Genomic DNA, 72,089 nt, shown 5'->3' with positions numbered 1-72,089 from the left:
ACCAAACAAGCAACAGGGAGGGAACCCAGCCCCACCCATCAGCAGTCAAGCCAATTAAACTTTAACTGAGCTCTGCCCACCAGAGCAACAGCCAGCTCTACCCACCACCAGTCCCTCCCATCAGGAAATTTGCATAAGGCTCTTAGATAGCCTCAACCACCAGAGGGCAGACAGCAGAAGCAAGAACTACAATCCTGCAGCTTGTGGAACAAAAACCACATTCACAGCAAGAGAGACAAGATGAAAAGGCAGAAGACTATGTACCAGATGAAGGAACTAGATAAAACCCCAGAAAAACAACAAAATGGAGATCTGCAACCTTCCAGAAAAAGGATTCAGAATAATGATAGTGAAGATGATCCAGGACCTCGGAAAAAGAATGGAGGCAAAGGTCGAGAAGATGCAAGAAATGTTTAACAAAGACCTAGAAAAATTAAAGAACAAACAAACAGAGATAAACAATACGATAACTGAAATGAAACCTACACTAGAAGGAATCAATAGCAGAATAACTGAGACAGACGAACAGATAAGTGACCTGGAAAACAGAATGGTGGAATTCACTGTTGTGGAACAGAATAAAGAAAAAAGAATGAAAAGAAATGAAGACAGCCTACGAGACCTCTGGGACAACATTAAAGGCAACAACATTCACATTATAGGGGTTCCGGAAGAAGAGAGAGAGAAAGGACCAGAGAAAATATTTGAAGAGATTATATTCAAAAACTTCCCTAACATGGGAAAGGAAACAGCCACTCAAGTCCAGGAAGTGCAGAGAGTCCCATATAGGATAAACCCAAGGAGAAACACGCCGAGACACACAGTAATCAAATTGACAAAAATTAAAGACAAAGAAAAATTATTGAAAGCAGCAAGGGAAAAATGACAAATAATATAAAAGGGAACCCCCATAAGGTTAACAGCTGATTTCTCAGCAGAAACTCTACAAGCCAGAAGGGAGTGGCATGAAATACTTAAAGTGATGAAAGGGAAGAAACTACAACCAAGATTACTCTACCCGGCAAGGATCTCATTCAGTTTCGATGGAGAAATCAAAACCTTTACAGACAAGCAAAAGCTAAGAGAATTCAGCACCACCAAACCAGCTCTACAACAAATGCTAAAGGAACTTCTCTAAGTGGGAAACACAAAAGAAGAAAAGGAACCTCAAAAACAAACACAAAACAATTAAGAAAATGGTCATAGGAACTTACATATCGATAATTACCTTAAATGTGAATGGCATAAATGCTCCAACCAAAAGACACAGGCTTGCTGAATGGATACAAAAACAAGACCAATATATATGCTGTCAACAAGAGACCCACGTCAGACCTAGGGACACATTCAGACTGAAAGTGAGGGGATGGAAAAACATATTCCATGCAAATGGAAATAAAAAGAAAGCTGGAGAAGCAATACTCATATCAGATAAAACAGACTTTAAAATGAAGAATGTTACAAGAGACAAGGAAGGATACTACATAATGATCAAAGGATCAATCCAAAAAGAAGATATAGCAATTATAAATATATATGTACCCAGCATAGGAGCACCTCAACACATAAGGCAACTGCTAACAGCTATAAGAGGAAATCGACAGTAACACAATAATAGTGGGGGACTTTGTAACACCTCACTTACACTAATGGACAGATGATCCAAAATGAAAATAAATAAGGAAACAGAAGCTTTAAATGACACAATAGACCAGATAGATTTAATTGATGTTTACAGGACATTCCATCCAAAAAACAGCAGATTACACTTTCTTCTCAAGTGTGCACAGAACATTCTCCAGGATAGATCACATCTTGGGTCACAAATCAAGCCTCAGTAAATTTAAGAAAACTGAAATCATATCAAGCATCTTTTCCAACCACAACACTATGAGATTAGAAATCAATTACAGGGGAAAAAACATAAAAAACACAAACACATGGAAGCTAACCAATACATTACTAAATAACCAAGAGATCACTGAACAAATCAAAGAGGAAATCAAAAAATACCTGGAGACAAATTACAACAAAAACACGATGATCCAAAACTTATGGGATGCAGCAAAAGCAGTTCTAAGAAGGAAGTTTATAGCAATACAATCCTATGTCAAGAAACAAGAAAATTCTCAAATGAACAATCTAACCTTACACCTAAAGGAACTAGAGAAAGAAGAATAAACAAAACCCAAAGTTAGTAGAAGGAAAGAAATCATAAATATCAGAGCAGAAATAAATGAAGTAGAAACAAAGAAAACAATAACAAAGATCAATAAAACTAAAAGCTGGTTCTTTGAGAAGATAAACAAAATTGATAGACCTTTAGCCAGACTCATCAAGAAAAAGAGGGAGGACTCAAATCAATAAAATTAGAAATGAAAAAGGAGAAGTTACAACGGACACCATGGAAATACAAAGCATCCTAAGAGACGACTGAAAGTAATTCTATGCCAATAAAATGGACAACCTGGAAAAAATGGACAAATTCTTAGAAAGGTGTAACCTTCCAAGACTAAACCAGGAACTCATAGAAAATATGAACAGACCAATCACAAGTAATGAAATCGAAACTGTGTTTAAAAAATCTTCCGAAAACCAAAGTCCAGGACCAGATGGCTTCACAGGTGAATTCTATCAAACATTTAGAGAAGAGCTAACACTGATCCTTCTCAAACTCTTCCCAAAAATTACGGAGGAAGGAACACTCGCAAACTCATTCTATGAGGTCACCATCACCCTGATACCAAAACCAAAGATACTACAAAAAAAGAAAATTACAGACCAATATCACTGATGAATATGGATGCAAAAATCCTCAACAAAATACTAGCAAACAGAATCCAACAACACATTAAAACGATCATACATCATGATCAAGTGGGATTTATCCCAGGGATGCAAGGATTCTTCAATATATGCAAATCAATCAGTGTGATACACCATATTAACAAACTGAAGAATAAAAACCATATGATCATCTCAATAGATGCAGAAAATGCTTTTGACAAAATTCAACACCATTTATGATAAAAACTCTCCAGAAAGTAGGCATAGAGGGAACCTACCTCAACATAATAAAGGCCATATATGACCAACCCACAGCAAACATCATTCTCAATGGTGAAAAACTAAAAGTACTTCCTCTAAGATCAAGAAGAAGACAAGGATGTCCACTCTCACCCCTATTATTCAACATAGTTTTGGAAGTCCTAGCCATGGCAATCAAAGAAGAAAAAGAAATATACGGAATACAAATTGGAAAAGAAGAAGTAAAACTGTCACTGTTTTCAGATGACATGATACTATACATAGAGAATCCTAAAGAGGCCACCAGAAAACTCCTAGAGCTTATCAATGAATTTGGTAAAGTTGCAGGATACAAAGTGAGTGCACAGAAATCTCCTGCATTCTTATACACTAATAATGAAAAACCTGAAAGAGAAATTAAGGAAACACTTCCATTTACCACTGCAACAAAAAGAATAAAATACCTAGGAATAAACCTACCTAGGGAAACAAAAGACCTGTATGCAGAAAACTATAAGACAGTGACGAAGGAAATTAAAGATGATACCAACAGATGGAGAGATATACAATGTTCTTGGATTGGAAGAATCAATAATGTGAAAATGACTATACTACCCAAAGCAATCTACAGATTCAACGCAATCCCTATAAAATTACCAATGGCATTTTTTATAGAACTAGAATAAAAACTCTTAAAATTTGTATGGAGACACAAAAGACCCCGAATAGCCAAAGCAGTATTGAGAGAAAAAAACGGAGCTGAAGGAATCAGACTCCCTGACTTCAGACTATATTATAAAGCTACAGTAATCAGGACAGTATGGTACTGGCACAAAAACAGAGACACAGATCAATAGAACAAGATAGAAAGCCCAGAGATAAACCCACGCACCTATGGTCAACTAATCTATGACACAGGAGGCAAGGAATACAATGGAGAAAAGACTCCCTCTTCAATAAGTGGTGCTGGGAAAACTGGACAGCTACATGTAAAAGAATGAAATTAGAACACTCCCTAACACCATACACAAAAATAAACTCAAAATGGATTAGAGACCTAAATGTAAGACCAGACACTATAAAACTCTTAGAGGAAAACATAGGCAGGACACTCTATGACATATATCACAGCAAGATCTTTTTTGATTCACCTCCTAGAGTAATGGAAATAAAAACAAAAATAAACAAATGGGACCAAATGAAACTTCAAAGCTTTTACACAGCAAAGGAAACCATAAACAAGACAAAAAGATAACCCTCAGAATGGGAGAAAATATTTGCCAATGAATCAACAAAGGATTAATCTCCAAAATATATAAACAGCTCATGTAACTCTATATTAAAAAAACAAACAACTGGGCTTCCCTGGTGGCGCAGTGGTTGAGAGTCCGCCTGCCAATGCAGGGGACGCGGGTTCATGCCCCGGTCCGGGAAGATCCCACATGCCGTGGAGCGGCTGGGCTGTGAGCCATGGCCGCTGAGCCTGCGCGTCCAGCACCTGTGCTCCGCAACGGGAGAGGCCACAAGAGAGGCCTGCGTACCGCAAAAAAAAAAAAAAAAAAAAAAAAAAATCAAAAAATGGGCAGAAGACCTAAATAGACTTTTCTCCAAAGAAGACATACAGATGGCCAAGAAGCACATGAAAAGCTGCTCAACATCACTAATTATTAGAGAAATGGAAATCAATACTACAGTGAGGTATCACCTCATACCAGTTAGAATGGGCACCTCACCAGTTAGAATGGGGATCATCAGCAAATCTACAAACAGTACATTCTGGAGAGGGTGTGGAGAAAAGGAAACTCTCTTGCACTGTTGGTGGGAATGTAAATTGATACAGCCACTATGGAGAACAGTATGGAGGTTCCTTAAAAAACTAAAAATAGAATTACCATATGATCCAGCAATCCCACTACTGGGCATATACCTAGAGAAAACCATAATTCAAAAAGACACATGCACCCCAATGTTCATTGCAGAACTATTTACTATAGCCAGGTCATGGAAGGAACCTAAATGCCTATCGACAGATGAATGGATAAAGAAGATGTGGTACATATATAGAATGGCAGCCATAAAAAAGAAGGAAATTGGGTCATTTGTTGAGACGTGGATGGATCTAGAGACTGTCATACAGAGTGAAGTAGTCAGAAAGAGAAAAACAAATATCGTATATTAACGCATATATGTGGAACCTAGAAAAATGGTACAGATTAACCAGTTTGCAGGGCAGAAATCAAAACACAGATGTAGAGAACAAACGTATGGACACTAAGCAGGGAAAGTGGCGGGGCGGTAGGGATGGTGGTGTAATGAATTAGGAGATTGGGATTGACGTGTATACACTGATGTGTATAAAACTGACGACGAATAAGAACCTGCTGTATAAAAAAATAAATAAAATTTTTTTTAAAAAGTCATGTACCACAATGCTCATTGCAGCACTATTTACAATAGCCAGGACATGGAACCAACCTAAATGTCCATTGACAGATGAATGGATAAAGAAGATGTGGCACATATATACAATGGAGTATTACTCAGCCATAAAAAGAAACGAAATTGGGGCTTCCCTGGTGATGCAGTGGTTGAGAGTCCGCCTGCCGATGCAGGGGACACGGGTTCGTGCCCTGGTCTGGGAGAATCCCACATGCCGTGGAGCGGCTGGGCCCGTGAGCTATGGCCGCTAGGCCTACGCGTGTGGAGCCTGTGCTTTGCTACAGGAGAGGCCACACGGTGAGACGCCCGCGTACCGCAAAAAAAAAAAAAAAAAAAAAGAAACAAAAGAAACAAAACTGAGTTATTTGTAGTGAGGTGCATGGACCTAGAGTCTGCCATACAGAGTGAAGTAAGTCAGAAAGAGAAAAACCAATACCGTATGCTAACACATATTTATGGAATAAAAAAAAAAAAATGGCACTGATGAACCTAGTTGCAGGGCAGGAATAAAGATGCAGCCATAGAGAATGGACTCGAGGACACGGAACGGGAGGGGGAAGCTGGGGCGAAGTGACCGTAGCATCGACATACATATGCTATCGAACGTAAACTAGCTAGTGGGAAGCAGCAGCATAGCACAGCGAGATCAGCTCGGTGCTTTGCAATGACCTAGAGGGGTGGGATAGGGAGGATGGGAGGGAGGCTCAAGAGGGAGGGGATATGGGGGCATATGTATGCATATGGCTGATTCTCTTTGTTGTACAACAGAAACTAACACAGTATTGTGAAGCAATTATACTCCAATAAAGATCTATTTTAGGGCTCCCCTGGTGGCGCAGTGGTTGGGAGTCCGCCTGCCAATGCAGGGGACGCGGTCCGGGAGGATCCCACATGCCGCGGAGCGGCTGGTCCCGTGGGCCACGGCCGCTGAGTCTGCGCGTCCGGAGTCCGTGCTTCGCGGCGGGAGAGGCCACAACAGTGAGAGGCCCGCGTACCGCAAAAAAAAAAAAAAAAGAAAAGAAAGAGAAAACGGCACGTATCATTCATGCATACCCACTCCTAGCTTCATTCCGGCAGGTTAACAATTAGAAGTATTTTGGTAGAAAAGTTTGTTTTCTTTGAAACAAAGTAAGAGATAGTTTGTAGCACTCAGACCTTAAGGATGCTGGGTACAGCCAAGGCTGTAGCTAGTTTGGGGTTTCAGAGATGGAAGAGCATCCCCTGGTTATTTCATACCACTTCCCCCTTTGAAGGAGTTCTTAAGCAAATGTTTACCTTGTCGTCATGTGTAACTTGGGCAATGTGTTCTGAATACTATGGGGTTATGTGCTCCCCACTGTGGGTTATTCACAAAATTTCCTGAAGTTGTGCAAAGCAAGTTACTGTGTGTGAAGGTTCTCCAAGGTTCTGGTTGACTTATGTTTGGAATAAGTCTTTTGTTGTTATTTGCTTTCTGACAGAGGAATTGGAAATTGTCTGTAGTTTGGAACTGACTTGGTGTTGTTCGGATAGTGCTTTTAAAGTGAGTGGTGTGTTAGCATGTGGTTTACTTATGCAAAACAAGTCAAAAGATGGATTTAAAGTACATTTCTTAAAGTAGGAGTGTTTCTGAGTTCCCAACAGTCCCAATTTTGTGGTACAACAGACTCACACTGGCTAAAAAAACTTGGCAAGGTACTTAACACGTTCTGCAACCTGAGTTTAGCAATGCTGCAGACACTAAGTTTGTTTCTCCTTTCCTCCCCCTCTCCACTTATTAAAAAAGCATAGTTTATTTAAGAACCACATCTTGAAAATTAAGTAGACAGTGATAGCGCTTGCCTGTTACTACATTTACCGAGGATTAAAATATAGATTTTCAATAGCAGAGACTCAAACCTAGCTCTTTTCTGTAGCAAATAATTCTGCAGTTTCCTTTATAATGCAAGGCTAGGGAGTAAATAAACTGATGAATATGTAAAGCAGTGAACAGTTAATTGGGGATGCATGTTTCCATAAAAGGACACACCCTTTATCTTAAATTGTGAGTATCTCTGTAACCATCTGTATAACTTTAGTTGAAGAATAACAGTTTAAATGTGATACTCTTTATGAATAAAGGTCTAGGTCAGAGGGCTCTCCTCCTCTCCCCAGTTCACACACCCCCCTTTCTGCACACAACTAGGGGAAAAGACCCTACATTCTTTTATCCTCTCTCCCCATACTCTGAAATTTAAAAATAAAATTTAATTAAAGAATGTATTTAATTGATGTACTGCTGAGCTCCTTCACCTGCAAAAATAGAACATCACCCTTACCTAAAGATGTATGCACACAGGCATACATAGGATACACACATAGGATAAATTAATCTTGTGGCGGTTTTGTCAAAATGAGAACCAGTGCACCAAACACAGCCCCCATCCCAGACACACAGAAGCACCAGGGTGCTCCCATCAGCACAAGGCGCCTCTGTGTTCTTGTCTCCTCTCTCCTTTTATTAATTAATGGCACTTATCATGTGGAACACTTTTCTGCTGTCAATTCCTACATTAAGGAAAAGTATTACATGCCCTTCAGTTTTCCTTTAGGGAATATTTAAGTGTTTTAATAATACAGCTAGAAACATGATTTGTATGGCAGAATTAGCCACAGAAATTCTGACAGTGGCCATTCCTAAGAAACGCCCAGTTCTAGAACCTCAGTTGTAGTATCTACTCGGGTTCTGCTCTCTTAGCTGTCCCAGCCCCTGCCCTGTTAACTCTATTACTGTTCATAGGAGATCTAACTGGCTGAATTGCTACCTCCCAACATTAGTGACAGGAATGACAAAAGAAGCTATCACTAATGTAGTATGTAATGTTATAAGGTAGGTGGAATCTCACGTCAGGAGTATGTTGACCTTGAAAGATGCCCATTCTGTCTCAGAAGGAAGGTGTGCTGCCTGGCATACTTGTATGCCTAGGTCCCAAGAACTGGTCAGGGATGTGAAAGCCACTAAGGTATAAATTTTTTCAGCTATACAAGGATACAAGGATATATCCAAGGATACATGGTTATCAGCTTGTGTAGATGAGGAAATACTTCCTATTGTGCACCAAGTTTTTATTTCCATTTATTCATTCACTCATTTATTCAGTCACTCCCAGCACCAAGCAAGATCTTAAGCACAGCCATATCAAAACTGGGTTAGCATCTCAGCCAGTTCCAGCTTCAGGACATGCATGCTGTGTTTACTGATAGCTTCCTATTATAAGCCACTACAATTTGAGACCTTTTCAGTGCTAATCAAGGCCACAATAAGAACTAGTTCTACAGGCCCCTGTATAGGACAGAAAAACCAGATCAGAATATTTTAAATTTCCTAGACTGAGTAAATTAGAAAAGACTGGACCCTTCATTTGCCGCCTCAAAGAGGTAAAAAAAATTAGACTCATCAGTGAATGGGAATAAGGTTGCCTTTGTAAGGCTTGCATAGAGCTAAAGTAATGATGAGTGAGAGAGAAAAGGGAAAAATCAGAAATGAATGGTATGGGGAAAAAACAGGAGAGGAAAATGGGCAAGAAACAACAGTGGAGGAAGTACAGTAGGAGAGAAAAGAAGTGAAGAGCTGTGAGGCCCAAGATAGGCACTCACCAACTCATTGAGAGGAAAGGGGAAATATGTGGAGAGCAAAAATGGGATGGACAAAGGGATGAGGGGTAGAGAGCATCCAGCTTCTCACCAATTCTCTACTTCCACCTAATCCAGGTTGCTATCATCACTGTGGACTACTGTAATAGCTTCCTGACACCCTCCTGGCCCTTGTTCCGCTATACTTTCTATTAAGAATCAGAAATGAACCTTATAAAAGGTAAATTATAGTCATGTCACTTCCCTGCTCAAAACATTCCAACATCTTCCCTCCCCACTAAGAATAAATTTCAAAGTCCCTATTATGGCTTCAGCTGCCACCCATTATCTGTCCCAACTCCTCTCTTCTTCAGCATGTTACAGGCAGGCTGACCTTCTCTTCCTTGAATACATTAGGTTTATTTTCTTCTTCAAGGCTTTTGCGCTCCAACCAGATCTTAAGGCTGAATCCTTCTCATAATATAGGTCACAGCTCAAAAGCCATTTTGACTGTGTCTAACTCATAGATGGAACTCAATAAATGCCTGAACAAATGTGAATTATAAAAGTTTCAGCATAGCATTAACAATTGAAGAATCTGGGGAAAAAAAGAAGACTTGGTCATTGGGAATCTTTGTTTCTCCAGATGATTTAGGAATATCTTGTAGAAGAGATTAATTTATATTCATCTAGATCACAGAAATAGTATCAGTGTATGGAAATAACAGGAACATTCCAGCCTAATAAAGAACTTCCTAAAAATTAGAACAGTTTATACATCATTGTATTTCCTCAGTACTGAACAATTCATATAGCAAATAATCAACAAAGTATTTTAAAAATGAATGAATGGAATTATTTATTATATACCTGAAGTTAATTTTGTTATTTAAATTCCAAAGTGGTGGCAGTGCTAATGATCTGCTTTATTAAGAATTCATACAAGACTCTTATTTCACAGCATACATAACGATCCTAAGGTCAAGACTTATTTGTTCTCTGGAGATCTGTACTGTTGGCTCTCTGAGCTATCAGCTCTCACTTCAGTGCTGATGAATGTAAGCTCAGTTGCCATGAACCTGTGCTCTACCAAACTTAATCATCCAGGAGGCAAAATTTCCAAGCCATGTCTCTTCTTACTTGTCCTGCATTCAAGTGGCATGCTGCATTAGGCTGGCATTGTCCAGCTGCCTGAATAAAATCTCAAATCTGATAAAAACCAATAGAAAATTCTTCCAAATCAAATTTTGCCATCTTATTTCTAAGTTCAAAATGGTTCAATTTTTAAAAGTCACTGATTCTGCTGTTTTTAAAGAATATGTTCCATATTTAGAATTGCACCAGGCTTTTAAAAACATCTACTTCCTGTGCATCTTCACCAGTCCTTTCCATATTAACTGAAACAGGCAATGTTAGCTCTGATGACTATTACTTTGGGCCAAATTTTTTATTTTTATTATAGCTCTTATTAATCTAATGACTTTGTTTTTCCACCTATGTACTTTTGCAAATGCTATGCTTCTTGAGTATCCCATAATTCCTTCCCTCTCCCCCGTCTCCCCTGACATCTCCTCTATGCCCCTTTTCGACTCAAGAAAAAGCTTTAGCCAATCTTTGGGGACTTCCTTAGTCACACAAATTCAGAGAATCCTCCATTTCTTAGAACTCCCAGAGCAAGGCCTAGACCACTAATTAGGCAGTGTGCTAGCTAATCTCCAAAGATGGCCTCCAAAAATACCTCATTACCTATCTGCTGTTCCTCACATCAAGAGCTTATTCCCCCACCCCAATCCACCAGCATGGCTGGTCTTGTGACTGCCTTGACCAACAGGGGATTAAAATGGATATTCTGGTACTTTTGATCCAAGGACTTAAGAGTACTAAAAGTGTCTACTTCCTGACTCTTGGAGTCTTAATCCATGATGTAAAGCTGCCCTATTGGATAAGGGGGCCACATGAAGACGTTCTAGGGGATGAGACATTATGGGAAGAAGGAATCAACTTGGAAGAGACCTGAGGCCCAGATACATGAGTGAAGAAGTCATCTTGGACACCCCAGCCCAGCTATCATCTGACTGCAATGGTATGAGATTTCAAGTGAAACCAGCAGAAGAACAGCCCAGCTGAGCCCCAGCCAACCCAAAGAATCATGAGGAACAATAAAAGTGTCACTGTGTTAAGCCATTAAGTTTTAGGGTGATTTGTTACACAGCAAAAACCAAAACAGGCAGTATGTTAGCAGCATAGACTTTTATGGCTGGAACAGCTTTAAATATTAGTAAAGTGTCCTGTGTCATGAGTTATTCTGTGTTATTTGCTCAAACTATAAACTTCTTAAGGGCAAAGAATGTGTTTTAATGGTTTTTATGTCCCTCATTCTCTAGCATAGTGCCCTGAAAATACTGGGTGCTGAAATAATATTTATTATCTTGTCCACAGACTAAGTACCTTAGAGACCCAGTGAATTTATTTTGGCTCTCAAGTTTTAGAATAAAGCTAATTTTGTTATAAAATCATTTCCTTACATACAAAAAAAATCTTTGTGGACTATATTATTCACAAGATTTCAGAATCCAAAAACATTATTTTAATATCACTTATATCTTGTACCTTTATTATTTTTCATATGTGAAGAAGCATTGTTTACAAATATTATTCAACTCTAATCGTATAGAAAAATATAATTACTTTGAAGCTTTCCCTAGAAACCAAAAAGAAAACTGACTCAGCTGCATCTAGAAATAAAGTAACATTTAAAATTCCAAATGACTCAGAGTAACATTATATTTTATTACTCAAGGGCGTAGAATCTATATTACTGGTAATATCCCAAAGCACTTTAGAAGGCTTACGTGAGTAACAATGAAATGATTGCATTTCCAGAAAGACACTTGGCAAGTTTATTGCTGTTTTTTCCTGCACTTCTTCAGTGATTCAACCTTTTGGCTAGACATTTTAACTTCTGCATCACTGGAGGCTTATCCAAAATATATTTCAAATAACCACATACCTTCAGAGCCTCATTCTTAAAATTTTTAGGAATATTTCACCAATTCAATGATCTCACTGGCTAAATATCCTTAGCTGTACAATTCTGCACGTACATCACATATCATTTGGGGGTAAAAGTGCACTAGGTACACTGGTAATCTACCTGGCTATGTTTATTTCCTATTATTGAATTGTTTTAAGTATACTGGTCATTTAGTTAGAAGGTACTTCACCTGGGATAACAGGTGGTATTAGAAAGCAAGAGAATAAAATGACACACAATTTTGAAAATATATTTAAGATGTTAAATGTTAAAACTATAAAAATGAAATATAAATTTTTTAATTTAAAGATGTTTGAAACTACGTATTTATGTGTTAGTTTTCATATTTATAAGCTGGTCCTCAGATTACATGCATTTCCTACACTTTCTCACTGGTAAAATCTGGGTTTCCTCTGGCCACACAGTTTGAAAAAGCAATAGGATCAAAAACAGTAACAAGTGTCCTGACTCTGTATTCAAACAGCTAAAAGAATGTCAGCCTAATATGTAAAGGTTTTTAACTTAATGATTTCATACATTTTTTGTAGAATCAGTGGGTTCTACAAAATAGCTCTTCTGCCAGAGACACATACCTAATACATGCCTCTTCTTCCTTTAATGACAAAACCTTGATTGTGTTCAGAGAAACAAAGTGCCAAAAACACTAATACTTGGGAATAAAATTTAACCAAGGATGTGAAAGACCTGAACACTGAAAACTATGAAATATTGAGGAAAGAAACTGGAGATGTAAACAAATGGAAAGAGATATGATGTTCTTGGATTGGAAGAAGTAATTTTGTCAAAATGTTCATTCTACCCAAATTAATCTACAGATTCAGTGCAAGCCCTATTAAAAGCCCAATGGCATTTTTCACAAAAAAATAGAATAAACTATCCTAAAATTTGTATGGAACTGCAAAAGACCCCAAAAAGACAAAGCAATCCTAAGAAACAACAAAGCAGGAGGCATGACACTTCCTGATTTCGAGCTATATTACAAATCTATAGTAATCAAAACAGTATGGTATCAGCATAAAAACAGACACACAGACCAGTGGAACAGAAGAGAGAGCCCAGAAATAAACCCATGCATATATGGCCAACTCATTTTAGACAAGGGCATCAAGAACACACAATGGGGAAAGAATAGACTCTTCAATAAATAGTGTTGGAAAAACTGGATATCCACATGCAAGAGAAGGAAACTGAACCCCTTTCTTATACCACACACAAAAATTAACTCAAAATGGATCAAAGACTTAAATGTAAGATCTGAAACCATAAAACTCCTAGAAGAGGGGCTTCCCTGGTGGCGCAGTGGTTGGGAGTCCGCCTGCCAATGCGGGGGACACGGGTTCGTGCCCTGGTCCGGGAGGATCCCACATGCTGCGGGGCGGCTGGGCCCGTGGGCCAGGGCCGCTGGGCCTACGTGTCCGGAGCCTGTGCTCCGCAATGGCAGAGGGCACAGCAGTAAGAGGCCCGCATACCGCCCCCCCAAAAAAAAAACTCCTAGAAGAAAACACAGGGAAAAAGATCCATGACATTGGTCTTGGCAATGATTTCTTGGATAAGACACCAAAAGCACATGCAAAAAAAGCTAAAACAAGTAGAGCTACATCAAACTAAAGAGCTTCTGCACAGCAAAGAAAACCATCAATAAGCTGAAAAGGCAACTTACAGAACATGAGAAAATATTCACAAACCACATATCTAGTAAGGGGTTGCTATCCAAAATATATAAAGAACTCATGCAACTTAATAGCAAAAAAACCAAATAACCCAATGAAGAAATGGGCAGGACCTGAATGGGCATTTTTCCGAAGACATATAAATGGCCAATATAAAAAGTGCTCAACATCACTAATCACCAGGGAAAGAGAAAACAAAACCAAAATGAGATATCACAGCACACTTGTTAGGATGGCTATTATCAGCAAGAAGATAACAAATGTTGGCAAGGATGTGGAAAAAAGGGAACCTTTAACACTGTTGGTGGGAATGCAAATCGACGTAGCCATTATGAAAACCAGTATGGCAGTTCCTAAAAAAAGTTAAAAATTGAACTACCATATGATCCAGCAATTCCACTTCTGGGCATAAATTTGAAGGAATTTAAATCAGCATCTCAAAAAGATATCTGCACACCATGCTCATTGTAGCATAATTCACAACAGCCAAAATATGGAATTAACCTAAATGTCCTTCAATGGATGAATGGATAAAGAAAATTTTATATATTTAATATAATTCAGCCATAAAGAGAATGAAATCTTGCCATTTGAGAAAACATGGATGAACCTAGAGGGCATTATGTTAAGTGAAATAAGCCAGATAAAGACAAATACTGAATTATCACTTATATGTGGAATATAAATTTTTTTTTTAAAGCTGATTTCATAGAAGCAGAGAATATAATGGCAGCTGTCAGGGCTGAAGGGAGAAATGGGGTGACATAGATCAAAGGGTACGAATTTTCAGTTATAAGTGCTTAGGATCTAATGTACAGCGTGATGACTATACTTGGTAATACAGTACTGTATACTTGAAAGTTGCTGAAAGTAGATATTAAGCATTCAACAATTCTCACCAAATAAACAAACAAATAAATAAAAATAACTATGTACAGTGATGGATGTTAAGTACCTTGCTATTGGTAATCATTCCACAATGTATATCAAATCATCATGTTGTACACTTTAAATATATACAATTATATTTGTCAATTATTCCTCAGTAAAGTTAAAAAAATAATTTTTTCCAGACTCTACTTCAACCAGAGGTAGTCATATGACAAGTTCAAGTCAATAAAATGAAAAGCTTTTTCTCTCCTGATGCAGGCACCATCCTTTCCTGTTTCTTCATTTTTCTTCTAGTATGGAACACAAAGGTGATATCCAGAGATACAGCAGCTATCTTGAAACTACAGGAATATGCATGAATATGAAGAAAGGCTTTCACCTCAAGATTGAGAGGAAAGACAGAAAAATCCCAGGACCTTGATGAAATATTTAAGCCATTGCAGTTTCCTAAACTGCTCTCTTCCCTCTTTTTGTCTAAGCTGCTATATTTGGGATTTCTATAGCCTATATCTTAACATGCCCAAAAGTCCTCTAGATCATGGTTTAAATCAGTTATAATTTACCAATGTCACTCCTAACTAGTTAAATGCTGAAATAACTTTTAGACACTAAACAAAAGACTTTATATAATTTTTTTTCCTTTGTGAATTCTTCCAGATCTAGTATCTCTTCATTTCAGAGCTTTGAGCCTTTTGTGGAATCACTTCACATCTGATCCATTTCAAAGTAGTTTCACTGTCTATTACCTCTTAACCCACTCACAATTACTAGAATAATTTCCAAAACACCATTTTCTTTCCTTACAACCCCATTCAAAGAACCTCACTGACAAGCCACTATCCCCTGCACTGACTCTAAAATTCTTGGCTCAAGTTTTCTACCATTTGGAAATCTTCCAGACAATCTCTTCAATCTCATCATACATGCCCCTACACTCTAAACTTGGGTTCATCTTATGGTTTATTCCTTCCTCCTTGTCTGTGCCATTTCCTATGTATTTTCTGCCAACTTTCAACCCTCCACTATCCTTTTCCACCAAGTCTGAATTTGGTGATCTCTGTGATTACTATGATCTTGATTTCTAAAATTTTATTTGCAAATATTTAAGTAAATTCTATATAGTAAATATTCTCAATTAAATAAACTTCTTGAATGCAGGGATACTGTCTCTCTTGCACTCTGAGTGCTCAGCATACAGCAAGTACTAAATAAATGAACATGTCCAACATGATTATTTGAGTGTATGGTATACATTAACAAATTCAGAAACTATTCACAAGGTGACACTCAAAGATGTTATTAGATCTCAAAGATACCATGCAAGTATGGTTCATTAATACCTAATTTAATCCACTTAAAATCTGAATTGACCAAAAATATACAAAGATCACAGTAAATAAATGAGTTCATTTTATTAGAATAGGAATGTTCTTTCCCTCTGGGCGACCTGAATGGTCCAGTTACAATAAAAATCTAAGAACAGTTGTTTTCACAGTACAGGGTGCTCTATGCATGAATTTCTGGGTTAGGACATTTAATCAATGTACCAATCTGTATCACCAATACACCCCATCCCACTCCTCAAGTGCTCTATACTGGGATTTGTAGCTAAGAATAAGTATAGTATATTTAAATACTATATGACAATTTTAAAAATAGAAATTTTAACAGTTTAACTTACAACTAAAACCTCAGTTAAGTTTTCTAAAATAATTAAAAATTTTATATAGTGTTGAAAATTGCCTTTATTGATATTAACCAAACTATGTAAGGAAACTAATGAAAGATATGTATTCTTTTTATATTTTGGGCTTCATAATATAAAGACTAAGGTAATTTCTTAAAAATAACTATAGAGTAAAATTTTATAAGAGAAAAAATTATCTTTAAGGCTAACTTGAACTTATAATACAAATCAAATGTAACTATACTATACATACATCAGATTGCATTGTTTTTCTCTGCACAGAAAATATTTCTTAAAATAGCAACTTTATTTTTAAATTTGAATTATTTTTAGTATTTATACTTTACAACTGCAAAATCTTAAAATTTAATGTCAGTAGGGATCAAAATGAGCGTTTTTGCTCCTCATTTAAATCTTGGCAGCCTTAACTCTCAAAACTCAGATATAAAATTTGATTTAAAAGCCCACTAAGAACAAATTGCTTAATCAGAAATCTGGACTTCAAAATTAAGGTATTTCACCACCCACAAAATACAGGGAAAAGAAACACATATGGCCACAAAACATAAAAATGCTCATTTTCATTTAATGCTTTGTGGATCAGAGTTAGGGAGAAGAAAAAGAGACATGTTTTTCTTGCTTAACCAATTATTGAAATCCCTAAACAGTAGCTTTGAATAGCCTCTTTTCATCATAAACACACACAGATAACATTATGTTTCTTTACACTGTGCTATCCTAGTTGTGGTTTGATCCCAACTCACATATATCTCTGAAAATGTATAATTAAGTCACGATTCCATTTTAATTATCCCTGACCCCAAGTTTACAATATTTAAAGATTAGGCTAGGTAATCTAAGTTCATTATAATGCTACCACCCCAATAATCTGTGCTTCTACCTGAAAATTAAGAAATTCTAGTCATTTCACATCACTCAGATCTCAAGACTCACCAGGATCTTTTTCTTCAGCCTTTTTGTCTGTTTGAAAATTGTCCAGCACAGGCAATTTTGAGAGTGATTATGAGCACCAAATTACTTCTCTCTGAATCTTAATTTCCTGATTTACGTTTAAGCACATAATTGTAAATAATATCTATCTTCCAGGCTTCTAGTAAAAACAAAATACCTCAACCATCATACCAACAGGGTGTCTTCTGAGCTGCTTTAACTCAGTCACAATTGCCTGGATACTAAAGTTACTTTATACATCCCACAGTATTTCAGTAACTCTTCTTCATGCCTCTCAATCCTGGTCAAGTGGGTGAAAGAGATATGGAAGGGAACGAAATAAGAAGGACACTAAATTTCCTTGATACAAGTCTTCTTTGACATGTAATAACGTGTAAACTTTTATTCACCCATTCACAAGAGAGTTGATTCTCATGAGCAAAGCAACCTTGATAGGAAAGTTACATTGAGAATGGTTAGTCGGTGGGGATAGCACCAGACATAAAGGGTCATGTGGTCACCGGATTTGGGATGCCTTGAAGCTCAGTGCAGGAGGGGAAGAAGAAGAGCTATTAAACACTGAGGGAAAAAATGGTGTGACAGTTCTGTGGTGAGAGTGAAAGAGGCAGAAATTTTCAGAATTCATAAATAGAAAAAGTGAAATCTGAAGAAAAACTTGAGAAGCTTTCTGGGTAAAATGCTACAGAAAACTGAATACTGTGCCTTTAAGAAAGCCTAAAGTCACTTTTAGGTAAACTTTTAAGACAGGTTTCTATTCCTTTGAATGTGACACAGCAAAGATGAGACCAAAAGAGGCTGGGTTTTAAGGTTTTAAGCGATGGTGTCTATCACTCATCCATTCAACAAGTATATATATAATTGAGTGCTTAATTGATGCAGACACAGTAGTACACTCTGCAGGGCTACCATGCAGAATTCTAGACCTCAGATTTAGTACCAGATGCCTCTAGGAGGCAGCCTAGAACTAAGTCTAGAGTGCATTTCACCATGCCTGTCAAACTCGTAGACTCAGGATGCAATGGACTGAATGTAAGACAAATAGTGTGCACTATTATGGTTCCTGGTACAGCATTATAAAGGAAAAAGAGACATGACTGAGGTAAGTACAATCTGAGAAGGTCCTTTTAGGTGCTGAATATACAGAAAAGCAAATCCTATATAGCACTATTATCTGTGCACCATATGAAGGAAGTCTAAGAAACTCCCTTGGAGTTGCAAATCGGACATGAGTTTTGATCCAACTTACATAGATACAGGAAATCTTAAGATATTTGAGTTCCTTTTGGATGGGAGAGGTTAGGTTGAAGGGAGATATGCTTGAACAGGCTCAAATACTTTGCCCTACTTCTATTGCCCAAGACCAGATTCTTTAACAACCTGGCTGCTACTATTGAACTTGTAATTGAGCAAGCTTTGTAACCAATGATACAAAGCTAAGTGCTACCAGAAACTTGAGAAAATTTTGGAAAATACCATGCGGAGAAAGAGAACATAACTGAGTCATAGCTAGAGCATGCACTAAAATTGGCCAGGAATGTCAAAAGAAGTGCCAATTTTTAAGTGTTCACATGGACTGTGAACTCAAATAACTACAGAAATGCAGCAGTTAACATAAGTAAGGCAGGCCTGACAAAGTGGAGTGAACCAAAGAATGTCTTCATCTGAAAGAAGTTATTTAGGTCCAACTGACTGTGGCTGTTTTATTGCCATATTGTGCAATTTTTCAAAAGAAGCCAGAAATTAAATTTGCATGTGGAATTTAATAATTAAAATGTAATCGACTAATTCAATGCTTAAAAACTACATGGGTCAAACAAAACTTCTCTGTAGGCCAAATACGGTACCTGGGACACAGTCTCTGGTTATTCCATTATAGATGGCCAGCTGTGAGTCCAACAAAGACTCTTCAAGATGAGACTTAATAGATATAGGCCATTTTTCTTTTAAAATATATTTCTATGTTTTGTTTTTTAAAATAAAATTTGACTATACAAGCCAAAACTGTCCCAACTTCACCAAGATATATCCTTGAAACAACATCTCCCAGCAGTTTTTCTCTCCTTATTATATTTACCTTTAGATAAGAACAGTGATTCTAGTATGAATCTTAACTCCGAAAAGCTTGTTTTCAGTACAGTTTCTAAAGAAAATCATAGGGGAAAAAATCAGAGGTGAAGACAGAAGAACATAGAACTGAAGAACTGAACGCAACAGATTTAACAAAAGTTATCAATAAAACAGCTTCTCTCTTTTGGCCTCTTATACAAACACAATTAAAGATATTAGAGAGCTCAGGAGTATTATAATCACTTATGGTTCATAGACTTAAGATTGCCTTAACACAGGATATACTGGCCAGATTGAACTTTTATTTGCACATAGACATTTCTGATCAATAGACAAAGATTTTGGAGTAAAAATAAATAAATAAATAAAAAAGGGGAGAAAATAAAATTAGTTTTATAAAACAACTCCAACTCTAGAGAGAAAAAGAAAACTATTTTAAAAACAAAACCAATGATATTACCAACTTTTTGCTTAGGAACAATTAAGATAATGATTAGATGGTTTTTAAAAATCTTTTGTAGGTATAATTTATAAATGGTAATTATTTGCATTTTCCTCGAACACTATCTTATTCATGAAAATATTGGCTAAAACAATTTAATAATTTAACATACAATGTCAGTGTGAAAATTAGTCTTTTTCACTTGAGTTTTGTTAAAAACACCTTTCTACATATTAGTTTCATGCTAAATTTGATTTATTAACTTCTGTTTCTGGATGGCTTGGAATTAGGTAACCAACTGTCCCAGTTCGCCTGGGAAAGAAGTTTCCTGGGATGCAGGATCATCAGTGCTAAAGTGGAACAGTTGGACAAACTGGAACAGGTGGTCACCCAAGTTAGAATACATTTATGGCCAGTGTTCCCTCTGAGAGCAAAACAAAACTAGATAATATAAAGAAACCATTTATGTGAAGACAGATGAGATCTGCTAAGGTAACAAAAAAGGGAGATACTACAACTCCAAACTTGAAAACCTTACAAAAGGTGAGCTGAGATTTGCAGCTGATTTTACCTTGGAGGCATTTACCAATTCTAAGCAAAGAAAGGAGGTTGAGACTCCAGACTGCTGTAGCAGAGCTTTTGACAGCAATCTAGGACTTCCAATTACAAGGGGAGTTTTCCCTTCAGGACATTTACAGAATTCTTATCCTACGTGGAAAAGACCCTGAAAAGTAACGCAGAGTTTTTGGCATTCTCATGTGTCAAAGATTAGCATTCAGTACATGCCAGGAGAGGGAACGAACACACACACACACACACACACACACACACACACACACACACACACACACACACAACACAAAAACATCAAGCTCCCAAGCTCCAAGTTAAAAGACCTGGAGGGCCAAGGGTAATCAAGAGGTGAACTAAGTTTCTTTAGAACTTAACCTTGAATCAACATAGCCACTGATTAGATTAAGGTGATCCACCATCACTGTTGGCATAGTGGAGGAAAGAATGACCCCAAGGAGAATTTTTTTTTTAACAAAATATCCAATTTGAGCAAAATTTATTAGGCATGTCATGAGACAGGACCTCATGAACAAAAACCAAGTGAAAAAACAAGTAACAAAGGAGATAATCCAATGTTGGCATTAACTGACACCACCTTAAATATAATTACCATATCAGAATAAAGGATAAGCAAAATAGATTTTAAAAATATTAAGAATGTCATCAGATAAAGCATGCAAGGGGGAAAAATCAGAAATTTAGAACACCTTAGATGGGTCTGAGAGCAGATCAAACAGAGCAGACAAAATTAGTGAACTCAAAGACAATGGTACAGAAATAGTCAAACTGAAGGAGAAAAAGTATAATGTAAAAAATAGAAGAGTGTAAGAGATATGAGGCATAGTCAAAAGTCTAATAATAATACATAATTGGATTCCCAGAAGAGGAGAAAATGGGGCAGAACTAATATCTGAAAACAGCCAAGAATCTTCCAAAACTGATGAAAGACATTATCCTACAATTTCAGAAAGTTCAAGAACCTTAAGCAGAATAAAATGAACAAAACAAAACCTAGGAAAATTAGTCATAGTAAGATTACTGAAAACCAGAACAAAAAATCTTTACTAATAGAAAAAAGATATATTGCTTTAAGACTTGCAAACTTCTCAAAAAAATATGGATGCCTGAAGATATGGAATAATATTGATATTTATGTTATAAAAGCCAACCTAGAATTCTATAGCTAATGAAAATATCAAATTTAAAGGTAAAATATTTTTTCAGACAAAAACTGAGAGAATTTATTATCAAGAAACATAAAGAAAATATTAAAGGAAGTTCTTCAGGTGGTTGAAAAAAATGAAATTGAAGAAATGATAAGCAAAGAAAATGGTAAATATGAAGGTAGATATAAATACTTACTGGATACTAGTATTATCAAGTAATACTAATAATAATTCTAATGTCTTATGTGGTTTAACATATGTAAAATTAAAAGGCAGAAGTAGATAAATGGAGTTAAAGTGTTCTAAGGTTCTACAGACAGTCAAAGGTTCATGTTATAGCCTGTAGTAAAAGACTGCACAAATAGCTGATTAACAAAAGATATATAACAAGCCAATGATGCATATTATAATCCCTCATATAAGAATATATAACTAAGGTAACTGAAGGTAAAATGAATCATAAAAGTTAATTCAAAAGAAGACAAAAAAGAAAAAGGAACTGAAAGCAGCTGGGTCATAGAAAACAAATAGTAAAATGGTAAATATAAGCCCAAATGTATTCACATTAAATGTAACTGGACTATATACCCCCATTACTAATATTATCATATTGGATAAAAAGAACAAAACCCGAGTATATGCCAATTACGAGAGATACACTTTAAAGAATACAGAATGTTTCAAAGTATCATGATGGAAAATATTTATCATACAAATACTAACCAAATAAAACTCATAGCTAGTCAGACACAGGGTACTCTGAGACTCAGAAAAGGAAATTGCACATAATCAGAGGTGACAATATCTCAAGAAAACAAGGCAAATAGATTTTACATGTGATAATAAGAGTATCTCAAAACTGTATCCCTCACCACATGGAATCAGGAAAGTACTGCACTTCAATGTAGCTGATATAAATAAGGAGGAAACTGCAGCATGTCAATGGATCCATTACGTTTTGATAATATTTAGAAATATTCGTTGGATAACAAGATTTGACTATATGCCTCATATTAAGATGAAAGATTTTAATGACAAATTAATGAATATCTATCCGTAGAGTAGAGAGGGGCAATTCATTTATCTACTTGATGGAAACTCTAGTAACCTTTTATTATATTTTGTTTAAATACCCAGTGGCTAGCCTACTGCCATGTGTTTGTTAAATGAATGAGCTGGGTAGATACAAACTTATATGTATTTGGGCAACCATGGAAGCACAACTAGCAAGGAAAGCAGCCTCTGGAGTAGCAATTCCTCTTCTTTTATCTGAAATTTTGGCACCTTGAATTTATGCAATATAGTCAGATTAGGACAATTATCTAAAACAGGCGTAGCAAACTTTCTGTAAAGGGCCAAACAGTAAATATTTTAGGCTTGCGGGACATGCAGTATTTACTGCAACTACTCAACTCTACCATGATTTGTAGCATGAAAGCAGTCATAGATAATAGGCACATTATATTGTGCCTATAGTGTGCCTATATTCCAAAAAAGCTTTATTTTTAAAACTTTTGATCTAGAGCAGTTCTCAAAAGTGTGGTCCCTGGATGAACAGCATTAACATCAGCTGGGAACTTGTTAGAAATACAGATTCTCAGCTCCACCCCAGATCTATTAAATCAGAAACTGAAGGGAACTGGACCCAACAATCTATACTTTGCAAGTCCTCTAGGTGATTCTGAAGCTTGATTAAGCTTGAAAACCACTGATTAGGGAGCATGCTGTCATGAAACAAACCCAGTCTCCTCCTGTACTGAATGTGAAGATTTAAATACCAAAGAAATGGAGAAACCAAACACCCATCCTTAGGTCCCATACCTACCCTCATGTTCAGCAACCAAGGCCTAAAAGCAGTTTAGGAATAGAGTGGTGCAAACTACTATGTACAAAATAAACTACAAGGATATATTACACAGCTCAAGGAATACAGCCATTATTTTATAATGTTATATATAATGGAGAATAATTTATAAAGATATAGAGTATAATCTATAAAAATGTTGAATTACTATGTTGTACACCTGAAACTAATATATTGTAAATCAGCTATACTTCAATCAGAACAATAATAAAATAAGGAAGATACTAACTCTAAATACATTAGTTCTAATTGTCCTAGAAACAAAATTCCCTATTTCAGCTATTATTTTAAAATAAAGTCAAATGAAAAATAAGATTGATATTATATACGTTTACAGAACACTTGAGTATTACAGATTCTAGTTGCATGGTTTTTTTTCAAATTTACTCATAAGAAATCCTAATATTTATCTATAATTACCTTTACATTAAATAATTTCATATCAAAAATGTGTATTTATATCACAAGTAAGACACTGAAATCTTGGCACAACAATGCTTTAAAAGAATTATTAACTTTTATGTCAAACTAAGAATCCACGAGGCTTTCTGTCCAAGATGTACCACACACATATATTCTCTCCCTCCTTAGACTCCATTAAAATAATAAAGTATAAAAAGGTATAAACCAAGATTGAAGAGCTAAGATGTAGACTTCAAGAGAGTTCAAGAAACTTCTAGACGCTAAGAGGACATAATGAGTGCTGAGGCAGAGTCAAGAAAGAAGCTACAGGCAACAAGAGGAGTAGAAGATGCTGCAGCAGAGGCAGCTGACCTACTCAAGCAGAACTCTGGGGCTTCTCCTGAGTCCAGATTGCCATATACAAAGCAGGATGAGTGAGATGGGGCAATAACAAAAGGATTAATTGAAGATCTAAATGTGGGACAGTTTTTCTCAGAAAATTTATCCCAGGGCAGGCGAGGGGTGGGGGAATTCTTCTCTAATGAAAATTACATAAATTACAGAGAGACAGGCCACTAGGATGGGTGTGGATAGTTCGTGATAAAGTTCTCCATGTTCTGAATTTTTGGAGTTCCCTGGCATAATACCTGGTTCTCTGCTCACTAACCCACTTACCTCCAAAGAAAGCTTGACAGAATATAATCCCTGCCTATATACACATTATCTCTTAAGTCTGTACCAGATCACAAATACTGTTATATATCAGACTCAGAAGTTTCATTTTAATCTAAGATGATAAACCACTGAAAGATTTTCAATAGAAACATGACATGACTGGGTTTACATTTTACTGAAAGACAATTCCAATACTGTGGAGATGGACTAGAGACTGGATGAAGGTAGGGTAGGAAACTAGTCAAGGATACCACATAGGATGGTGTAATAATGCAGGTGTTAGGTACATATTTCCTGTATTAGATATTGAATGAAGAGTCTGAAATGAAGTGGTGGGGATGGAAAGAGGTAGGAACAGACTTAAGATTCAAAGTCAGATCTTGGTGACCTATTTGGTTGAATAAGGGAAGGAGACAGATGACTCTGAAGGAGAATGAGTCAAGGATAAATCTCATGTTTTTAGTTTAGATAACTGCAAGAATGGCAACATCATGCAGTGCAACAAGAAATAAAAGGTTTGAGGGAGAGGTTGAGTTCAGATTTGCACACATTAATAAAATAACTGGAGTTAAGGTTCACCTTATCTTGCCTACAGCTTTGTTTCTGTATGTCCTGTGCACACTAGTTTACTAGTACAACAAAAATGATGCATGCCTTAAATAAAGGAGCGCTATAGGAATTCAATGGATAGATCTGAGAAGGCTTACTAAGAAGTTGGTAATTTGGGTTTTAAGGAACTTAAACATGTGAAGTGGGAGGCATTCAAAGAATTATAATTGTACCTGAAAAAGATATGTTCCCCCCCAAATGGATAGGAGGACAAATACAATTTCCCACTAATTTATATTATAAAATGTGATACGTTCCTTCAAAGAATTTATGTGTTCCAAGCCATGTGCTGGACAATAGAGGAAGAGAAATGCTAGTCAACTAGGTACTGGATGCTAGGCACATTTTTTAAAAAATGTGTAAGATAAATTCCTACTTCAAGCTGGTGGTAGGTTTCCACATCTGCCAATGCACACCAGACAGTACAACAGAGGAAAATAAATAATGCTGGGAAGGGCTGAGGCATTTTCCAACATAAAGAATATCAAAAGGAGCAAGCTAAAGCTGCTTAACAGTTGGAGGACCCAATTTTCAAAAGAAAAAAGTTTCAGTTAATCTCAAAGGGAAATTATTTTGTAAGTACATTTCAAGAAACTCAATCTCCTTATAATAGGATATCCTAGAACTCTCATTTTATAATATTTCCAAATTGTGCTAAACAATTATAATTATGTAATTCCAAAAAAAATGATTTTATTCAACATATAATCATTAAATAAAATCAAGAGCGAACTCCATGCTGGGCACTTTTCAGAATACTTCAAAACTCTGAGGAAACCAGAACACAAATTACAAGTTAAGCAGGACAAAATTCTGATTCACCTAACAAGCAATGATTTAAATATTAATGATATTAAGAATTATCTATTCTAATATTAAAATTCTAGGTGGGATTATATCCAAAATAAATCTAAATGGATTTGTGAATCATTAATTAGCATTCTCAAGCCCATCTACCAACCACAAAAGCAGTACTTTTGGGTATTCTGGCATTCATCAGGGTCAAAGGTATACTATAAAACTCTGACAAATTCCGAACTGGCACTGGGGTTAATGAGATCATTTCATGTGACAATTTTCAAGCAGATGAATTTTTTTCCATTCATAATATTTATTAAGAATAAAATATTTTACTTAGCTATTGGTAACTTCATTGAAGTCTTTACTTAAATAACAATTAGGACTCCTATTTTCAAGGTAAACATATTATTTATATTTTTATATATATATATATAAAATATAAATCAAGACAGAGGACTAGCTACAAACTTAGGACCAAAGGAAAAATACAGTGCTGAGCTCCCTGGGTTTTCTTTTTGTTTTTTTTCCTGTATCAGACTGGATACTAGAAAAGCTGGCAACTTACAAATGCCAATGGCCACAGACAAGAGGGGGAAAACAAAAGCACCCCCCCCAAATCTACTCTAACCAAAGAACAAGGGGCATCCTAACAAGACAAAACATTTTCAGACAATAACCACTTTATTCCAACCAAACACCAGATAAAAACTGCAGCCCCTACTCCGCACCCCCATCAGCAATGGTCAAGCAGATAGCTTAGATTTCTACTCTTGCCAGGCCATAATGATGCATTCTCAACCCCCCTACCAGGGTGGTGTAAGAGCAGCCAAATGGGAAACTAGGAATTTCATCCTGAGCCCAGAATTTCATCCACACCCAGCAGTAACAAGGCACTCCATCCTTCCCTTGTTCGGAAGTATCAGAGACCTACCAGAGAGGCAGCATTTTCACCACTCAGCGGTAACAAGCACATACTCTCACAGTTTCAGCAAAGACAACATAAAGTCCGGTATTCTACTCTCATGATGTGGTAAAACAAGGAGTTGTCCATTCCCCTCCCCATTGGGTGGTATCAGAAACTAGTGGAGTGGGGACTTTTCACCATTGCTCAGGGGTAACATGGCCATCCCCCGCAAAACATCAGTGGAATACAGGTATGTAGCAGTAACAAAGTGGCCCAACCAGGATGGTATCAGCAAAGGCCTAGTGGAGAGCCTGAACTCCCACTTCTGCCCAGCAGCAACAAGGAGAGAGAGCCCCCTCCATCCTCACCGCTGGTTGTCAGAGGCTCAGGGGAGAACCTAGACTTCTACTCCCAAAAGCAGTAACATGGCAGTGGTTTCATCCACCAGAATGGTGTAAGAAAATCTGTGATAGCACAGCGAAGATATAAAAGATATATGGAACTTTGAGAACTTTGAGAACTAAAAATTACAATAACTGAAAAAAAATCCTCAATAAATCAAAGGCATAATATAGAAGACAGAAGAAATAATCAGTGAATTAGAAAATAGAACATACAAATTATCCAATCAGAACAACAGAAAATAGACCAAGACAAAAAAACCCAGGCTCCAGGACTTTGTGGATTAAAAAAAAATCTTACATTTGTGTCATCAGAGACCCAAAAGGAGAAGAAAAAGATGATGGGCTAAAGGTATTCCAAAAAAAAGCAATGCCTGAGAATTCCCCAAATTTGGCAAAAAACAAACACAAAAATTCACAGAGTCACCTCCAGATAGGATATACCCAAAGATCTATGCCAAAACACATCATAGCCAAACTTCTAACTGCTAAAGACAGAAAAAAAAAAAAAAAATTCTTGAAAGCAGCCAGAGAAACAATGCATTAACTGCACAAGAAAAACATTTTAAACTACAACAGATTTTTCATCAAAAAGTATGAAAGCCAGAAGGAAGTGATACATTTTTTAAGTGCTAAAAGAAGTTATAACACAGAATTCTTTATCGAGTGAAAATATGCTTCACAATGAAGAGAAATCAAGACATTCTCAGAGGAAGAAAACAAAAATCTGTCACCAGCAGACCTACCCTAAAATAATGACATAGTGAAGCTCCTTTTTCATTTTTCATTATTTTATTCATTGATTGAAAGACTCAACATAGCATAAAGATGCCAATTCTCCCCAAACTGATATACAGGTTTAAGGCAACTCCTATCAAAATTCCAGCAAGGTTCTTTGGTAAATACAAACAAGATTATTCTAAAATGTACACAAAAGGCAAAGAAACTAGAAGAGCCAAAACGATTCTGAAAAATAATCAAGTGAGAGGAATTCTACCGAATTTCAGGACTGATTGTATAGCCACAGTAATAAAGACTATGTGTTACTGGTGGAGTGACTCAAAGAAATCAGGGGAACAGAGAACCTAGGAATAACCCACACAACTATGACCGACATATTTGTAAAGAAAGTACAGAAAAATTCAAAAGAGGAAAGATACTCTTTTTAACATGGTGCTGGAAAAGCTGAATAATAAGGGATTTAAATGTAAAACAAACTATGAAACTTGTAAAAATATAATACAGGAGGGTAGAGGAGCTTCTGACTGTGGCTGCCGCTCGGCTAGTGTTTGTTGTCCCCAGAGTAAGCCACAGCCACCCCCAGTCTCTCCAGAAGACTCTCCAAGACCAGCAGCCATGTGGCTGACAGGGTCTTGGTTTTCCGGCCAGATGTCAAGCCTGAGCCTCTCAAGTGGGAGAGCCAAGTTCAGGACACTGGGCCATCAGAGACCTCCCAGCCCTACATAGTATCAATTGGTGAGACCTCTCCCAGAGATCTCGTCTCAACGCTAAGACCCAGCTCAACGCAACAACCAGCAAGCTACAGTGCTGGATGCCCCATGCCATACTAGCAAGACAGGAACACAATCCCACCCATTAGCAGAGAGGCTGTCAAAAATCATACTAAGTTCACAGACACCCCAAAACACACCACCAGACACAATCCTGCCCACCAGATAGACAAGATCCACCTTCATCCACCAGAACGCAGGCACCAGTCCCCTCCACCAGGAAACCTACACAACCCATGAACCAACTTTACCCACTGGGGGCAGAAACCAAAAACAACGGGAACTATGAACCTGCAGCCTGCGAAAAGGAGACCCCAAACACAGTAAGTTAAGCGAAATGAGAAAACAGAGAAATACGCAGCAGATGAAGGATCAAGGTAAAAACCCACAGACCAAACAAAAGTAGAGGAAATAGGCACTCTACCTGAAAAAGAATTCAGAGTAATGGTAGCAAAGATGATCCAAAATCTTGGAAATAGAATGGATAAAATACAAGAAACGTTTAACAAGGACCTAGAAGAACTAAAGAGCAAACAAACAATGATGAACAACACAAGAAATGAAATTAAACATTCTCTAGAAGGAATCAATAGCAGAATAACTGAGGCACAAGAACGGATAAATGACCTGAAAGATAAAATAATGAAAATAACTACTGCAGAGGAGAAGAAAGAGAAAAGAATGGAAAGAAATGAAGAAAGTCTCAGAGACCTCTGGAACAACACTAAACACACCAACATTTGAATTATAGGGGTCACAGAAGAAGAGAAAAAGAAAGGGACTGAGAAAATATATGAAGAGATTATAGTTGAAAACTACCCTAATATGGGAAAGGAAAGAGTCAATCAAGTCCAGGAAGCTCAGAGAGCCCCATACAGAATAAATCCAAGAAGAAATACAAAGACACATATTAATCAAACTATCAAAAATTAAATACAAAGAAAAAATATTAAAAGCAGCAAGGGAAAAACAACAAATAACATACAGGGAATCCCCATATGGTTAACAGCTGATTTTTCAGCAGAAACTCTACAAGCCATAGGGAGTGGCAGGACATATTTAAAGTGATGAAAGGGAAAAAACTACAACCAAGATTACTCTACCCAGCAAGGATCTCATTCAGATTCAAAAGAGAAATTAAAACCTTTACAGACAAGCAAACGCTAAGAGAATTCAGCACCACCAAACCAGCTTTACAACAAATGCTAAAGTAACCTCTCTAGGTAGGAAACAAGACAAGGAAAAGACCTACAATAACAAACCCAAAACAATTAAGAAAATGGTAATAGGAACATACATACTGATAATTACCTTAAATGTAAACAGATTGAAAGCTCCAACCAAAAGACACAGACTGGCTGAATGGATACAAAACAAGACCCGTACGTATGCTGCCTACGACGACCCACTTCAAACCCAGGGACACATACAGACTGAAAGTGAGGGGATGGAAAAAGACATTCCATGCAAATGGAAAACAAAAGAAAGCTGGAGTAGCAATTCTCAAATCAGACAAAATAGACTTTAAAATAAAGAATGTTACAAGAGACAAAGAAGGACACTACATAATGATCAAGGGATCAAACCAAGAAGAAGATATAACAAATGTAAATATTTAGGCACCCAACATAGGTGTACCTCAATACATAAGGCAAATGCTAATAGCCATAAAAAGGGAACTCGACAGTAACACAATAATAGTAGTTGACTTTAACACCCCACTTTCACCAATGGACAGATCATCCAAAATGAAAATAAACAAAGAAACACAAGCTTTAAATGATATATTAAACAAGATGGACTTAATTGATATTTATAGAACATTCGATCCAAAAACAACAGAATACACTTTCTTCTCAAGTGCTCATAGAACATTCTCCAAGATAGATCATATCTTGGGTCACAAATCAAGCCTTGGTAAATTTAAGAAAATTGAAATTGTATCAACTATCTTTTCCGACCACAACGCTATGAGAATAGATATCAATTACAGGAAAAAATGTAAAAAATACAAACACATGGAGGCTAAACAATACGCTATGAAATAACCAAAAGATCAATGAAGAAATCAAACAGGAAATCAAAAAATACCTAGAGGGCTTCCCTGGTGGCACAGTGGTTGAGAGTCCGCCTGCCGATGCAGGGGACACGGGTTCGTGCCCCGGTCTGGGAAGATCCCACATGCCGCGGAGCGGCTGGGCCCGTGAGCCATGGCCACTGAGCCTGTGCGTCCAGAGCCTGTGCTCCACAGTGGGAGAGGCCACAACAGTGAGAGGCCCACATACTGCAAAAACAAACAAAAAAAAACCTAGAAACAAATGACAATGAAACCATGACGACCCAAAAACTATGGATGCGGCAAAGCAGTTCTAAGAGGGAAGTTTATAGCAATACACTGCTACCTCAAGAAACAAGAAAAATCTGAAATAAACAACCTAAACTTACACCTAAAGCAATTAGAGAAAGAAGAACAACAACAACAACAAAAAAACCCAAAGTTAGCAGAAGGAAAGAAATCATAAATATCAGATCAGAAATAAATGAAAAAGAAATGAAGGAAACAATAGCAAAGATCAATAAAACTAAAAGCTGGTTCTTTGAAAAGATAAACAAAATTGATAAACCATTAGCCAGATTCATCAAGAAAAAAAGGGAAAAGACTCAAATCAACAGAATTAGAAATGAAAAATGAGAAGTAACAACTGATACTGCAGAAATACAAAGGATCATGAGAGATTACTAAAAGCAACTCTATGCCAATAAAATAGACAACCTGGAAGAAATGGAAAATTCTTAGAAAGGTATAACCTTCCGAGACTGAACCAAGAATAAACAGAAAATACAAACAGACCCATCACAAGCACTGAAATTGAAACTGTGATTAAAAATCTTCCAACAAACAAAAACCCAGGACCGGATGGCTTCACAGGTGAATTCTATCAAACATTTAAAGAAAAGCTAACAACTATCCTTCTCAAACTCTTTCAAACTATAGCAGAGGGAGGAACACTCCCAAACTCATTCTTCGAGGCCACCATCACCGTGATACCAAAACCAGAGATGTCACCAAAAAAAAAAAAAAAAAAAAAGAAAGAAACCTATAGTCCAATATCACTGACGAACATAGATGCAAAAATCCTCAACAAAATACTAGGAAACACAATCCAACAGCACATTAAAAGGATCATACACCATGATCAAGTGGTTTTATCCCACTTTATTGAGGAATGCAAGGATTCTTCAATATACACAAATCAATCACTGTGATACACCATATTAACAAAGTGAAGAATAAAAACCATATGATCATCTCAATAGATGCACAAAAAGCTTCTGACAAAATTCAAATCCCATTTATAATAAAAACTCTCCAGAAAGCAGACATAGACGGAAGTAACCTCAACATAATAGAGGCCATATATGACAAACCCACAGCCAACATCATTCTCAATGGTGAAAAACTGAAACCATTTCCACTAAGATCAGGAACAAGACAAGGTTGCCCACTTCCTCCACTATTATTCAACAAAGTTTTGGAAGTTTTAGCCACAGCAATCAGAGATGAAAAAGAAATAAAAGGAATCGAAATCGGAAAAGAAGAAGTAAAACTGTCACTGTTTGCAGATGACATGATACTATACATAGAGAATCCTAAAGATGCTACCAGAAAACTACTAGAGCTAATCAATGAATTTGGTAAAGTAACAAGATACAAAATGACTTCACAGAAATCTCTTGCATTCCTATACACTAATGATGAAAAATCTTAAAGAGAAATTAAGGAAACACTCTCATTTACCACTGCAACAAAAAGAATAAAATACCTAGGAATAAACAGACCTAAGGAGAAAAAAGACCTGTATGCAGAAAACTATAAGACACTGATGAAAGAAATTAAAGGTGATACAAACAGAGGGAGAGATATACTATGTTCTTGAATTGGAAGAATCAACATCGTGAAAATGACTGTACTACCCAAAGCAATCTACAGGTTCAGTGCAATCCCTATCAAACTACCAATGGCATTTTTCACAGAACTAGAACAAAAAATTTCTCAATTTGTATGGAAACACAGAAGACCCCGAATAGCCAAAGCAATCTTAAGAAAGAAAAACGGAGCTGGAGGAATCAGGCTCCCAGACTTCAGGCTATACTACAAAGCTACAGTAATCAAGACAGTATGGTACTGGCACAAAAACAGAAATATAGATCAATGAAACAGGATAGAAAGCCCAGAGATAAACCCACACACATATGGTCACCTTACCTTTGATAAAGGAGGGAAGAATATACAATGGAGAAAAGACAGCCTCTTCAATAAGTGGTGCTGGGAAAACTGGACAGCTACATGTAAAAGAATGAAATTAGAACACTCCCTAACACCATACACAAAAATAAACTCAAAATGGATTAAAGACCTAAATGTAAGGCCGGACACTATAAAACTCTTAGAGGAAAACATAGGCAGAACACTCTATGACATAAATCACAGCAAGATCCTTTTTGAACCACCTCCTAGAGAAATGGAAATAAAGACAAAAATAAACAAATGGGACCTAATGAAACTTAAAAGCTTTTGCACAGCAAAGGAAACCATTAACAAGATGAAAAGACAACCCTCAGAATGGGAGAAAATATTTGCAAATGAAGCAACTGACAAAGGATTAATCTCCAAAATATACAAGCAGCTCATGCAGTTCAATATCAAAAAAAAAAAAAACCCCATCCAAAAACTGGCAGAAGACCTAAACAGACATTTCTCCAAAGAAGATATACAGATTGCCAACAAACACCTGAAAGGATGCTCAACATCACTAATCATTAGAGAAATGCAAATCAAAACCACAATGAGGTATCACCTCACAAGGGTCAGAATGGCCATCATCAAAAAATCTACAAACAATAAATGCTGGAGAGGGTGTGGAGAAAAAGGAACCCTCTTGCACTGTTGGTGGGAATGTAAATTGATACAGCCACTATGGAGAACAGTATGGAGGTTCCTTAAAAAACTAAAAATACAACTACCCTATGAACCAGCAATCCCACTACTGGGCAAATACCTGAGAAAACCATAATTCAAAAAGAGTCATGTACCACAATGTTCATTGCAGCACTATTTACAATAGCCATGACATGGAAGCAACCTAAGTGTCCACTGACAGATGAATGGATGAAGAAGACATGGCACATATATACAGTGGAATATTACTCAGCCATAAAAAGAAACGAAACTGAGTTATTTGTCATGAGGTGGATGGATTTAGAGTCTGTCATACAGAGTGAAGTAAGTCAGGAAAAGAAAAACAAATACCATATGCTAACACATATATATGGAATCAGAAAAAGAAATGGTTCTGAAGAACCTAGGGGCAGGACAGGAATAAAGATGCAGATATAGAGAATGGACCTGATGACACGAGGACGGGGAATGGTAAGCTGAGACAAAGTGAGAGAGTGGCAGTGACATATATACACTACCAAATGTAAAACAGATAGCTAATGGAAGCAGCCGCATAGCACAGGGAAATCAGCTCAGTGCTTTGTGACCACCTAGAGGGGTGGGATAGGGATGGGGGGAGGGAGACACAAGAGGGAGGGGATATGGGGATATATGTATACATATAGCTGATTCACTTTGTTATACAGCAGCAACTAACACAACATTTTAAGCAATTATACTTCAATAAAGATGTTAAAAAGAAAACTGCAATAACAACAAAAAAGGGTAAGTTTGAAAAATAATAATACAGGAGAAAATCTGTAAGATGTAGGGCTTGGTGAAGAGTTCTTAAACATGACACCAACAGCATGAAAATAAATAAATAAAAAATAAACTGGACCTCATCAAAAGTGAAAATCATTGACCTTCGAAAGATACTGTTAAAGGATAAAAGGCAAGCTACAGAATAGAAGAAAATATTTGCAAACCACATGTCTGACCAAAGACCTATACCTAGAAAACTCTCAAAATTCAACATTAGAAAAACAGAAAATGGGCAAAAGAAATGAAGAAACATTTTATTAAAGAGAAAAAATGGATGACGAACATATGAAATTATGTGCAACATCATTAGCCATTAGGGAAATGTAAATTAAAAACCATGATTAGACATTCATAGCAGAACAGCTAAAATAAAAAATAATACCAAATGTTCATGAGAAGGAGGAAAAAATGACTCTCACAAACTGCTAATGGGAATACAAAATGGTACAGCCACTCTGCAAAATACTTTGGCCGTTTCTTTTTGAAAAACTAAACACATACTTACCATTAAACCCAGCAATCACATTCCTGGGCATTTATCCCAGAGAAATGAAAACTGTTTTGTATAAAAACTGGTACACAACTGTTCACAACAGCTTTATTTGTGATAGCCAAAAACTAGAAATAATCAAAATATCCCTCAATGAGTAAATAGCTGTATGAACTGTGGTACATAAATACCATGGAATATGACGACTCAGTAATGAAAAGGAACAAATTGCTACATGCAACAACTTGGAGGATCAAGAGAGTTATGCTGAGTGAAAAAAGCAAATTCCCAAAAGTCATAACCTGTATGATTGCATCACAATGGCAAAATTATAGACATGGAGAATAGTTTAGTGGTTGCCATGGCTTAGGGATGGTGGAAATAGGAAGGGGAGTGTTGTGTGTGCAGTGGACGTGGGGAGCTGGGTGTAATTTATAAAAGAATAGCATGATGGAGAAGTCTGTGATGATGAAATAATTCTGTATCTTGACTGTAGTGGTGGTTACACAGATCTCCAAATGTACTAAAATGGTACAGAATTATACACACACTGTACCAAGTCAAATTCCTGGTTTTGATATTGTACTGTAATTATTTAAGATGTAGGCACTGGGAGAAAACTGGATATAGAGTACATGTGGACCTCTCTGTACTACTTTTGCAACTTCAAGTTGCAATCTATAATTATTTCGAAATAAAAAGTTAAAAACACAACTATTAAATGATATGCGATAAATTTCTAAAAAATTTCTTGGGGGGAAACAAATACCCATCTACTAAATCTGTGTGACTTGAAGAAAATACGTCAATTTGCTCTGTATTTTTTTTTTGGTTTTGGAGGGAAATAGGTTTTTGAAAACACCCTGCTGGTGTTTACAGTTGAGAAATTATATTATTACACTATTGGTCTAAATAAAAGTAGACTGCATTGCTTATGCAAAGGCATTAAACAGTTAAAATATTTAAAATACACCTAGATTTGACTGCACATTGTCTTCCTTCAGAGATTAAACTGATTCCATAGTTAACTGTGGCTAAATCTAAATACTTATAAACTTAATTTTAAGAAATACATCTCTTCAAGCTACTTCACACACTAAGATTCCTTTTTTTGATATGTAAAACATCTGCAATATCAACAAAAAGGGAAGTAGAATGAACTAAAGGCCATTTAAAATGAAACAATTCCTCAAATACAAAGCTTATATAGTTCTATGTGTATACTTGAGACATCTCAATACCAGTAAAAAACATACAAACACACACATCCTTCAGCAAGCCAATATTTTAATACACAATATTAACTGCTATATAAAAAGTGCTTTCACGATCTGTTACCACCTAAAATAATACATCTTATAAGTTTCAAAAATGTGTTCTTTGACTTCTAACCTCTGCTCTTCTTTAGAATTACCTGTGAGGGGGAGAAAATGAAGATTCATATTATACCTATGCCAAATAAAACACAATTCCTCAAAAAAAGTTGAAAAGTCCTATGTGTATAGTATGCAAGTCTCTGAATTTATAAAACCCAATTTGGAATGTGATTAGGGAATCTTTTGCCTTATAAACGGTTTTAGACTTCTCTAAAATAGTGTAATTCTCTCAAAGAATGTGAAACATGCCTAGATTCTCAAAATCTGGTTTTATAATAGTCACTTCTAGATGTTAATCTCTTCAACTGTGCCAAAAGTGTACAGATTAATGGCTCCCAACTTGAGGTTTACAGACAATTTAGCAATTCGGGGAGTTAAGGAATGTTCCAAAACTTGAAAATCCTATTATGAATCAGGCATTTAACAACTATAAAGCAATACAAATCCACTGCAACACCAAATTTCTTGTATTTAGGCTGGAATTATATCAGAGACCAAGACTAGTCATCTCAAGCTGAAAAGCTTGTTAGGTAGATAATTTTTAAGATAATTTTTAATCTCATTTTAAACAAAATGAGATCTTAAGTTGTAAAAGACAAGGAACATTAGAGACCAGAATATATCCAAAAATATTGTAAAGAACTTACCTACTTTTAGGTAAGTACACATATAAATTCATTAATAAAAACAAACCAACCCTAAATTTAAGACACACACATACACTCTTCAAGTTCTTAAGCCTTGCTTTACCTGCAGAAAGCACTTATATCAACTTTAATAGTACAGAAACTTGTTGAAATGTTTATAGTTGTAAGAGAATTTAAAGCCCCTTAAAAAATGCCACGGCATGCCCATTTCTAGGCTTCCACAGAAGTCACCAAATAGGTTTATACCCTAGGCCAGTACTTCTCTGTTCTACAAGAAGTTAGTATAGGGACTGCAAAAGAATACTATGTACTCAAACGAATTTACAAAATTCTAAGTATATTATACACCCAAATTTACAAAATACTAAATTAAACAGAGTTCAACAAATTACTGGTATATTTCTCATAAACTTTCATAACTTTACATATCTATAGTTATATAAAGACGTTACCGTTGTGGGAAGTTGGATAAAAGGTACAGTGGAACTCTACACTATTTTTGCACCTTCTGTGAGTCTATAATTATTTCAAAAATATTAAATGTTAAACAAAATAAGCCTATAAAGAGGTAAACTGTCAAAAATAAGTCTCTCTCACACATCACCCTCCAGTCAACCATGTGCCAATTTCTTGCATATTCTTACAGAAACAAGCTCTCTATACGTAACATTATGACTATTCAAGGAGGTATAGTATGTTAGGTTATATAAACTTATCTGACCCCAGAAGCCTTTTATATTGGGGCATCTATTAACATCAAGTGAAAATAATCTTGGGAACATATATGGAAAAAACTCTGGAACATATGGAAAAAATCTTGGGAACATATATGGAAAAGACGTCATACTATTACATTATACAGAAATATCAGTAAGAAGCAATCTTCTCTGCTTATATAAGCAATATGATTCAGAAGTCACTCAAATCTCAAAACAAATGTAGAAAAATCATTAGGTAAACTTAAAATGATCAAGAAGAAAATTTTGATAAATTTCAAGGTAATAAACCTTCTCAGCTATATATAGGCTACTACATATCCTACAGATTAGCAGTCAAACACTTATTTTCCCCTAAATGGCAATAAGGCAATGGCCATGAATCTTTCCATCAGAAATCCATAATATACATAATAAAAAAACCCATAACTCTGTAATTAAAACCCGTGAAAAGCCAAGCATCAACTCAGTCAACAAAACTGAATAAGGAATCTAAACCAGGCAGAGGTGACGAACTAGGTGGTGTTTTAAGGCAACTGTGCTCAAGAAAAGAAATTCAGATCTTACCTTTGCTGCAGCCAGTACATGCTCCTTTTTAATGACTCCACACTTATTCTCACAAGCATTTGTCCGAGCCTCTTCTGCTAATCGATGAACAAAGAGTAAACAGTTCAGATGCACCTTTAAAAGAGAAAATGCAAAAGGATTTTTAAGCTCAAACACTGATGTTTTGAAATAATGACTTTTAAAAAGAATATCCCCAGGCTTCCCTGGTGGCACAGTGGTTAAGAATCCACCTGCCAATGTAGGGGACACGGGTTCGAGCCCTGGTCTGGGAAGATCCCACATGCCGCAGAGCAACAAAGCCTGTGAGCCATGACTACTGAGCCTGCACTCTAGAGCCCACGAGCCACAACTACTGAGCCCACGCACTGCATCTACTGAAGCCCACGTGCTCTAGAGACCGTGTTCCGCAACAAGCCACCGCAATGAGGAGCCCACGTACCGCAACAAAGAGTAGCCCCCGCTCGCAGCAACTAGAGAAAGCCGCGCGCAGCTATGAAGACCCAACACAGCCAAAAATAATAAATAAGTAAAAATAAACAAATTTATAAGAATAATAAAAAGAATATCCCCAATTTTAATGCTGTACTATTTACTACTGCGATTACATCAATTAACCTTTATTTAAAGTAACAGAATTCACTTTAATATATGTCCATCTTAAGATTCCATAAAAAGAGACTTAGTTATTACAATACATGAAACAAGTCTATGTAAAGCTGACCAAAGGCCATAGACAATAACATTACTCTAAAGGATCATTATATCAAAACATAGGTAGGTCTCTACTAAGAAAAAATATTCCTGTTTCCCATTCCAACTAAATTTAAGTTTCTAATGTAATTTAGAATTTCCCCCAAATTAAAAAAACATATCAAATATTGTATTTAAAGCTAGTCATCTCTCATTCTACAATCCAAGATATAAAGATTTTGTAACCAGATATTTAATTTGAAATATCTAATTAAAAACATGTTAAGAATTGAAATTTTAAAACTTTATTGCATTTATATACAAAGGTCAAGTTACTTGGCTTCCAACATCAAAATAATCGTATCTACTATTAATAATCTTAAAATTTCTTAAAAAGTAGCCTTAAACTACATAAAATAAGCAGACAATACAAAAGTCCAAAGTCCACAAAGAACTGTAGTTATATAAGATATTAGCATTGTGGGAAGCTGCAAAAAAGGTAAGGGGAATTCTCTACTATTTTTGCCACTTCTTGTGAACAAATAGGTATTTCAAAATACAAAGCAAAAAGTCTGCAAAAGGATAGACTGACAAAAGTAAGTCGCTCTTCCACATCATCCCCCAGTAAACTATGGTTGCCAGCTTCTTGCATATTCTTATAGAAACAACTTCTACATATTAGCAAAACATATACATATACCATAATATATATGTACATATATCATTATTTAACCTCACTATTTCAATATGTACATTTTGCTAAATATTTTACTCAAAATTCACTACCCTAACACAAAAGGGCTACTCATTCTATATGCATATATATATAGCTTGAAAACAGTCAAAGTAGAGCTCGAACCCAAGCAACAGAGAATGTAAAGTGAGTTGCAGTCCTATCTCATTTCTCCCTCTAGCATCACATCTACTGCTCTTTTATTTAAATTACTGGTAACATCTCTATCCATTGCTTCTGCCATGTGCCTGAATTCACTACCAATCTAGGTCCAATTAGATAGTCTCTTTAACATATAATTTATTTGATAATTTATATAATAGTACACACTCTTTGCAGTGAGAATTAATTAATACATAACACTTGGCAGAAGCAAGAAACTAAAATCCTGCAGACTATGGAATGAAAACCACATTCACAGAAAGAGAGACAAAATGAAAAGGGAGAGGGCTATGTACCACATGAAGGAACAAGATAAAACCCCAGAAAAACAATTAAATGAAGTGGAGATAGGCAACCTTCCAAAAAAGAATTCAGAATAATGATAGTGAAGATGAGCCAGGACCTCGGAAAAAGAATGAAGGAAAAGACTGAGAAGATGCAAGAAATGTTTAACAAAGGTTTAGAAGAATTAAAGAACAAACACCTAGAAGAATTAAAGAACAAACAAACAGAGATGAACACCATAACTGAAATGAAAAATACACTAGAAGGAATAAATACCAGAATAATTGAGGCAGAAGAACAGATAAGTGACCTGGAAAAAGAATGGTGGAATTCAATGTCATGGAACAGAATAAAGAAAAAAAAATGAAGACAGCCTAAGAGACCTCTGGGACAACATTAAACACACCAACATTCACACTATAGGGGTTCAAGAAGGAGAAGAGAGAGAGGAAGGACCCAAGAAAATATTTGAAGAGATTATACTGGAAAACTTCCCTAACATGGAAAAGGAAATAGTCACCCAAATCCAGGAAGCACAGAGACTCCCAGGCAGGATAAACCCAAGAAGAAACATGCTGAGACACACAGTAATCAAACTGACACAAATTAAAGACAACGAAAAATTATTAAAGGCAACAAGGGAAAAACAACAAATAATATGCAAGGGAACTCCCATAAGGTTAACAGCTGATTTCTCAGCAGAAACTCAACAAGCCAGAAGAGAGTGGCACAATATATTTAAAGTGATGAAAGGGAAAAAGAAAAAGCTACAACCAAGATTACTCTACCCAGCAAGGATCTCATTCAGATTCGATGGAGAAGTTAAAAGCTTTACAGAAAAGCAAAAGCTAAGAGAATTCAGCACCACCAAACCAGCTCTATAACAAATGCTAAAGGAGCTTCTCTAAGTGGAAACACAAGAGAAGAAAAGGACCAAAAAAAAAAACCTCAAAACAATTAAGAAAATGGTAATAGGAACATACATATCAATAATTACCTTAACTATAAATGGATTAAATGCTCCAACCAAAAGACACAGGCTCGCTGAATAGATACAAAAACAAGACCCATATATATACTGTCTACAAGAGACCCACTTCAGACCTAGAGACACAAACAGACTGAAAGTGAGGTGACAGAAAAAGGTATTACATGCAAATGGAAATCAAAAGAAAGCTGGAGTAGCAATTCTCAGATAAAACAGACTTTAAAATAAAGAATGTTGCAAGAGACAAGGAAGGACACTACATAATGATCAAGAGATCAATCCAAGAAGATATAACAATTATAAATATATATGCACCCAACACAGGAGCACCTCAATACATAAGGCAACTGCTAACAGCTATAAAAGAGGAAATCGACAGTAACACAATAATAGTGGGGGACTTTAACACCTCACCTACACCAATGGACAGATCATCCAGACAGAAAATTAATAAGGAAACACAAGCTTTAAATGACACAACAGACCAACCAGATTAAATTGATATTTATAAGAATATTTATCATATTTATAATAAATAAACTGATATTTATTCCATCCAAAAACAGCACATTACACTTTCTTCTCAAGTGCACATGGAACATTCTCCAGGATACATCACATCTTGGGTCACAAATCAAGCCTCAGCAAATTTAAGAAAATTGAAATCATATCAAGCATCCTTTACGACCACCACACTATGAGATTAGAAATCAATTACAGGGGAAAAAACATAAAAAACACAAACACATGGAGACTAAACAATATGTTACTAAATAACCAACAGGTCACTAAATAAATCAAAGAGGAAATCAAAAAATACCTAGAGACAAATGACAACAAAAAGATGACGATCTAAAACCTATGGGATGCAGCAAAAGCAGTTCTAAGAGGGAAGTTTATAGCTATAGAAGCCTACCTCAGGAAACACGAAAATTCTCAAATAAACAATCTAACCTTATACCTAAAGGAACTAGAGAAAGAAGAACAAACAAAACCCAAAGTTAGTAGGAGGAAAGAAATTATAAAGATCAGAGCAGAAATAAATGAAATAGAAACAAAGAAAACAATAACAAAGATCAATAAAACTAAAAGCTGGTTCTTTGAGAAGATAAACAAAATTGATAAACCTTTAGCCAGACTCATCAAGAGGGAGAGGACTCAAATCAGTAAAATTAGAAATGAACAAGAAGAAGTTACAACGGACACCATGGAAATACAAAGCATCCTAAGAGACTACTGCAAGCAAATCTATGCCAATAAAATGGACAACATGGAAGAAATGGACAAATTCTTAGAAAGGTATAACCTTCCAAGATTGAACCAGGAAGAAACAGAAAATATAAACAGACCCACCACAAGTAATGAAATTGAAACTGTGATTAAATATCTTCCAACAAACAAAAGTCCAGGACCAGATGGCTTCATAGGTGAATTCTAACCAACATTTAGAGAAGAGCTAACACCCATCCTTCTCAAACTCTTCCAAAAAACTGCACAGGAAGGAAGACTCCCAGACTCATTCTACGAGGCCACCATCACCCTGATACCAAAACCAGACAAAGATATGACAAAAAAGGAAAATTACAGACCAATACCACTGATGAATATAGATGCAAAAATCCTAGCAAACAGAATCCAACAACACATTAAAAGGATCATATACCATGATCAGGTGGGATTTATCCCAGAGATGCAAGAATTCTTCAATAAAAAAATCAATGTGATACACCATATTAACAAATTGAAGAATAAAAACCATATGATCATCTCAAAAGATGTAGAAAAAGCTTCTGACGAAATTCAACATCCATTTATAATAAACACTCTCCAGAAAGTGGGCATAGAGGGAACCTACCTCAACATCATAAAGGCCATATATGACAAACCCACAGCAAACATCATTCTCAACAGTGAAAAACTGAAACCATTTCCTCTAAGATCAGGAACAAGACAAGGTTGTCCACTCTCACCACAATTATTCAACATAGTTTTGGAATTTTTAACCACAGCAATCAGAGAAGAAAAAGAAATAAAAGGAACCCAAATCGGAAAAGAAGAAGTAAAGCTGTCACTGTTTGCAGATGACATGATACTATACATAGAGAATCCTAAAGATGCTACCAGAAAACTACTAGAGCTAATCAATGCATTTGGTAAAGTTGCAGGATACAAAATTAATGCACAGAAATCTCTTGCATTCCTATACACTAACAACGAAAGATCAGAAAGAGAAATTAAGGAAACAATCCCCTTCACCATTGCAACAAAAAGAATAAAATACCTAGGAATAAAGCTACCTAAGGAGGTAAAAAATCTGTCCTCAGAAAACTGTAAGACACAAATGAAAGAAATCAAAGATGACACAAACAGATGGGGAGATATACCATGTTCTTAGATTGGAAGAATCAATATTGTGAAAATGACTATACTACCCAAAGCAATCTACAGATTCGATGCAATCCTTATCAAATTACCAATCGCTTTTTTTTTTTTTTTTTTTTACAGAACTAGAACAAAGAATCTTAAAATGTGTATGGAGACACAAAAGAGCCCGAATAGCCACAGCAATCTTGAGGGAAAAAAATGGAGGTGGAGGAATTAGACTCCCTGACTTCACACTATACTACAAAGCTACAGTAATCAAGACAATATGGTACTGAAACAAAAAGAGAAATACAGATCAAGGGAACAGGATACAAAGCCCAGAGATAAACCCACGCACCTATGGTCAACTAATCTATGACAAAGGAGGCAAGGAGATACAATGGAGAAAAAACAGTCTCTTCAATAAGTGGTGCTGGGAAAACTGGACAGCTACATGTAAAAGAATGAAATTAGAACACTCCCTAACACTATACACAAAAGTAAACTCAAAATGGATTAAAGACCTAAATGTAAGACCAGACACTATAAAACTCTTAGAGGAGGGCTTCCCTGGTGGCGCAGTGGTTGAGAGTCCGCCTGCCGATGCAGGGGACACGGGTTTGTGCCCCAGTCTGGGAAGATCCCACGTGCCGCGGAGCAGATGGGCCCGTGTGCCATGGCCGCTAAGCCTGCGCGTCCGGAGCCTGTACTCCACAACGGGAGAGGCCACAGAAGTGAGAGGCCCGCAAACCGGAAAGAAAAAAGAAAAAAACTCTTAGAGGAAACCATACGAAGAACACCCTTTGACATAAATCAAAGCAAGATCTTTTCTGACCCACCTCCTAGAGTAATGGAAATCAAAACAATAACAAACAAATGGGACCTAATGAAACTTAAAAGCTTTTGCACAGCAAAGGAAACTATAAACAAGATGAAAAGACAACCCTCAGAATGGGAGAAAATACTTGCAAACCAATCAACGGCCAAAGGATTAATCTCCAAAATATATAAACAGCTCATGCAGCTCAATATTAAAAAAACCAGCAACCCAATCAAAAAATGGGCAGTAGGGCTTCCCTGGTGGCACAGTGGTTGAGAGTCCGCCTGCCGATGCAGGGGACACGGGTTCGTGCCCCGGTCTGGGAAGATCCCACATGCCACGGAGCAGCTGGGCCCGCGAGCCATGGCCACTGAGCCTGCAGGTCCGGAACCTGTGCTCCACAACGGGAGAGGCCACAACAGTGAGAGGCCCGCGTACCGCAAAAAAATTAAAAAAAGTTTTAAAATGGGCAGTAGACCTAAATAGACATCTCTCCAAAGAAGAGAAACAGATGGCCAAGAGGCACATGAAAAGATGCTCAACATCACTAATTATTAGAGAAATGCAAATCAAAACCACAATGAGGTATCACCTCACACCAGTTAGAATGGGCATCATCAGAAAATCTACAAACAACAAATGTTGGAGAGGGTGTAAAGAAAAGGGAACCCTCTTGCATTGTTGGTGGGAATGCAAATTGATACAGCCACTATGGAGAACAGTATGGAGGTTTAGTAAAAACTAAAAATAGAATTACGATATGACCGAGCAATCTCACTACTGGGCATATACCCAGAGAAAATCATAATTCAAAAAGACACATGCACCCCAATGTTCATTGCAGCACTGTTTAAAACAGACAGGTCATGGAAGCAACCTAAATGCCACCAACAGACGAATGGATAAAGAAGATGTGGTACATATATACAATGGAATACTACCCAGCCATCAAAGGGAACGAAACTGGGTCATCTGTGGAGACGTGGATGGAACTAGAGACTGTCATACAGAATGAGGTAAGTCAGAAAGAGAAGAACAAATACTGTATATTAACGCATATATTTGGAACCTAGAAAAATAGTACAGATGAACCAGTTTCCAAGGCAGAAATAGAGACAGATGTAGAGAACAAATGTATGGACACCAAGGGGGGAAAGCAGGGGCGGGGATGAATTGGGAGATTGGGATTGATATATATACACTAATATGTATAAAACTGATAGCTAGTAAGAACTTGCTGTATAAAAAAATAAAATTAAAGAAAAACACACAATACTTAACTCTCCCCAACAGTTCACCAAATGTTTAATAACTAATAAATTTGGTGCTTTAAATTATTATGCAGAAATCTTTAGTGGATTGTTATAGATGTTTAAGAATATTTTAGTGATATTTGGGGCAAGCAGAGGAATTTGGGGATTTAAATTTAACATGACAAAGAACCTATGGAAGAAGATATTCTTTTGGTACTTTTTTGATGCACTGTCTTCTTTAATTCTCACAAGAACTCTGAGCTAAATCACCCAATCCTGATTCTTTACATTATACCATGTCATTCAAAATTTCTTTAAACTTCCAATGATATACCATTTCCTTCTGCAACAAAAGTACTCCATAACATGGCTCAATTTCCTCCGTTAATCTGTATTTTCTACTTCTAAAGCTAAATATCTTCCAGATGCCTCATGAAAAATTCCAAATTCCTTAATACTAAACCCCACTTGACTAGGCTTTTCTAATTTCATCTCTCACCTTTCCCAACTTTCAGTTCTATACTAGGTCTTTCGAACTTCTTTCAGTATTCAAATACAAGTTTGCCTACGGCCATGCTACTGGTTTACAGACTTCTCTAAAAAGCCCAATTCCTCCCAATATGTAAGGTTATATAGATCCACGGCACCCTGAACTTCTTATCACTACACATACTACATACACTAGGCAGCAATTTCTCACCTGTCTTCTTCAATGTACTATAAGGGCTAAACCATGTCTATCTTCCCAGACATTATATCCCCAGTGACCTTTAGCCCATGGCCCAATATGAAGTAGGTAGTCAATTATTACTGCATGAACAGAAGATCCATCCATACCTCCCCAAATTAGGCAAAAAAATTTTTTAGCCAATCCCAAATAAACCACACTCTGTTTTGAGGCTTGAGTCCTTTACTCTTCATGGGCATGAACCATAGATACTGAATTAATATTACTTTTTTTAATGTCAGAATTTTTTTTTAAACAACCTATTTATCTGTAATAAAACAGTTAATTGAGTGGTGTCACTCAAGGGCACTAAGGTTTAAATTAAAAGGGTCAGAACAAAAGCAAATTTTATGGTTTAAGCTAGACATTCAATCCTGAAAGCCATTCCATCAAGAACTTACACTTTGGAAAAATAAAAAATCAGCTTGCTTGAAAGGTAAACCAAAAGATAATTTACAAAGAGGTATCCATTTGACAGTCTCAGGTGACCAAAAGACTGGGCCAGCCTGACTTCCTCCCCACTTCCTCACAGCACTTCTGAGTTTTACATAAACTGTAAGTACCCAGATATTTGCACAATATTCCTTAGTGATAAATCTAAAAACTGAGTCACAAGAAAGCCGAACAATGTGAGATTAACGTACACTCATCAGTATTGGCCCTGGTGATATACAATCAAATAAGTCATAAAATAAAACAACAATAAAAAGCCAGTGCAGAAGAATATGAAGTAACACAAGGAGGTTATAAGTAAAATGTTAGAAATATCAATCCACATATAGTCATCATCACTCCCAACTTTAATTGTACACTCAGAATGTTCAAGGTATTATGCTAAACACCAGGAATACAGTAAGTTCCCAATTCGAAGTTCCCAGTCCCATGGGAGAATGAAACCTAATTAAAGACAAATGTGTGACAGTAGATGATACTGGAAGGTAAGGTTGATGCTTTCTAAGACCATGAAAGAAGGCTTCACCGAATAATAGGCATTTGAACTGAATTTTGAAATAACTGAAGTATGAGAAGCGGAGTGGAGTGAGGACATCTTCAAACAGAAGAAATATCTTATGCAAAGACATCATAAAAGTATATTAGTTCTGTGTTAAAGATAATGGAAGACACAAAAGGAGATATGTGTGGTCCCTTCGCCTCAAGAAGCTGCATACCGCACTGGGAGACAACACTGACATATAAAACTTAGAGAATAGTGTCAGGGTCCTAGTAGCTAAACTGTATGATGTGCACTCTTACGGCTATCAAAGTTCAGGAAAAAAAACAGACTACCTTAATTGTAGAGAAGTTTATGGATGATGTGGGGCACCTGCTGAGTAAGATAATTAAGTACCAATGGCAAGCAGAAAACCATAAGTAAAGAAACCAGAGTGATGCATGGCATATACAAGATGGTGAAGGAGAAATAATGAAAGCCAAAGACAAGCATACAATCTAGTAATAGACGGTAGCATAAAGAACTTCCATTCCCCTACCACTGCAAATGCTTAGAATCTCACCTCCCCTTCTTTCCTGTACCACCTGGATCCCACTCCACAATAGAGTCCTCCTGTCCAGGCATCACTTGGGGCAGGCAAGTGTGGATGTGGGAGGAATCTGACTACTTGAGAAATTTCTGTCCAACAATCTACACGAGCTGGTAGTCTCCTAGATTCTAGAGCAGGTACATTTCCTCCCCCCTCCATTTATTGAGAGAACCCCAGCACCAGTGAAAACTTCAGAATAAATTACCTAAAATTCTTTTGAAAATCAATTTCACTTTAATACAGTTCACTTGTGCCACCTTAATCACCACCTTGGGGGAAGGAGGGTAATAAAACAGTATATATTGTCTTTTCTTATAGGGTCTAAAAAAGGAACAAGAAAGGACAGGAGATATTAGAAGGGCTACTTTTCCAAGAAAAAAAAAAGTTGTTTTGGCTCAGAGAAAGGAAAGGTGAAGACAATTCTATAGTAATTTATTAAAATAGAAACCCTAAAATTAGGGGAGGCAATAGAGAGCTGGCAGAGGCTGTAGAGAAAAGAGGTGGGGCAGGGGGGAGGGGGACAATGTAGCTTAAGAAGAGATGGAATGATGTATTGTGAAGCCACTCTCCATGCCATATATCCCTATTATCCACAATTCTTTATCCTTGATCTCAGGGAAATTAGGTGCCCACCTGTAGTGTCTCCTTTACTCAAAGAGCTCTTGTAACAAACCACAGGAGGTGCCTCCTATGGTTTAAACCTAGGGAAACAGTGTTCATTCTGCTAGAGGGATATATATTCCAGGCATTCAACATAAAAACTCTTAATTTATTTCAAAACAGAAATATTACACCGTGGTTTGGTTGTGGTTATTTATCATGTGAGCATTATGCTGCAGTTACTGAGTCAGATAAACTTTTAATGGTTGGGCTTGAAAACTAAACTAACAGGTGTTCTATTTGTCTAGGAAAACGAATTCACATTTGGGAGCATACTACTTACAAATAAACTTTTGGATCAGGGTTCTTTAGTAAATAAGCTAAAGTAGAGGAAATAGGGCAATATATTTGTTTAACAACGTAAAAAGAAGGGGAAGAAAGGAAGGCAAGGAGAAAGGCACTTTTGAAAGGCATGTCAGTAATGCCTTTTACAATATTTAAATAAAAATAACCCAGCCTGAATTCCAAAACCTATTTTTTTAAAATGTATCTTTCGAACCTTTGCAAGTTACACTAAGCACAGTACCAGACTGTGCTCCTTAATAGCGATATTGAAAAACTATAAACAGGAACTTAACGTTAGTTTTCTCCTTAAATTGATGTGGCTAATAGCCTCCTGTAAAAAAAGGTCAGGATATCTACATTTCAGAGGGCCCCAAAACAACTCAGCATCAGGAATACTAACTGATATGCCAGGCCGGGGCAAACCCGCCCAGGTGTTGCTGCGAACACCTCAAACGTAGGCCTGAAAGCTAGATTGGCTGGGGGCGGCAAAATAAAGGCTGGGGGTTATTTCCCCTGTCTCCGCCCCACTTCCAGTCCTAGAAGGGACAAAATCTCACCAGTAGGTCGCTATTTGTCTCCAGACGGAGGTGAGGCTTCCGTTGCTTGAAGACGCGCTTTAGAAAACCGCGGGGAGCCTTCCGCTTTATCAGCTTCTTCTGCGAGACTGTGGTCGAGAGCGCCATCCTCTCCCTCCGGCTCGGGCACCAGCCGCCTAAGCTTCCTAGGTCCTCCCTGCGCCGCACTGCAGCTCACGCCCGCGGGGACACCGAGAACCCCGACTCCGACGCTTCTACAGGCCCTGAGACCAGGCCAGAACGTTTGAATCCGCCGCCAATTGAGCGCGCCTGGCGCCCGGTAGTGACGTCAGCACGCTCAAGCCCCGCCCCTCCCGCGGCGCCTGGCTGTTGATGGAACACACCCTCGGTGGGCGCACCGTGACGTCATAGACGGGCGAACATTGCGGCTTTAGCCTTTAGCACCAGCTCTTTGGAACAATTTCTCCAGTGTTCGATAGAGACGTTGGGAAATTGTGGAAAATGTTGGTATGCCAAAGCAGCCACACTTACTGTCCCAGCTTTCATTCTCTACTGAGCCTAATACCAATGAAAGAAAAAGTAGATGAATAGAAAGAACTCTATGATGTTTCATCAGGATTCTTGAAGAAACAATGGCTTCCTAGCAAGGCATGATTTTCTGATATTAATAGCTAACGTTTTTCACTTTTACGTAATTTTATGTTATCTTATCTGAGGTCTTTTCATGATTCAAGCTTTTCTTTACAAATGCTGCTCCCTTTAATTTTAAGGCCCCTACATTTAACCTTGCAGTAACTTCTGTTGTAGTTTAAATGCTACCTCATTGAATCCTTCTTTCCAAGCAATTAACTCTTCCATCTTCTGTGCTGTCCCTGTAAGTGGTTCTCAGACGTCATCGTGCATCACCTGAAGCACCACCCCTTGGTTTCTTGGTTCAGTAGGTCTCAATGGGACTTGAGAATTTGCATTTCTAACAAGTACTCAAGACATGTTGGAACACTGTTAGTCTGACCACTCTGATATCACTGTGATGTTATTTGTAATTACCTCTAATACTAATGCTGTAGAAGTTGTTGTGTTGTGCTTTCAATATCCACATAGATGCTTCTATCTGGCCTCCCACTTTCAAGATCTCCTCTCTGCCAATAATCTTATCTTTCATCCTATGAGCCATTTACATCTGTGGTCATACACTAGGCCTTGTCATTACTATTCTCAATTCAGTTGTCTTACTCTTCAACCTTATCTCTGGAACTCACTTCCTCCAGTATCCCCACTTCAACAATTCTTACATGTTACTGGATCACTGTCCTCTCTGTCTCTACCATGTCCCTAACCTTAATCTATTTTTTATTCTCCTTCCTGTGGTCTATTGTACATAACCATAATATCCTCTTGCATTTATCCTTAACTCTCTAGCCAGGCTCTTTTTTTCCCTCATACTCTTGACAAAAACCCAACCCTGCTTATGTTAAAATCTCAATCCATTCTGTATTTGCATCTGTACATTGATGTTGTCTTAAGAAAAACTTGCAAGTTTGTGTCTGGTCTTAAGGTAAATACATGACCATTTTATTGAGCCTCCGAGTACAGCCTGCAGTCTTTTGCTATTTCTAAAGTCCATTCATTCACCCATTCTCTTCTTCAAGTCTCTCTACACTCCCTACCCCATCCTAACCCTCAGTTGGTGACATTTTTTTAATAACAAAATAGAAGCACCCCATAGAGACTTTCCACATGCTCCCAACACCACATCACTCTCCATCTGCTCCCATGGATGAACCATCTATCTAAGGCCAACTAATCCACTTGTGCCCTAGATCCCAGTTCACTCCCTTTCTTAAGGACATCCTCTGGCAATTCTCCCCTATTTTGCTTCATGAATTTTCCTTCTTTGCTGAATTTTCTTTTCATCTACACAAACACATGCTATAATATCTCCAACCTTTTGAAAACTCTTTCTGGATCTTATATTTAGCAACTTCCTTCTCATTTTTTTTCACAGAAACACTAGAAAGGATTGGCTACATTTTATGTCTCCAATTCCTTTCCTCCCATTCTCTCTTGAAGCCACTGCAATCAGACTTTAGTACCTATCTCTCCAGCAAAATTATTTTGGTTAACATGATCAATAACACTTTTAAATCCAGTGGTCATTTCTCAGGCTTCAGTTTATTTGACTAACCAGGAATATTTGTTGGGTTTTATGATTCTTTCCCCCAAGAAACATTTTCTTTAATTGGATGCTATTCTCTTTTGGTTTTCCTCCTACCTGACGGCCTCTTAGTCTCCTTTTCTGGTTTCTTTGTGTTCTTTATCTCTAAATCCTGGAGTATCCCAAGACTTAGTCCTCAGATTTCTTCTCTTCTCTATCTACACTCATTCCCTCTATGACCTCCATCAAGTACCATGGCTTTAAGAACCAAATGTACATCTCCAGTTGATTCTCTTCCCTAATCAGACATGTATATCCAATTCTTCATTGAACTGGAATTTTTTAAAGTCATCTTAAATTTAACACATTCAAAATTAGCTCTTGATACACCCCTGTACCCCCAAACTGATTCTCCCACCATCTTCCCAGTCTCAGCTGATAACACTTTCATCTTTTCAATTACTCAAGCCAAAATCTTGGAGTCAACCTTGGCTCCTCACTTTCTTTCCCCCCATATTCAATTTTTCAGCAAATTCTGTCCCTTCTACTTGCAGTACCTTATCACTTTTGGCCAAGCCACCATCATCTCTCACTTGGATCATCTCTCACTTGTGCAACACCCTCCTGTGTCTCAGCCTGTTTCTATTTATCCTCAACAGAAGAGCCAAATTTAACTCAGATTATGCCACTCTTCTCCCCAATCCCCTTCCATTTCCCTCAAAATAAAAGTCCCTACAATTACTTATGAAGCATTATCTGTCCCCTAAATGCAAAGAAACCTATGAATATACAGTTAACTCTTTGACCTGATCTCCCACAATTCAGCAGCTCACTCTCTTCCAGCTATATTAGACTCCTTGATTGCTCTCAGACATACCTGAAATCCAACAGATATGCCAACCACTCTCCCATCAGGTGTTTACACTTACTATTCCCTCTGCCAAGAATATTTTTCCCCATTCATCTTCATAAGCGTCTCCATCATCTTTTTCAGGTCTCTGTCAGTATCACAAAGATCTTCTATTTAAAATAGGAACTCCACACAGATGTACTTAGAAATACACATGTGTACACACATACCTGGATCCAGTACTGTGCAGAAACTGACATATGTTCCCAGCTCTTGTGTTCAGTGACGTTACATCAGTAGCTAGAAATTGGTCATGGTAGAAGTATTTATGCCACGGGAACTGGCAGATTTTGTTTTTTTCTGGAAAGCAAGTGGTTAAACATTTACCAACATAACACTGCACATATCCCTGCCAACCTGAACATCCTAACACTTTCAGTGGGTTATTTTTCTCTGTGGCACTTTTCACTCTCTAATATTAGCTCCTGCATATAGAAAAACGTTATTGTAGCTCTATCTATATAATAGAAATAATCGGAGACAACGTTCATAAAGGGGGGAATGAAAACACATATTGTCATATGTATGCTTCCTATTGCTATTATCACAAACTTAATAGCTTAAAACAAAGCAAATGTATCATCTTACAGTTCTGCAGATCAGAAATCCTAAAATCAAGGTGTCAGCCTTCCTCCTAGAGGCTCTAAGGGAGAATCTGTTTCCTTGCCTTTTCCCCCTTCTAGAGGCCACTTCCATTCTTTGACTCAAGGCCCCTTCCTTCATCTTCAAAGCATATCGCTCTACCCTCTGTTTCTATCAGCACATCTTTTTCTGACTCTGATCCTCCTGACTTCTTCTAAGAGCCCTTGTTATTACATTGGGCCTACCCAGATAATCCAGGATAATCTTCCCATATTAAGATTCTTAATCAAATCTTCATATTCTCTTATTCTCTAATTAACATTTTCAGATGCTAGAGATTAGGGCACTGACATCTTGGGGGAGAAGGGCATTATTCTGCCTACCACAGGCTCTTTTCCTGGACTTAATTCTAGAGTAGGGCTCTTCAGTAGAAATTTCTTCAGTGATGGATGTGTTTATCTTCTCTGTCCAATATAGTAACATGTGGCTGTTGAGCGTCTGAAATATACTGGCTAGTGTGACTAACAATCAGGGTAAGTCATTGCCTCTAGAAATGGAGGGAAAGATTAAGTGATGGGGCTTTAGCTATTCCTATTTCTTAAAACAAACAAACAAGGTACTTGCAAAGATTGAAACAAGTAGGACAAAATATGAAAAGCCATCTAATCTCAGTGGTGAGGACATATTCTTGTACGTTTAAAATTTGATAAATTTTTAAATTCATACATGTGTATAAAGCTGTAGGTACATAGATTTTTATGGCAGCATTGGCTGTAATTGCAAAAAAAAGTAGAATCAATCTGAACATCCATAAATAGAGAAATTATTAAGCAAACTATAGTATTGAATACATCATACCCAGGAGAGTTATCAAAGTATAAACCTATATGAACATGTGTTTGATTGCATTGATTGCCCCAATTCTTTACTCTTCCCATCAAAGGCAGGGCATTCTGCCCCACTCTTTGACTCTGAGCTAGACACAATACTCACACTGGCCACTGAAATGTTATCAAACAGAACACAACCAGAGATGAGAAAAGTTCTTGTGCGTTGGGACTCGCTCTCTTGCTGCTCTTTGCTCTTTCCCCAGAACTATGAGAACATCCCTGGGCTAGCTTGCTAATGTGAGGAACACCTGGAGGAGAGCTGAGTCATCACTATGCTGACCATCCTATACCAACCAGGCGCCTCACAGCCTCCAGCTGACTAGAGATAGATGTCTGAGAGAATCCCACTGTGATCAGCCAAACTAAACCCAGATCAGTAAAAATGCGTAGCCGACCATAGACTTGTGAGACAAAATAAGTTGTTTACAACTTACTGTTTATTTACGAAAATAAACAGTAAATTACCAAGGAAAATTCTGGTTGGAAAAGGACTGTCATGGAATATTTACAATGTCATTTTCTAATCAGAATTTTTCCTGATAATGTATCTTTTTGATAAAAGAACTGAAACAATCCTCACCATTACTTCCCCTTAAATGTTTCCTTCCTTAATTGGCTCTAAAGAGAATTGTTTTGACCTAAAACAAATAGACCGCCAGATATTTCTCCAGCAAAGATGGATTTCTTTGGAAAGAGCAGAGAGTTGCAACCTGGGGTCTGCAATCGTGATGAACTACATGCAAATCCCCTCAGGGCAAGGGAAGGAGAACACTTTTATAGAGGGGGAAAAAGGAAGTTGGGAGGGCTGTAGAAAACAGAGTCCATGGCTTTTCATTGGCTGAGTCCTTGCCAGGAAAGAAGAGGATTCTTTCTTTTTCCCGTTGGGCTCTGTTTTTGTCAAAGGGCATGAGAGCTTCCTGTTCTGGTCTCCCATCTCTATTTAACTGAGGTTTCTGTTTATCATTTTTTTTTTACAGAATTGAATTTGCATTCAGTACTCCAGTTACAATTAGTATCTAGAAATTTACATTTGCTAAAAGTTTAGAGTTAGAAAACCTCAGCTTACATCAGAAACATATTTCTGTAAGGACCAGTTGCTTCCAAAATATAACATTTTAACAAGCAGTTAAAGAGAATTATTAACAGAGTTTTAAAAAGCCTAAAGCAGTTTCTTCACATTAAAAATGTAAATAAAATTTACAATTGTACAATCATAAAATTGGAAGAACCCACAAGAGATTGCTTGGTTTTGACACATGATTAATAAGTTCAAATTTTAAATCAGCATTCATTTTAGGATGTGAGTTAATATGTGCATCACTTTCACCTCTGCTCTCTATTTTATTAAAATACTATGCTATCCAGAGTAGAGCCATGATTTGCTTGCCAAACTTTTGCAAAGCAGGTACTCTCTTAGCAAACAAATAGCAGACATGCTTTTCTGTTTAGGTAAATGTTAATAATCACAGCTGGTTTGGTAATTCAGTTATTTGGCAAAGACATTATAAACTACTTGAAAAGAAACCATCTGGCTTGCAGTTGTAAAACTGAAACCAATTAAAACAGTTAAATGGCATATTGTTTTTCATTTTAATCTGTAAAAATATATTTTGCAAGTTCTAATAAGTGGTTGATTTTTCTCTATTACTTTTATAATATGAATCTGACTCTCAAATAACTTTTAAGTGCAACAAAGCTGTTTCTATAATTATTTTATTGGGACACCTGGTAAGCTAAATGATAAAGAATATAAAATATAAATGCATTGATACACATAGACACAAATAATGTAATACACAGAATTTATCTGTATCAGACCTGATAAAATAGAACAAAAGATACCACTTCACAAGAATTGATTGGTTAGGTATAGCCTACGAACCTGAAAATTCAGTTAAGGGACCATCTCTGTGAAAGAAAGAAAGGAAAGGAAGAAAGAAAAAGAGAGAGAGAGAGAAAGAAAGAAAAGAAAAAGAAAGAAAGAAAGAAAGAGAGAGAGAGAGAGGAAGGAAGTGAGGAAGGAAGAGAGCAAGGAAGGAAGGAAGGGAGGGAGGAAGGGAGGAAGGAAGGAAAGAAGAAAAGAAAGAGGGAAAAAGCAGAACTCAAAGATTGTAATCAGAAATATACATTTTTCCCCACCCACTCTCCCTTAAAATTTATTCAGTGATATGAGCTCTTCACTTTGCCTCTGGAATAAAGCACAAGTAATCCATGACTGTTCTTCTCACTTTCAGATAATAAAAAGAACTATGACCACTCCGGGTCTGGTTCTGTAATCAAAGCCTGGATTTGGTACTTAGAACAACCAGTCTCTTGCTATAGTCAAAGTATCTGACCACATTTAAAATTAGAGCTACTTCCAGTCCCCCAGATGGAGCTTGTAGGCCTGTTATAAGCAAGAAGCCAGTAAAGCAGGGAGGGATACTAATTTTGTATCTTTTTATCTCTGATTCTTCCCTTTAGGTGTCTCCTACACCTCCATCTTGCTAACCATGATTTTTGAACCTTCCCTCCAGAGACAATGTGAGAGGAAGGACGGCATGAGCTGGGGGCAGGAAAATTCTTACTTGACTGCCACTGTCTTAACTTGCCTTCTCTTTCTCAAGGGCTGGCAGATGTTCAAAGTCAACACTTTCTCCTCCGGGAAACTTTTATATTTGTTTGAAATGCCCTAGCCTACCCTCTCCCCATTCCAGGTGGTCTCTGATCTGCAGCTCCCCTGACTAGGGCAAATGCACTCCATTTCACTGGTTGCTTACTTCTCTGCCATAATGAGTCTGGTGATTCACCTCCTTTTGAGGCTTGTTTGGCCTCTCATGGATGTTGCTTGTACAGTATCTAATAAAGCATCTGCTCCAGCTCTCTTTCTCTCTCTCAACCTCATACGATGTGCAGAAAACACTCAGGCATCCTTAACCCCACATACCTAATATAGTGTGACTTTTATTGCAACCAACCACTCCCTTACCCTCTTTATTTCCCTGTGACTCCCTAACTGCAGGGCCATAGCTCAGCCTTTTTGAGTAATCCTGTTAGAAATCCTCTCTCAAGATGAAGAGGGAATCATAATTTTGTTCAAAAAAATCCTTTTCACTAATCTCCTCTCCCTCTCTGCTTTCTTTACTGTTTATATTTCCAATGAGAGTAAGGGGTTTTCAGAGACAAGACATCCCTTTACAGACACTTCCTTTGAAAAATTTCATCTTGGCCTGGCATCTCACTTTAAAATCTCATAACTCATTACATTCTAATGTTTCAGTTAAATTTTCTCTTTAACATCTGGCCTCAATAGTGGTGGCTTCTTTTTTTTTTTCATAATAAACCCTGGCCAGAGCAAATATTTAAATGTTGTACAGACACAATATTTCCACCTTTAAATTAGTAGTACCATTACAAATATTTGACACCTGATACAAATCATCATTTTTTCTATAATCTCTGTAAGATGTTACAGAATGAGGAATAAAAGGTTAATAAAATGAAAGTGATTGGTTTCTTTTTGTAGTGGCTATTGCCACTGGTGGCCTGGTATCCCTGTCATCATCCTTTGAAAAACAGTCCCATATCTTGACCACAGAGGTTATCATGTGACCCAGGCTGGATCACTTATAATTTGCTTTAGTTGTGGCCACAGGGATTGGTCCAGAGATGGGTATTATCTTGACCACAGAGGTTATCATGTGACCCAGGCTGGATCACTTATAATTTGCTTTAGTTGTGGCCACAGGGATTGGTCCAGGAATGGGTATATGTGGCGAGGTGAGCCAGTCAGAGTTCTTCCCAAGGATTTTTTTGATAGAGATGATAAGAATCATTCTTTCCTCCCTGATTGTGAAGCTCAAAGTCTGAGACCACAGAACTTCCCGCAGCCATGTCCCTAAAACCCAGAAAGAAGGACAGATTAGAGGCAGAGTTTCGTTTTTTTTTTTTTTTTTTTTTTGCGGTACGCGGGACTCTCACTGTTGTGGCCTCTCCCGTTGCGGAGCACAGGCTCCAGACGCGCAGGCTCAGCGGCCATGGCTCACGGGCCCAGCCACTCTGCGGCATGTGGGATCTTCCCCGACCGGGGCACGAACCCGTGTCCCCTGCATCGGCAGGCGGACTCTCAACCACTGCGCTACCAGGGAAGCCCAAGGCAGAGTTTCTGACATCCCTCAGGCTATCCTAGCTCCTGATATCTTCCTTTATGTGGTCTATCCCAGCATCTTTCCTATAAATTTCCTTTTTCACTTAAGCTAGTTTGAGAGCTGTTTCTATCCCTTTTAATCAAACACAATAGATTCTTGATTATTAATTTCACAAAGTGTATATGGTATCTGGGGACTTAAAGTGTTTAAACCCAAATAAATAGGATTAAGCTCAATTTTAAAGGCACAGACTACCATCAATACTAAAAGTAGTAGCTACTAAAAGTAGTAGCTACTAAAAGTAGCTACAATTATTCTAAAGGCATGGACAAAGAATAAAACTAGACGTTCCACTATTAAATGTTCAAAGGAATGAAAATGACAGTAGCAATGAAAAACAATAAGCATATTTTTCAATTTCTTGATTTTTGTGATATCTAAGTGACTGATGCTCCTGTTTCTTTCAGGTCTTTGCGGGGGGATTAAAGGTCAATGTAGCAAACTCAGAAAAACTAATTAATAGTTAATGAGAGCATTGTTTTCAATTATAAAATATATATAGTAGGAAGAAAAATATGTAAATGTCTTCTCAACAAAAACAAAAGCATATGAGGGGGCTTCCCTGGTGGCGCAGTGGTTGAGAGTCCGCCTGCCGATGCAGGGGACACGGGTTCGTGCCCCGGTCCGGGAAGATCCCACATGCCGCAGAGCGGCTGGGCCCGTGAGCCATGGCCACTGAGCCTGCGCGTCCGGAGCCTGTGCTCCGCAACGGGAGAGGCCACAACAGTGAGAGGCCCGCGTACCGCAAAAAAAAAAAAAACAAAAAACAAAAAAAAAAAACATATGAGGACATAAAGAGCATTAATTACCTAAATCCAAATATTTTAAATATATATATCTGCTATTACCTGTTTGTTTCTCTTCTCATTCAAAAAAGGACTTTAAGTTGCAAAGGAGCAAGCACTTGTTTTCCAAACTTCCAACAATTTGAACACTTTTTCAAAGAGCCTCAAAAATACTTAAGACAGGGATTCCCTGGTGGCGCAGTGGTTGAGAGTCTGCCTGCCGATGCAGGGGACACGGGTTCGTGCCCCGGTCCGGGAAGATCCCACATGCCGCAGAGTGGCTGGGCCCGTGAGCCATGGCTGCTGAGCCTGCGCGTCCGGAGCCTGTGCTCCGCAACGGGAGAGGCCACAACAGTGAGAGGCCTGCGTACCGCAAAAAAAAAAAAAAAAAACTTAAGACATACTGTGTTCATGGAATCATCTTATGAATAATTTCTCCATTATTACTTGCTTCTGGATTCAGACACTTTTCATAGAAAGAGTAAAAGGTGAAGTCCATTTAATTCTCTCAGAATTTAGAAACATTATCACATAAGCAATATAGTTTCATATTTATATAGCAAGCTGAACTGAATTATATTTCTCATTTTGCTATTAAATGAATTTTAGACTGTGAGCCTAGAAACAGGTTCATGTAGAGTGAAGATCAAGAGTTCATAGGATGAACCTCCTAGGGTAATGGAAATAAAAACAAAAATAAAGAAATTGGACCTAATGAAACTTAAAACCTTTTGCACAGCAAAGGAAACTATAAGCAAGACAAAAAGACAACCCTCAGAATGGGAGAAAATATTTGCAAACGAATCAACAGACAAAGGATTAATCTCCAAAATATATAAACAGCTCACGCAGCTCAATATTAAAAAAACAAGCAACCCAATCAAAAAAATGGGCAGAAGACCTAAATAGACAGTTCTCCAAACAAGACATACAGATGGCCAAGAGGCATATAAAAAGATGCTCAACATCAATAATTATTAGAGAAATGCAAATCAAAACCACAATGAGGTCTCACTTCACACCAGTTAGAATGGGCATCATCAGAAAATCTACAAACAACAAATGCTGGAGTGGGTGTGGAGAAAAGGGAACCCTCTTGCACTGTTGGTGGGAATGTAAATCAATACAGCCACTATGGAGAACAGTATGGAGGTTTCGTAAAAAACTAAAAATAGAATTACCATATGACCCAGCAATCCCACTCCTGGGCATACACCCAGAGAAAAGCATAATTCAAAAAGACACATGCACCCCAATGTTCATTGCAGCACTATTTACAATAGCCAGGACATGGAAGCAACCTAAATGCCCATCAACAGACGAATGGATAAAGATGTGGTACATATATACAATGCAATATTACTCAGCCATAAAAAGGAAGAAAACTGGGTCATTTGTAGAGATGTGGATGGACCTACAGACTGTCAGACAGAGTGAAGTAAGTCAGAAAGAGAAGAACAAATATTATATATTAACGTATATATGTGGAATCCAGAAAAATGGTACAGATGAACCGGTCTGCAAGGCAGAAATAGAGACACAGATGTAGAGAACACACGTATGGACACCAAGCAGGGGAAAGCAGGGAGGGGGGTGGTGGTGGGATGAATTGGGAGATTGAGATTGACATATATACACTAATATGTATAAAATAGATAACTAATAAGCTGCTGTATTAAAATAATAAAACAAAACTAAAAAAAAAAGAGTTCATAGGATGAGTAACTTATCTGTGATTTAGGGTGCCAAATTAATTTTATCCTAACTACTTTTCATCAGTTCATTTACTCACTCACTTACTCATCACATATTAATTGGAGTTTTTTATTTAATGAGTGTACAATAAGAAATTTTCCATGTCGTTCCATAATCACATACAGAAGATGACCAGGCAAACTCGGGATATACATTAAAATATGGGCATGGCTCCAGTGCAAGAGTGTGTGTGTGTGTGTGTGTGTGTGTGTGTCCAGGGAAAATGTAATAGGATTGCAGAGGAGGATTAACTCAGTTGAGATGGGATTAGAAAATTGAAGAAAGCTACACAGAAGAAGTAACATTTGATTTGAGAAATGAATTCAATTTTCAGTTTAGGCATGAAAAGGTTATGGCTGGTGCAGAAGTGGTTTTAGTGACCAAACTATTTTTTAGGAGTCGCTATAGTTATATTTACATAGTTAGCGGGAAGGATGCTGGATTCTGGTTGGAGGGGGATAGTTCAATGTAAATAGTAAGTATCCAGTATAGGCTGAGTGGAAGGTGGTTGCCAGCTGAGCCACTTGAAGTCTACCAGGACTTCATAAAACATGTGGGGCTTCTTAATGGAGACCTTACATTTCTTAATGCACAGTTTAATTTTTTAAATTATATTTTATGTTAATTATAAATGGATATTCTTGAAGTGCTAATTTGTCCAAATATACTGCTAAAATTAAAAAGTATTTTTATTAGACATTTATTTTAAAGTCGTTTATTTTTGGAAAGAAGACAATAGTTTGCCAGAATCTTATCATTATAAAGTAGCTTTTGTTGTTAAATAGAAAAAAATTCCTTAAATCAAATATAATAATTTATCTTTTAAATTTACATTTTCTCTTTGCAAAGTAGAACATTCAGAACAGAAGAAACTTCAAACTCTATTGTCAAACAAACATGTATCTATTACCTTTCATATGTTTCTCATAATCCTTTTAACTATCCGAGACAATTGTCAAAGCTATTTATATTTAAACAGGGTTTTGCTTCCTCCTAGTTTGAGTTCTCCATCTATTTGATCCTAAAGTGAAATGGTGAATTTGTGACATCAAAACCCAATCTAGGACAACCATTTATTATTGTGGTCAATCAAGATTTTATGATCTCACTGTAAGAAATAAGAAAAAAATGCACAAAAGAGAGTATTTGTACAAATTGTTCGAACAGTAGTAAAATATTATTCTCATAGCAAAAGAAAATAATAGCTAACATGGCTGCTTCTTTATTATAGTCCTGAGTTTCTATATTCATAGAGGTATAAAACATCCTCTTTTTAAAAATTAGCACCATCACTTTTTTAAAGACCATATTCTTAAATATGTGCAAATATATGCAACTTGTATGAAAATCACCATGTAATGTTCCCATTTGATCAGATTAAATGTTGAAGTTTGTGGGGGGACAGCAAGAGGCCAGAAAGGAGGTGAGTTGGTCATATCTCCCAGAACTTTGAACCACATTTTTGGCATCTAAAACAAAGACAAACGTATTATCCATTGCTGCAGTACTTTGCTAGGAATGTACTTTATGCACAAGGGTCATATATTTGTATTTTTCTCTATTGTAATGGATTAAGTTTGAATCCCATAGCACTATGATATTTGTATTTACAAATAGAAACCATATTTATTCTGAATACATTTGTAACTAAGTACACAATTTACAGCTTTATCACTTGTTTTATGAGTCCATTTGGCTTGGCACAGAAAAAAAAAAATAATTAAGTCTGTGGATTGCAGGGCCTGGTGTTTATTTATGCAGAAACTGCCTATTTATTAGCATTAAGCATCTCCCATTTGGTCTCAAAGAGATGTATAGCTACATGGAAACAGAACAGCTTTCAGTAGATGATTGCACAACTACAGATGCTTTTTTCCGACACTGTCACAGCTGAGGAGGTCCAACCAAATGAAAAACAGTTCTGATGAAGTGAGAAACAGAAAAGCGGTACCATGCAAACGTTATTACATAATAAAATGCAGGCCAGCACACATTTTTTAAACTCTCTTTATTAAACTTATGTGAATCAAGAGGAAAGGGTGAAAAGTATATTTACTGATGATAAAAATTATTCTCTGGATAATTTCAGTCATCTCATTTAAAACTTATTCTTTGTAAGTTTTTAGTTTCCCCTGCTTCCTTTTAGCTCTCTATCATCTACTCCAAAGTTAAACTTTTTGGATTTAAAAAAGAAATAGAATTTGCAGGTGGTATGTTCTTGAACAGACAGTCTAATATCGTGATGTTACAAAACACTTAAATGAAAATTAGTAGGCTGTCCTCACTAATCCTAGCCTTAATAAATTTTCAGATGATTCGTCTTAACCTGTTTCAATAGCCATGTTAGTGCATGTGTCTATCCTGCTCCACTGGGAATGATGCCAGCCAGAAAATGAATTAAATCACGGGATGTGTTATGATGCTATCCCTGAAAGATTTCTAGCCTAAGCTGTACACACAGCATTATACCACAGGGAACCAGGCACCCCAATGGATTCTAAAAGTACATGCAGATGTGTTTTTCTGATTATGCATAGCTAGAAATATTGCTTATCCTTCTGGAATGTGCTAATATAGAGACAGATACAAATATTACAATCAGTAATTGTAAAACATATATAAATGGATTAACTGTATTCATTTCATGCTACCAAAAGCATTTTTTCTCCACTACTTTGTATATATGCATAATTGTATACGTGTTTCTGTGTGTATATATATAAAGTTTTGCCATGTATTCTGTTTTAGTTAAAGTAATTATCTCTAAGCATATTTCCTCATATTCAATTAGTGTACCTATACTGGGATCAAAAATAATTTTTGTTCCTTTCATTTTCATTAACATTCATTAAGTGCTTATTATATGCCAGGAAAGTGTGTTGAATGTTTAACATATATTATCTCATTTAATCATTACAGTAACCTTATAAAGGTGGTATTTTTATGTCTGTTTCACCAATGAGGAAATTGTGCACCTGAGAAACTGGAGAATATGTGAGACAACTGATTAGTTAATAAGGGAAGCCAAAATTCAAATTCAGGCTCTAGTTCCAAAGCCACTGCTCTTAACCAGTATTTCTTTCAAGTCAGCTAACCAATCAACTTTTATTAGCACAAAAGGGATATAAAAAGGATTCAAATCAAGTATGTTTCATTACAAGATTGTAATAAATGAATAGAACACATTCATTTAAACTAAATGCAGTAGGAGGGAATGTATTGCTCTACTGAGTCTCCAGCCCTAATTGTCTTCCTGCTCCCTCACACCAACATCCAAAAATATTTGAGAGAAATTTAAATCTATCACAGGGTCTGAGCTACTTTGATGCTTTACATTCCTATAGCATTTCTTTAAATATTATTAATTATTTAAATTTCTATGGCATTGTTATTTGCTCAAGTTAAAGTTACCCAAGAATGCTTTGCATACTGTTCCTTCAAGAGATTGCATCACACATTTAATTTCTGTCAGTGAGTTCTATTCTTCTGTCATATATTTCCCCTTCTGCCTTTTGTACTCTCTTCAGAGGTGCATCCAAAGACAGAAAAGATAGGAATGGAATGAAAAGGGCCAATTACCATAAACTTCGAGAACGCAGAATAAAATATTATCAAAGTTTGTTATTTGTTTGGATTTACTGGTCATCTGTAGTGTTGTTTCCAGCATAACCATTTCTCGTTCTTTTCCAGAGGGAGTAAAAGAAAATGAAGCCAGCATTTATTTTAATATAAGTAAATCCAGAGTCAGCCCTTCACATAGGCAAGTAATATTTGAAGCTCCAATCTACTGCACTTGTTAAAGTTCCCATCATCATCCCTTTTTATTAGACAACAAAAGTAGGTGTGATCTTCACCCAGCGTACATAAACAGGTCAATAAAACATACTTTGATTCTACAGCCAAAGAGATTGTTTTTGACAGAAAAAGATAGAGTCAATTCCTTTTTCAAAATGTGGGAAATCAACTAAATAGTACTGAACTTGTAAGTCTTCTTCTTCCTTCCTCTACTCCAAGTGAATCTACATAACCCTTTTCTCAAGGACAGAGAGAAATCATGCAAAGAGAGAGAGCAGTGCAAAGAAAGGTTAAATCTCATAGCAGATACTTTCCAACTTGAGTGTTGGAGAAGAGTAAAACTCTTTTTATGTTGTAATTTTGCACATATATTTTCTGTAGCAATCTGGGAACAATAGTAGCTTTAGTCAAAAAAATGCAATTAAATGTGACTGATATTGAACTCCAAGCAATAGCAGATCAAGGGATTATGAATTCTTTACAGTAACTATAAAATCATGATAAAATAATGTAATCATTCTGACATTGTCTAGCCTGAGACACATTGTTGAAACTAAAAGAGAAAGAGTACATGACTTGGAGGCAGGATGATAAATGAAGGGTGGAATCTAGACAAGAGTAGGACAGAGCTTTCTCATAACACATCCAAACAAAAGTCTCATCATTTCATGGTAATGAAAAATTAAAAGTTAATACAAATTTGTACTATCAAAATTACAAGTGTTTGTACCCTTTTAACTGGGCTACTAATTATAGGAATTGACATATATACATGGTTATCCACTGCGGTGTTCCTGAAACAACAAAAGATTGGAAACAAACCACATTTCCATCAAAGGGCACTCATTTTCTGTATGCATACAGTAGAATACTAGTAGCTATAAGAAATAGTAAGGAATCTCTCTATGCACTGTCTTAGCCAACTTGGGCTGCTATAACAAAATCCACAGACTGGATGGCTTAAACAATAGACATTTATTTCTCACAGTTTTGGAAGCTGAGAAGTCCAAGAGCAAGGTGCCAGTAGATTCAGTTCTTGGTGACAGACCTTTTCCTGGCCTGTAGACAGCCATCTTTTAGCTGTATCTTCACAAGGTGGAGAGAGAGAGTGACCTCTGGTCTTTCCGCTTCTTACTAGGACACTATCCATTATGGAAGCTCCACCCTCATAACCTCATCTAAACCTAATTACCCCCAAAGGCTCCACCTCCAAATATCATCACATTGGGAGTTAGAGCTTCAACATATGAAACAGGGGGCACAACATTCAGTCCCTAGCAGGACTAGATAAGGAAAGCTTTCCAAGATCTATTAAGTGAAAAAAAGCAATGTGCAAAACCACTTTATAGACTGCTATGTGTTTAAAAGGTTGAGCAAAATTAGAATATACATTTTAGAAACTCAGAAAGCTTATATTGGAAATTAATAAAGGTATCTATCTATGGAGAAAGAGTGGGAACTGGGCAGATGAAGAATCGGAGTACTTAGTACTTTTTAATATCTAAATAATATAACTGTTAAGTAACCATTTTATTTAAAAACAAAAGGGAAAGCCAGTATTGAAATTGGGCATTGCCTATAAACTGCAGTTGAATTTGTGACAAAATTCAACACCCATTAATGATACAACTCTCAATAAGCTAGAGCTAAAAGGAAAATTCCTTCACCAGATAAAGACAGTCGAAAAAAATCTTATAGTTAATATAAACTTAATGGTGAAAAACTCAATTCTCCCCCACCCCAAGATCAGGAACAAACCAAGGGTGCCCAATCTTACTCCTTCTAATAAATACTGTACTAAAAGTCTTAGGGAAATAAGGCAAGAAAAAGAAATTTAAAGAATACAAATATAAAAGGAAGAGGCAAAATTGTCTTTATTCACAAATGAAATAACTGAGTATGTAGAAATTTATAAGGAATCAACAAAGAAAACTATGAGAATAAGTGAATTTAGTAAGGCTATAGGATATAAGTCCTATGAAACAAAATCAGAATATGTAAAATCAATTGTATGAGTATATGCTATCAAAAAAATGGAAATTCAAAATTATAAAATATCATTTATAATAGTAGCATAACCATAAAATAGCTAGGATAAGGTTAGCAAAATATATAAAAGACCTGTACCTGAAAATTATAAAACACTGCTGAGAGAAATTAAAGAAACATGAAGGAAATGGATGGGCATACCATATTTATTGACAGGAAGACTTACTACTGTTAAAATGTCAAATCTGCCCAAATTGGTCTATAGATTCAATGCAATCTCAACCAAAATACCAGCCAGCTTTTTGTAAAAATCAACAAACTAATTCTGACAACATAAAGGAGCTAAACTAGTGGAGCCAAAACATTTTTTTAAAGGACCAAGAAAGTTAAAAGATTTATTCTACCTGACTTCTATACTTACTATAGAACTCCAGTAATACAGACAGTGTGGTGTTGACGTAAGATTAGACATATAGACCAATGAAACAGAATAAAGAATCTAGAAATAAATCCATATTTTATGGTCAATTGATTTTTTTGCAAGGATTCCAAGGCAATTCAATGCAGAAAGTGTAATCTTTTCAAAATACAGTACTGGAACAATGGAATAGCCATATTAAAAAAACAGTAAATAAGGGAGTCTTGACTCTTACCTCACACCATATATAAATTAACTGGCAATGCTTCATAGGCCTATTATAAGAGCTAAAACTATGTAACTCTTAGGAGAAAAGAGGAGAAACATTTGCTCTATTGGGCTAGGCAAAGACTTCTTAGATTGTACACAAAAAGGAGAATCATAAGATAAAAGATTGACAAATCAGACTTTATTGAAATTTTAAACTTCTGCTCTTTGAAAAACATTGCTAAAAATAAATAAAAAGGCAAGCCACAATAGGAAAAATTCAAAGGACTTATATCCAGAATACATAAAGACCCCTTACAACTCAGTAATAAGAAAACAAATAACTGAAGTAAAAGTGGACACAATATTTGCACAAATATTTCACAGAAGAAAATAATCACCAATATGTACACAAAACAATGCTCAACATCTTTATTCATCAGCGACAGCCTGGAGGTAGGGCTGGGATATTGATTACAAAGGGGCGAGAGAGAACTTGGGGGAGAGCTGATGTGTTTTATGACTTCAATTAGAATGGTGGTTACATAGATGTGTAAGCATTTGTCAGAACCAACCAACTGTATACTTCAAATAGGTATATTTGATTTTTTGTGAATTGTATTGCAAAATCTGGTTTTTATAAAAACATTACAAAATAAGGAATCTATAATGTGAAGAGGGCGAGGAAGGGTAACCAAGGAGATAAGAGAAAACCAAGGAATGCGTGTATTGGACACCTCTTGAACATCACCTAAAATACTCTTGGTCATGCCTCTTACTACAGCCACTGCAGCAGTGACCAGCTCTGCAGTCTTTGACCAGCTTTTCAAGTTGCAACCTGAAAGCTCCTCACTTCAGCCTGTGCTCTGGTCCTATAATTTCTTGCTTACTCTGACACACTAAACCAGATTGGCACTAACAATTTCTCTACCCAAAAGTGTAAGGAAGTTAATGTTCATGGAGATATCTTGACCATTAAGGTATGAAAGACAATGAACAAATGTAGTCAGTTTCAAAATGTATTACCTAAGCTCCCATAGAGGCGGCCAACCTGATAATATATCTTTGTGTTAGCTTTTCCTCATTTTTGTTTTATTCCTCTGGTTCCTCACTCCTTCCCTGGGATCATTTCACAATAAACTGCCTTCATATCAGCTCTGCTTCCAGGGAAACACAGGCATGATAGGAAGTCAAGTAATAATAAAACAACGATAACAGCTAAAAGGTATTATGTGCTTACTATGTGCTAGATACTACTTTAAGATTTCTACGTATATTAACTTATTTAAATCTAACAACAACCCCATTTTCTATAGGAGAGAACAGAAGCAGGAAAAAGGTAAGGAGTGGACAGGAAAGTGGTCAACACTGACAAATGCTACTAAAAATTATGAAATTCAATGGGTTTTACAATTAGACTATTATTGATGAACTTTATGAAAACAACTTCAGTGGAGTAATGAGAACAGAATTCAGATTTGAGGAGACATTTCTTTAACCTTAACTGAAGATCAGTCCTCAGTTGTGCAGCAATATGAACATCATAACCTTTGGAGAAATAGTAAGAAATACTGTGGTGGATAAGCTTAACAAAGCCTTCATAGCCACTCAGATTCTAAGCTTTTCTAAATGTTTTCCACACAGTGAATTTGATATCGAGAACCTGAGTTCTCGGTATCAAATTGCCATACGGGAATTTTTTTCTGGGACTTCCAAATGTATGGGTACTGTAGCTGAATAAAGTGGAACAATAATAAAATGTGTTGTTGATACAAGAGAAACAGTAGGATTGAATACAATAGTAGTTAGAAGAAACCCAAATATCAAGGCCAACTTTGATGACCTTAACCTATTTTTCATGATAGAACAATTGTATCCCAGAGTGAATTCACCAAAATAATATATTTCAAATTTTAGTGTTCTTTGTAGCAATGCTGGATTGTATGCTATTGTCTCTCCACAAATGCTCGAAAAATAAAAGTATGAACACGAATTCCAAAAAAGGACTATAGGTTACATTGTTGGTCATAAGTAAACTTCAAGACTTTAAACTTTCGGTAAATGAGTGTGTCACATTTATAAGGAATTTTCAAAGTTATAATTATTAATCATCTTTTTCTGCTGTACAATTCAATAAGCTGGTTATAAGCTACACAGTTCAAAACGCAACAAGTTCTAAACACTCAGCCTCAAAATCTTGGCCCCTTGCTTTGACTCTAATCAGTGCAAAGTTCAGTTTTGAAAGTCAGCCAGTATGTTAAAATAAAATCTCAATAAATAACTCAGCAGCTGATATTTGCAGTAGACTCATCACAATTGGTATCTATCCACCATCTCTGTTGGCACAGCATTCCAGCTGATATTCTCATCGTAACAAATGCTGTCATTTATCAGGTGTTCATCACACCAAAATGAAACTAAACTTGAAAAAGTCGAAAGCAAAACTTCATAGGACGTCTGTACATGCTAGAAATAAGAAGATGCTTTGCAGGAATAAATATGTGCTGGCAACACATCTCTTCTCCGATTTCAAGGACAAAATTGAAACCATACTTCCATGGGGTACAAACATTGATTGCTATATGTTCTTATAAACAGAGAACTACAAACAGTACTGCAGCATTCTCTTGATCCTCCTTTTCTTTTATGTGAAGTCCAAAAATGCATCAGTTAAAGGAGGCTTCTGAATTCAATTCAGAACACAGGCAGGGATTCATATGTCAAGAATAGAGGCAGAGCATACTCTAGGTAAGAGTAAAAACAAACAAAACACAGTTGTGTTCAATTTGAAAGATTTAAAACTATTATTCACTAATGGGTATGAAATGAGTAAGCACAGATTATAGATTATCTCAAAGTTTCATTTAAATTGGGAGTTTCATCCTTTCATTTCTTTTCCTCCTTCCACTAATGGTCAGGCCTGGTCATTCAGTCCTACGCAGCCAAAGTACTTCTTAATCCCTCTCCACTTAATTCCCTTCAGATGCTTTATCATCACCTACAAGGCACTGCATTGTTTAGCTCCTACCACCCTTTGAAGCCTCAACTCTCAGCACTCTCCTTTCTCTAATGAGTCCCGGCCACACTGAATCTCAGTTCCAAATGCTCCCGTAGTCTGTCTTCTTAGGATATTAGCATGTTACTCCCTCTGCCTGAACAACCATTTCCATCAGAGTTCACCTGGTTAATTTGCATGAATGCATTGTTCAGATATTAATTTCTATATCACTCACTCCATGAAGACGGCCCCCCCGTCAAGATTGTCTCAAGAATCCTATCATGTTCTTTCATTACGTTCTTTGCTTCTTTATAGTACTTACGTTTAGAGCCAAATCATTAATTTTGAAATTACTTATTTATTGTTTGAGTGTAGGTTTCTTAAAGCCTGATATCTGTCTTGTTGGTCATTGGGTCCTAAGTACCAAAAGTAGCGCTCTGAATACTTAAGTGCATGAAAAATTATTTGAGAGGGAAGGAAAGTAGCTAGAGAAGGAGGGAGAGAGGGATAAAGAGTGGCGGAGAAAGAAAATAAGAAAAGGGAAGGGAGAAAAGAGAGAAATGGAAGGAGTGGGAAAAGGAAGGAAGGAAGAAAAGGAGGAAGAACAAAATGGAAGAAAAATTGAGTGCCTGTTAGCCATGTCCTGCTGTGTGAAACCAGAGGGCAATTATCAAATGTTATATATAAGGATTCAATCACCAAGTGGAAAATCATGTTTAAAACTGATCTCAAGCAAGTGTCAAAGGTCCAGGGAAGAAAATCAGAGAAGTTGAACTCACATAGCAGCTAGTGGGAGCATAGAGTGTGATGGTAAGTTTTATGTGCCGACTTGACTGGCCATGGCGTGCCTAAGTTATTTCCAGGTGTGTCTATGAGGGTGTTTCTGGATGTCATTAGCATTTGAATTGGTAGACTCAGTAAAATATACTGCCCTCCCCAGTGTGGATGGGCAACATCCAATCCACTGAGGACCTGAATAGAATGAAAAGCAGAGGAAGAAAGAATTCACATTTTTTGCTTCCTGCCTATCTGCTTGAGTTGGGACACCTCATCTTCTCTGGCCCTCAGACTGGGATGTAAACCACTGGCTCCTCTGATCCTGAGGCCTTTTTTTTTTTTTCTTTTTTGCGGTATGCGGGCCTCTCACTGTTGCGGCCTCTCCCGTTGCGGAGCACAGGCTCCGGACACGCAGGCTCGGCGGCCATGGCTCACGGGCCCAGCCGCTTCGCGGCATGTGGAATCTTCCCAGACCAGGGCACGAACCCGTGTCCCCTGCATCGGCAGGCGGACTCTCCACCACTGCGCCACCAGGGAAGCCCTCTGAGGCCTTTTGACATGGACTGAATTATACCACTGGCTTTCCTGAATCTTCAGCTTACAGACAGAAGATTATGGGACTTCTCAGGCTCCATAATCAAATGAACCAATTCCTTATAATGAATGAATGAATGAATACACATACACATATGTGTCTTACGGTTCTATTCCTCTGGAGAACCATGACTAATACATAAAGGCAGAATCCAGGGAAGGAGAAAACAAGGAAGGGCCAGTGCCTGCAAAGAATTTACACACTGTCTCAGGTTTTAATGTTATGATGCTTGGTCCACAAAGAGGCCTGCATAAAGTAACTTTAGGCCATTTTTTTCCATCTGGATTTTGATTCTGGCCAGCCTCGACAATTTGGTCAACATGTACTTTACCTGGTTGTTTGTCAAATGTTAGACATGTGAATTTTAACTTCCAGTAAAGAAGACAAGTTTTTAAATTAAATGCTATAGATCCAGAAATATGGCCAATGAGATTGGAAATGAGCAGGACACTGTGGGGCTCTGGGGTACAACTTTATGAAAACAAAGAAGGATTCTGAGAATAATTGCACTCTGTAGTTTCTGTTCTCTCAAGATGGCTGCTATCAATTCTTTCCTTCTCTGTCTGTACATGCCACTCCCCTATGGAGAGGTGAAGTTTATTTCTCCTTCATTTGATTCTGGGCTGACCATGTACTGACGTGACAAACAGAATGCCATACAAGTGATAATCTGGGACTTCTGACCTTAGACTTTA

At 36.9% G+C, this 72,089-nt stretch overlaps 1 protein-coding gene across 2 annotated transcripts; it reads right to left on the bottom strand.

The window, feature by feature from the left end:
* Window positions 1-36,304: 36,304 nt before the first annotated feature.
* Window positions 36,305-49,503, bottom strand: CENPW (centromere protein W; the record flags this gene model as incomplete). Of its 2 annotated transcripts, XM_079939369.1 has the most annotated exons (3): window positions 36,305-36,415; window positions 38,308-38,421; window positions 49,373-49,503. In XM_079939369.1, 3 exons carry the CDS (start codon window positions 49,496-49,498, stop codon window positions 36,389-36,391), a joined length of 267 nt encoding a protein of 88 aa, XP_079795495.1. The 2 variants fall into 2 exon arrangements, with proteins under 2 accessions (XP_079795495.1, XP_079795496.1); XM_079939370.1 differs by lacking the exon at window positions 36,305-36,415 and having other exon boundaries at window positions 38,304-38,381; window positions 49,373-49,498.
* Between the last annotated feature and the right edge of the window lie 22,586 nt (window positions 49,504-72,089).

The sequence above is a fragment of the Stenella coeruleoalba genome (assembly GCF_951394435.1).
Source record: "Stenella coeruleoalba genome assembly, chromosome: 12".
NCBI lineage: Eukaryota > Metazoa > Chordata > Mammalia > Artiodactyla > Delphinidae > Stenella > Stenella coeruleoalba.
The sequence above is the reverse complement of the archived record's forward strand: the minus strand, read 5'-3'. Positions and strand labels throughout refer to the sequence as shown.